Here is a 72089-nt window from a genome sequence, read left to right on the forward strand (position 1 = left end):
CCATTTCTGCTTTTGCAACTGATACGGCTTTCTTCTTTATGTTTGAATAAAACGCACTGTATACACATGCCACATTTTCTTATTTTATCAGTTGGTGGGCATCCAGGCTAGTTCCATGCCTTGGCTGTTACGAATAGTAACAGACACAGATGTGCAAGTATTTCTGCGGTGGCTTGGATTCCTCCAGGTATTTACAGAGGACTGGTATAGAGTAGTCACATGATACGATTTTTTGTTTTGTTTTGTTTTGAGACATAGCCTCACTGTGTATTTTCAGATGGCCTGGAGCTTTCTACGTAGACTAGTCTAGCTTTGAGCTTGCAGTGAATCTCCTGTTGATACTCCCTGAGTGCTGGGATTATAGGCATACACCACCACACTCAGCTTATAATTCTACTTTTGGTTTGGTTTTGTTTGTCTTTTTTCGGAACCTCTGTATCAGTGGTTCTCAACCTCCCTGATGCTGCCACTCTTTAACACAGTTCCTCATGCTGTGGTGACCCCTCAACCATAAAATTATTTTTGTTGCTACTTCATAACTGTAATTTTGCTACTATTATGAATCATAATGTAGGTATCTGTAGCTTCTGGTGGTCTCTGGCAACCCCTGTGAAAGGGTCAAGACCCACAGGTTGAGAACCCAAGTTCTAGCTCGCCTTCCATAACAGTTACATCACTCTGCATTCCCACCAGTCTGTGTAAGAGTTCCTCTGCTCCTTACATCTCCACTAATCTTTGTTGTTTGTTTTCTCAATGCTAGCCACTCTGACTGGTATGCGGTAACATTTCAGTGTTTTGATTTGTGTTTCCTTGATGATTAAGGAAGTTGAACAATTTTTTTATTAGCCAACAAATAAAAGTTTTAATGTTTCCTTCCTTCCCCCTTCTTTGTGATAGTCTCTGCATAAACATAACCCAGTTTGGAGACTCTGATATAGAGAAATTCTCATACATATGGTCTAAGAAACCCATGTAACAGTGTTCATTCAGGCAACTAATTTTCATCTTTTGAGGATTATAAAAGTTATATTTATTCATGAAGTTCCATTCATTTCTTTCCCTTGGGTAAATGGAGAAGTGCTTACGTACTCAATTTGCAATTAAGTCTTATTTTTATGAATTATATGTAGCACATAAAAGTGACTGGTACAGCTAAAATCCTGACAGTACAATTTGGGGATTCCCACTTCAGAGTCTGCAGTTTATCAAGTCTGCACCTTAGAAAGTAAAAACTGAATTAAATTTTTGCTACTATAAGACTTAGAATATGCTTTAAAATATAATAAAATATAGTTTTTATTTATTCTAAAAACAAAAATGCTATAAACTGGGAGTATATATTTTAGTATTATTGTATCTGTTTGACAAATTCATCCCTCATTTTGGCAGTCTTTCAAATGTAAAAACAACAAAAAGAAAGAATAGAAGAAAAAAATCACCCTAATTTTGATATTGTGGTTGCTCTAGGTCATTTGTCAAAATAATTTTCCCCTTAACAAAATAAGACAACTATTTTTAATAATGAAAGAGAAAATGGTTTCACAAAAGAAAAACAAGAAACAAAAGCAAAGATAAAAAAGAAACACACAAAAAAATTCATAAAAGTGAAAACCAAAGCAAACATTTGAAAGACCGATGACCAATAAAAAAAAACAAAAGAAGTCCAAACAAAGCAAAATGAAACAAAAAGTCCACACTATACCATTGGGTTCATTTTGTGCTGGCCAACTACTCCTGGGCATGAACCTGTGCTGACACGTAGTCGATACACCCAGTGATGCATCATTGAAGAAAACGGATCATCCCTTTGCAAAAGGGTATCAATTGCAGAGTTTCTTGCTTAGGGGTGGGACCCTGTGTCCGGTTCACTGTAACCCTGTCTGGCTTGAACCTGTGTAGGTCTTGTATATGTTCCAGTCTTTGTGAGTTCATGTGTGCATCAATCCTGTTGTGTCTCTCTAGAAGACATTGTTTTCTTGCTATCTTCCATTACCTCTGGCTCTTAAAATCTTTCTGCCTCTTTTTTTTGTTTGTTTTGTTTTGTTTTGTTTTGTTTTGTTTCGAGACAGGGTTTCTCTGTGTAGCTTTGCGCCTGTCCTGGAACTCACTTGGTAGCCCAGGCTGGCCTCGAACTCACAGAGATCCTCCTGGCTCTGCCTCCTGAGTGCTGGAATTAAAGGTGGGCGCCAGCACCGCCTGATGCCTCTTCTTTTACATAGATCCCTTAACTTCCGGGGGAGGGCTTATAAGCTGTGGCCCAGCTTGTCCAACAATGACTGTCCATCAATGGAAAGGCCAAGAATCCAATAGTTAGTTGTTCAGGCCACAAGGCTGGATGTCTCAACTGGTCATCAGTACATACAGGAATCCTGAAGAAGTAGGCTCTAAGGCCAGCGAAGGAATGGACTTGTTAGCAAGAGAGAAAGCAAGAAGGCGATGAGAGAGCAACCTTCCTTCTTCCATGTTCATTATCTAGGCTGCCAACAGAAGGTGTGACCTGATTTGAAGTGGGTCTTCCCGTTTCGAATGACTTAACTAAGGAAAATTCCCTCACTGGTGTGCCCAGTCATTTGAGTTTAGTTAATTACAAAGGTAGTCAAGATGACAACCAAGAATAGCCATCACAAGCAGAATAGCTGGATCTTGTGGTAGATTGATGCCCAGCTTTCTAAAGAACTGCCACACCGATTTCCACAGTGGCTGTACCAGTTTGCACTCCCACCAACAATGCGTAAGTATTCCCCTTTCCCTACATTCTTCCTACCAGGAGCTGTTATTTGTTTTATTGACCAGGCCACTTTTACTGGTGCAAGGTGAAATCTCAAACGGTTTTGATTTGCATTTCCCTGATGGCTGAGGATGCTGACCATTTCTTTGTTTTTCAGCCAGTTGAGTTTCATCTTTTGAGAATTCTCTGTTTAGTCCTGTATTCCATTTTTTTTTTAAATAAAAAGCATATCTAAAAGTAAAGAAAGGTTGGATCTTTCTTTGCTGATTGTATCTCCTTGATCTCCTTCAGTGATCTTATTGCTCTAGCTAAGACTTCAGGTACTATATTGAAAGGTTTGTAGAGAGTGAATATCTTTGTATTATTATTTATGATTTCAGTGGAATTGGTTTGAGTTTTTCTTCTGTTTATGTTGATGCTGACTGTGAGCTTACTGTAAATTGCCTTTATTATGTTGGGTTATGTCCCTTGTATCCCTAGTCTCTCTAGGACTTTTATCATGAAAGGACGTTGGATTTTGTCAAAGGCCTTTTCTGCATCTAATGAGATGGGCATGTGGTTTTGTTTTTTGGTCTGTTTTCGTAGTAGATTACATTTACCTATTCACATATGTCAAACCATCCCTGCATCTCTGAAATGAAGTCAACTTAGTCATGGTGGATAATATTTTTGATATGTTCTTAGATTTGGTTTTCAAGTATTTTATCGAGAATTTTTACATGTCTGTTCATTTCTTTTTATTGGGTCTGTGCATAGTTTTGGAATCAGGATAATAGTGGCCACATAAAAAGAACGAGGCAATTCTCTTTCAGTTTCTATTTTGGGGAATAATTCAAGAAATGGTATGAATTAGTTTTTGAAGATCTGGTAGAATTCTGCACTGAATCTATCTGGCTAGATAGATTTTTTTTGGCGGCGGGGCGGGGGGCGTTGGGAGACTTTTAATTGCTGCCTTTATTTCACTAGGGGTTATGATTCTGTTTAAATTATTCATTGGTCTTGATTTAGCTTTGGTAGGTCATATATATCAAGACATTTATTCATTTCTTTTAGGTTTTCCAGTTTGGTGGAGTACAGTTTTTTTTAATTTTTAAAATTTATTCTTGCATATATTTATCCCAACCAAGTTTCCCATCCCCCCTCTTCTCCCAGCCCCGCCCCCATTCCCTTCCATCCACAGTAAGCCTAGGCACTTCCGCTCATACTAAGGCCGAGGAGGTAACTCGGTAGGATGGAAAGGGTCCCCAAAGCAGGCAAAAGGAAAGTATGTCCTTATGAGTCTCTGAATTTTCTTAGTGAGAGTCTGTTGTGATGTCCCTCTCTTCACCTCTAATTCTATTAGTTTGAATCTCCTCTCCCCGCCTTTTATTTAAGTTGGCTAACAATTTGCCAGCCATGTTTGCTGGTTTTCTTAAAGAACCAACCCTTAGTTCCGTTGACTCCTCCTAGCTTGGTTGTTCGTTTCTATTTCACCAGTTTCGGCTCGGATTGTGATCATTTCTTGCCATCTACTCCGTTTGGCATCATTTCTTCTTGCTCCGGAGTTTTCAGCTGTGTCACTGAGTATCTAATATGGGGTCTGTCTAATTTTTTGATATAGGCACGTAGTGCCGTGAACTTGCCTCTTAGAACTGTGGTCATTGTGTCCCATAGGTTTAGGTATGCTGTGTGTTCATTTCCATCCATTCTAAAAAGTTTTCGTTTCCGTCTTTATGTCTCTCTTGACCTGCTTGTCATTCAGCAGTGACTTGTTCAGATTCCATGAGTTTGTAGACTTTCTTCCGTTTCTGTTGTTGTTGATAGCCAGCTTTAACCCAGGGCGGTCAGACAAGATATAAGGTGTTATTTTTCCTCTGTTGAGACGTACATCGTGTTCTAGTATGTGGTCAATTTCAGTTAAAGTTCCAGGAGCTGCTGAGAAGAAAGTATATTAGTTTGTGTTTGTGTTGAATGTTTTGTATATACCAGCCAGGTCCATTCGATTTATGACACAATTTTACTACAGCATTTCTCTGTTTAGTTTTTGACTGTTGAAAGAGGGGTGTTTATTGGGTGAGTGTTTTGTTCTTTGCTGTTGCTCACTCTGGACCCCAGGCAAGTGTGGTGGCTGTGCAGTCCCTGGTAGAGGATGCTTCTGCTTGTTAGTGGGTGGCACAAGGAAGGGGAACAGGCTAAGAGGAAAGGCCGACAGGGGCAGAGGCAAAGAGCTAGGGGACCTGGATTTGCACCAACAGTCTCCAGGGAATGGAAGTGGGGTGGGTCTCCCAAAGGCAGGCTGCCATGGGACTAAGAAAGTCTGGAGAGACAGGAATGGAAGCTCTCAAGGCTATTTTTAAATGATCAGTTTAAAATTCTAAGCCACACTATGCTAGCTCTGTAATAATATAGATAGGAAAGCAGTATGTACACAGCTATAGTAATACGAAGCACCAGAGCTGGAATACTGGGTACTGTGAAAAGAGGAGAGAAATCGGATTGAGGAGAGTCTGGAACAAGTACAGCAAGATGCTAAGATCTGACAAAGCAGGGCTGGCAGGATGGCTTGGCAGTTAAAAGCACTTGCCACCAAGTCTCATGACTTTCAGCACCCAGGACCAGTGTACTGGGAGAACCAATTCGGCTCCCAGAAGTTGTCAGTCACATGTGCATGTGCTTATGCATGAGTACACACACACACACACACACACACACACACACACACACACACACACACACACACATAAAAAATTAACAAAAAAGATTGGCAAAGCCTAAAGGTAAGTAGTGTGTATATAACATTTCGAGCACCTTTTAGGTGTTTACATTTCTAGCTAATGTTATAATACTCAGTAAACCTGATTAGAAAAATCTATATGCCCCTAAATCTATAGGAGAATTGGCAGAAGCAAAAATGCCAAACTTACTCATCTACTGTGCCAGAGTGAACCTAATTGGAAAGGGAGTGGAATCAAAATTATCTACACAAAACTAAAATGACAACGAATCACTATAGGCAGATGATCAGAGAGAGAGGGAGAGAGAGAGAGGGAGAGGGAGAGAGAGAGAGAGAGAGAGAGAGAGAGAGAGAGAGAGAGAGAGAGAGAGAGAGAGAGAGAGATTGTTTTTCTGCCTTACACATTAATTTAAGGCTGACTGGAATTGCGAAAAATTTAAAACTTCTTTTGTGTAGTGTGTGTATGGTATTATCTTAGGTTTTATATTGCTGTGATGAAACACGATGACCCAAAAGCAACTTGGGGAGGAAAAGGTTTATTTGGCTTACACTTCCACATCACTGTTCATCACTGAAGGAAGTATCAGGACAGGAACTCAAACAGGGCAGGAACCTGGAGGCAGGAGCATGATGAGGCCATGGAGGGGAGCTGCTTACTGGCTTGTGTAACATCAATTTTAAGAGGTCTTATTAATAAAAACAAAAAAACAACCAAACAAAAAAAAACCAAAGCCAGATATTGGGGTGAACGCTGAAAGATCAGAGAAACAGAACAAGCTACAGCCAACCTCACCTTGCCAACTCCTCTGCTGATTCTGTTTCCTCAGACTGAAAGCCTCTGAGTCCTCACCCAGCAGGAAGCAGAACCACTAACCCAGGGATGGAACCACCCACAATGGGCTGGGCCCTCCCTCATCAATAACTAATTAAGAAAATGTCCTACAGGCTTTCCTGCCTATAGCTGGATCTTAGGGAGGCATATTTTTTTTTTTTTAAATTGAGATTCCTTTCTTTCAGATAACTCTAGTTTGTGTGTCAGGTTGACATAAGACCAGCCAGGGCAGGTGTGTATGTTCACATGTGTCGGCGGGTGCATATGGAGACCAGAGGTTGATGTTGAGTCTTTCCTCAATTGTGCTCCTCTGTCGACACTGAGGCAGGGTCTCTCTTTTGAACCCAGAGCTCACTGGATTCAGCTGGTCTAGATAGTCCAGGATTCTCTGTTCCTGCTTCTTTAGCATTGGGATTACAGGCAGGCCCCTGTGCCTGCCTGGCTTTTACTTGGATTATGGGTATCTGAGTCCTCATGCTTTCATAGCAAGTGCCTTCCCTGCTGATCAATCTTCCCAGACTACGGCAAGAATTTTAGACTCTGAAAAGAATTTAAAGATAAGATTAACTTCTTATTTTATAACTGACCAGAGAGACGATGTTTTGCCAAGTTTATTCTTGGGCTACTAGAATTATAGAAGCAGGACTTGAATCCATGCTTCTTGCTCTCTAACTTCCTTTGTTCGAGGCCAGCCTCAAACTTGTGGCAAATCTCTTGCCTCAGCCTCTGGAGTTGCCAGGATTTCAGGTGAAAGCCACCATATCTGGCTCCTTCTGCTTATCTCTGCAGAAGAAGAAAGCATCCACTTGAGGACCAATGTAGGCCAAGAGAGTATATGCAAGTGCTGATGTCACACTATTTAGTTCAAATCTGAGATCTGTTGTGTATTGCCTGTATGACTTTGGTGAAGTAATCTAATTGCTCTGTGTCTCAGTTTCTTTGTCTGTAAAATTAACTCTCAGATTTATTATAGAGATTAAATGAACTGACTTATTTAAAGCACATAACCATACAAGGCATATGCAGTGACCAGAAATCTTTGCACTATTTAACACACATTCTTCTGGTTACTGATATAACAAAGATTAACTGGAGCCAGTGACTTTTGCCCATGGCTGTTTTTATTTGATCTGCATTTAAGAAGCAGAACCCAGCCGGGAGGTGGTGTTACACGCCTTTAATCCCAGCACTCGGGAGGCAGAGCCAGGTGGATCTCTGTGAGTTCGAGGCCCAGCCTGGTCTACAGAGTGAGATCCAGGTCAGGCACCAAAACCACACAGAGAAACCCTGTCTCAAAAAAAAAAAAAAAAGAAGCAGAACCTGAGGCCAGGAGTATTGTCGCATGCCATTAATCCCAGCTCTCAGGAAGATGACACAATACTATGAATTCAAGGCCAGCCAGCCTCTGTCTCAACAAACATGCTCATAACAAAACAAAAACTTCATTGGAGAAGGTGTTTATATCTTGTCATTCCATACAGAAATCTCAGTTTCTCTTGAAAATCGGAAGGCCTGATACTGTTGGGCTAAAATTCTTAAATCCTAACAACTGGCTGGTTGTAACATAGTAGCTTTCCTGCTTTCAAGTGTTCCGGCCTGTCTACTGCTTGCCCTTGTATTTTCATACTTGACTAAACAGCCCTGCTCTCAAGGAATTCGCAATCCTATAGGTGACTCACACTGGCTGAATATAGCCTGGTAGAAAAAAAAAAAAAAAAAAAAGACAGTGTCGCCAAGTACGGTGCATAGCAGTAGCCCGGCGAACACAAGGACATCTGAAATGGTGGAGATGGTGGTGGTGATGTGAGTTGTCAACCTAGGGGCTTTGAAAAAGAAGATGAAAGGGAGGGGCTTGCAGACAGAATTCAGTGAGTAAAGAAATGGAAGGGGGAACCAGCCTGTGTCCTTAGCAACCATAAAGAGAGCTTTTGGGTAGATTTTTATCTAGGAAAGATAGACTGGACTTGATTGACACAAAATAATAGAAGTCTCTAATTTGGATTTTACCATGCAGGAAATGGACAGCTCTTGAAATGTTTTCTGTCATTAAATTACAAATCTAACTTTCAACGTAGTTATGTCTGGATGTTGTTATCACATTTGGTCACATGCCTTTAGACCTCGTTCTTGAGAAAGAAATGCTGTGTGGATGCCTTGTGTTCTATGAAAAGAATATTGTGAAACATTCATTTTAGATTTATTAATTTTATATGTCTTAGTGTGCAGTTGTGTTTCTTTTTTCTTTGGGGGCCCGCCACCTAGTTCCCGAATAAATACATGGAGACTTATTCTTACTTACGAATGCCTGGCCTTAGCTTGACTTGTTTCTAGCCAGCTTTTCTAACTTAAATCATCCCATTTCTCTTTAACTATGTTTTGCCTTTGGGCTTTTTACCTTTCTTTATTCTATATATCTTTCTTTCCTTCTTACTCCGTGGCTGGCTGGGTGGCTGGGTGGCTGGGTGGCTGGGTGGCTGGCTGGCTGGCTGGCTGGGTGGCTGGGTGGCTGGGTGGCTGGGTGGCAGGCCCCTGGGGTCCTCCTCTCCTCTTCTTGCTCCTCGCCACTCCATTCTTCACTAGCCTAGATTTCTCCTCCTTATTTACTCTCTCTGCCTGCCAGCCCCTCCTGTCCTTTCTCCTGCCTAGCTCTTTGGCCATTCAGCTCTTTATTAGACCAATCAGTTGTTTTAGGCAGGCACAGTAACACAGCTTTATAGAGTTAAATGCAACAGAAAAGAACACAACACATATTTGCATCATTAAACAAATATTCCACAGCATAAATGAATATAACACGTCTTAAACTAACACTCCACAACATTAGTGTTTTGTCTGCATGTATGTACGTGAACCATGTGCATGCATGGTGCCCAGAGAGGTCAGAAGAAGGCACAGGCTCCTTTGAAACTGGAGTTATGGATGTTTGTGAACCTGGTGCCCAACGTCATCCACATAAAGCCTGAGAAAGCTTTAAAAAAAGTTCTTGCCGGGCGGTGGTGGCGCACGCCTTTAATCCCAGCACTCAGGAGGCAGAGCCAGGCGGATCTCTGTGAGTTCAAGGCCAGCCTGGGCTACCAAGTGAGTTCCAGGAAAGGCGCAAAGCTACACAGAGAAACCCTGTCTCGAAAAGTCAAAAAAAAAAAAAAGTTCTAAATGCACAGAAACAGAGATAAACACAGCTTCCTAGTCTCACAGTCTCATGCCAGCTGCAGTGCTGAGATACATCTCCCAACAGCTACCTGTGAGAAAGAGCCAGCTGCCAACTGCCATGAGCTAAGCGGCATGGCAGGTTCCTGCAGACTCTCACACAGCCAGCACAGAGGGCTTAGGCTATACACTGCATGGCGGGTTTGGGGTTTTTTGCTTATGCAGACAGAAAAGATTGCAGATATGTAGTAAAGACAGATTCAGACAGAAAAAAACCTCTAAATGGGTTACAGTGTGTTTAAAAACATACAAAGGCTTGGGAGAGAAAAGAAAAAGGGTAGAGACAGTCCTTAAAAAAGGACTAGAGACATAAAAATTATAATAAGCCATATAAAGATGGGAAATAGAGAGTGTCTGGATCCTGTATGTTATTGTGTTGTCTTTGAATTTTTTGGCTGCTACGAGACACTGGATTATAAAAACTGCTAGATTCAACCAGCCTATATATTTTAAAAATATCTTGACTTCAAAATTTAAGTCAAAAAATGTATTGCTTTGGGGGACAGGTTATGCTTTTATTTCCACAGGAAATGAGAGGCTATGGATTCATTCTGAGTTAAGGAAAATCAGTTTTGATGGAGGAAGACCTCCTGAAATCCTGACTACAGACAGACATGAAAAAAAGAAACCTAGAAGAACTACAGGACACCTGATGTATATTTTACCTGCTCAAACACATAACAAAAAAGTCATCTTTGATTGACTTGTGTACAATGCACAGTCTATACTTGGATTAATGCAGATATGTATGTTACTTTTAAAGTTTATGTATTTTTAGAGCAAGAGGACCAGACATCAATAAAAATGGACCAGGTGATCCAACATCCAAAACAACTTCAAAGCTGACTGAGATGATCCAGCCTCACAGAATACTCCATCCAAGAATTAACAATTATCCAGTTTTCTCAAGGTTCCCAAAAAGATGTCAGCTCCCTCAAACAACAGGAAGTAGTCTAGAGAACCATGCCCACATTCCCAAAAAAATTGATTATGGATGTTTGTTATCACTTAAGGGGGTTGGTTGTTATTGGTAATGGTCAGGAAACAGCTGAACAAAGGAGATTAGATTCAAAAATCTCTTTCTAAAAAAAAAAAGTGTGTGTGTGTGTGTGTGTGTGTGTGTGTGTGTGTGTGTGTGTGTGTGTGAGCCGGGCAGTGGTGGCGCATGCCTTTAATCCCAGCACTCTGGAGGCACAGGCAGGTGGATGGATCTCTGTGAGTTCAAGGCCAGCCTGGTCTACAGAGTAAGTTCCAGGACAGCCAAGGCTACACCAAGAAACCCTGTCTCCCAAAAAAGGGGGTGGGTGGGTTATGATATAGAAATGATAAGATAAAAGGGTAGATTATTGAATCTACTTTTAAACAAAAAACTACTAGTCTTAAATATTTTACATTGGTATGGATTTTTGTATATTGATACAAATTTGAGGTTATTTTTGCTATACTGTATATATGTTTCTATTCTTGTTTAAGATATTTTTGTATATTGATGCAAATTTAAGGTTATTCTTGTTAGAACCTACTGTACCTATGTTTCTACTCTTGTTTGGAGTATTGTGCTTATGCAGCTCATTTTAAAAATGTAATGTAGTTAAGCCATACAGATTAATAGTCATCTATAATAGTTAAATTTATAGTCATGTTAGGTATGTTTTCAAGGTCATACACAGATATATTTAGATAGATAGATAGATGGTCTTTAAACACTTCAAAGATTTACAGAACAGGACATTTAATATGTTTAATAACCTAAGGCTTTTCATGACAGCGAGACACATCTACTTCAGAGACGATGATGGACACTGAAGAAATTCCATAGAGTTTGTTTTCTTTATGGCCATGTGGGCAAAGAAATTTTCCTCCTGGGTGGTGGTGGCACACGCCTTTAATCCCAGCACTCAGGAGGCAGAGTCAGGTGCGTCTTTATGAATTCAAGGCCAGCCTGGGCTACCAAGTGAGTTCCAGGAAAGGCGCAAAGCTACACAGAGAAATCCTGTCTTGAAAAAAACCAAAAAAAAATTTCCTTGCCTCAATTGCTGACAATTTACTGTCCAAGCTAGACTAGCAGGATGCAAGAAAGGTGACCGCCAAACTTTGCCAAGACAAGGTAAGACAGTCCTTCAAAATTCCCTGCTTCACAGGAATGTCTGTCAGATATTCTACACTTGTAGGGCAAAGATGGATGCCCCAACATTATAGAGGAACCTTGGGTGACTGTCCAGGCAGCTAAATGTTTCTGTCATTTCTTAGTTTTGGTATTTGTTTGCTCTGCACTTCCTGTTTACTCAGGTAATATTATATCATTCTCAGGTTGCTGATGGAGTTGAAGACTAGATAGTTATAGTCATCCTTGTTACCAAATTCAGAAAAGAGACTCACAAAAGAGGTGTAAAGTGTATAAGGTTGAGAGACATAAAAAGATAGTTTTGGGTTGATAATACGAGTTAGGACAGAAAGTGAATTAGGTACAACACTTGGACTCACCAAAAAAGAATATTAAATAGAGTATTTTCTCTAATTTTGCCAAACACAAGTGGATATGGTAACTATAATTCTTACTTGATAACTGTTTTTGTTGTATATAATTTTACTATGTTAAAGTTAGAACTTTCCTTCTTCATTTATACAAAAAGGGAGAAATGCTGTGGAATATTCCTTTGTACTGTGTGAATATATGTCATCATGATTGGTTTAATGAAGAAGCTAACTGGCCAGTAGCTGAACAGAATAAAATTAGGTAAGAAAGCCAGATTAGGAGAATGTTGGGAGATGAAGGGCAGAGTCTGGAGTTGCCAGCCAGATGCAGAGGGAGCAGGAGATGAAAATGCCATGGTAATAAAGGTACTGCCACATGGCAGAGTATAAATATGGAATATGGGTTAACTTAAAATGTAAGAGCTAGTTAGTAATAAGCCTGAGCTATTGGCCAAGCATTTATAATTAATATTAAGGCTCAGTATGATTATTATGAAGTGGCTGCTGGGACACAGAGAAACTCCACCTACACGAACCATTATGTGGGTCCTAGGAACTGAACTCAGGTCCTCTGCAAGAACAAGTGTTCTGAACCCCTGAGCCATCTCTACAGCCCCTGAAAAGATCTTTTAAAATAAGATTTATTTTTTTCTCATTTTTATCTTAATGTATGAGTCTGTGTGTATGTGCATGTGAGGTTTGATGTGGGTATGGGGAACCAGACTCTGATCCTCCGGGAGAGCAGAACATGCTCTTAAATGCTGAGCTACCCCTGTAGCTCATTCTACGACATATCTTTCGATAGTAAATTGCTCTTAACTTTATGAGTGGTAAAATACAATTCTTCACCTTTTTTTCAGGGTCTTAGGCGGACAATACTGGCTTCAAACTCAGTATGTAGCTGAGGACGATTCTGCACTTGTGACCACCCTCCATTTCCCAAGTGAAAATTACTGGCCTGTCCCACCACCCCCATCTTAAAATATAGTTTTAAGATTTGCCTGGACATGATTTTTCTTGTTTACAAAATGGATAGAATACTGACTCCCACCTCGGGGCTACTGAACTGGAAATTCAACTCCTCTACCGTGCAATAAGCTTGTTACTTTACCAAGACAACCTGAGGTAGAATGAAAGAGGTCAGCTTTTGTGAGTTACAACAATCACAGTACTTACTGCGTCCTATTTGTCTGTGTATCCTGTTTTTGAAAAAAATATGAAATCTCTTTAAGTCAAACATGTATTTTTCATTGGAACCTGAAATTAAATCAACTGGTAGCATCTTCCATTAAAAAAACAAAACAAAAACAACAAACAAACAAACAAAAACATGCAAAAATGCTAGACTGAAATATCAAGATAAAACTTCCTTCCCCTCTGTATTTTTGGCTGTAAAAATGTCAAGATTAAAATATCTTTGTGAAAATTAAAAAGTACAAGTTTTTTCTTATACATACAATTCAATCTAATAGTTTATTCGCGGCAATAAATGTACTACTAAGATAGAAGAGACGATTCTGCCCCTCTCTAGGCTCAAAGAGTACGGAAGGAAAGACCCTTTCAGGCATAGGACCTTTTCACATTTTGCGTAGCTAGGGAGATCAGATAACCACTTGGCGGGAAAAGAATAAATACGGACCAAATCAGCACAATCTGTTTCTGTTTAGTTTATAAACTGCGTCCCAAGTATGTCACCTTTCCTGCCTTGTGGGACTTGAAGTCCGAAGTTAGGAATGATGCGGGCAGCTGGACCTTAGAAACCCATAGCCCCTGAAGCTCCGAGGCCTAAGGACTACAACTCCCGACATACATCAGAAGGCCGCACCGTAATCACAGACAACCAATCGTTTGTCTACAAGGCAAGCCCCGCCCCCCGCTCCAGGACAGCCTTGGCCAATGGCAGAGCTCGGAGCGCACAGCCTGCGGGTTAGGTTGTGAGGCCCGGGCCGGGGGTGGGGAGGAGTCGAGGGTTTCGGAGCGAGCTCTGCGGCCGGGTGATTCGGGGCGTTCGGCGCGCCCTTCCCCGAAGCGGCAGTGGCCGGGCTGGGAGCAGGGAGTGGGAAGCGACGGCGCGGCTGGAAAATGCCGGTCCATTCCCGAGGAGATAAGAAGGAGACGAATCATCACGATGAGATGGAGGTGGACTACGCGGAGAACGAGGGGAGCAGCTCCGAAGACGAGGACACCGAGAGCTCGTCGGTCTCCGAGGATGGGGACAGCTCAGGTGCGCGACCCAGCTGGGCGGGGATGCCGGGTCCCAGCGCCCGGCGCGCGACAGGCCGCGGTGCTCACGCCGGGCGGCGCGTCCTGCTGCGAGCGCGGGGCGGGGAGACGGGGAAGGGGCGGGGACTGGCTCGGCCTCCAGCACCCGGGAGCTGCGGGGCGCCGCCAGCTCGGGCTCCGTCCGGGTCGGCGGGCCGGGCGCTGACTCGTGGGGACCCGAGGCGGCTCTGTCGACGGGTGGGGCCTGCCCTACGGTCGCCTGGCGGTGCCCTGGGGCTACCCACCCGGGAGTGGAATGCCCCGCTGGCTGGTCTGGAAGACCGTGGAAAAGTCCCGTTCCCCAACCTACTTAGTGTCCGCCACCCTTGTCAGCGTGTGTGGGGGCGCTGAGGATAGATTTGCCTTGGTCCTTGGCGGGCTTGGAACTCGTTAACATTTGCTTGTAGGTCAGCTTGTCATTAGTACGGGTCATCAGTGCTCTCGAGGGGACTAACTTGGGAACTGTCCCGTTCATAGTAGGTCCCCAAAGTTTCCAAGACCAAGAAGGGACCAGCCTGAGGGAGGATTTCGAATCTTCATGGGTTTTTTTTTTTTTTTCAGATCTGGACGATGTGGGCAGTTTCCAGATTCCCAGAATCTTCTAGCGTTCATGATTTTGTATCTCTGGGCTGTTTCTGATTCCTTTATTTATAGGTTATTTTTTTTTGATGGGGGAGGTAGATTAACATTACAAACACATTTTGTGAATCTTTAATAATTGTCATTCAGAAATGATCGGTATTGGTGATTTTTTTTTTTCTGGATCTTTCTCTGTCTGACCATATGATGGAGACTGAGAAGGGTTTCTTCGGCTAACCCTGGTCTTGGCCATGTTTCTAAGGGAAGCATTGATAACACGTTAACAACCGTGTGTGGTTACTCCACACCCTTTTTTCAGGCTTGCTGTCAGAGTACACCCCTCCGTGGAAGAATGTAATGGCAATGGTCAGCCACCCAAAAGTAAATGTTTAGGAGGGAGACTTTTTGCTCAGTATTGGGCACTACTCAGCATGAGGTGTAAATATATAGAGGTATTATCTTGTCTCAGGTGAAGAACAGTGATTTCCTTACTCAACAGAGCAGTCAAAGAGACAAACGCACGGCAGTTGTGACAGCATACACAAGACCTGAGCAGACTGAATCCAGAAAAAAATCCCAGGATGAAGGGGTGGAGGTGGGCATGGAGTTCCACCCCTGGCTGAGGAAGCTATTGGTATTTGATAGTGTGGGGAGAGAGTCACTTTTTTTTTTTTTTTTTTGGTTTTTTCGAGACAGGGTTTCTCTGTGTAGCTTTGCGCCTTTTCCTGGAACTCGCTTTGGAGACCAGGCTGGCCTTGAACTCACAGAGATCCGCCTGGCTCTGCCTCCCGAGTGCTGGGATTAAAGGCGTAAGGCGTACGCCACCACCGCCGGGCTGAGAGTCACCTTTCTTTAATAGCATGACCCCTGGTCAGTCCCATGCCAGGGCAGGCTCCAACCTAGAAATGGCTGGGTAAAACAAACTGAACTCCATGGTTTTGCAAAAAAGGAAAAGTGGAGGACTTGAAGTTGGTAGGGAGGTGGGTGGAGCTGGAGGGGTTGGGGGAGGGGGAGCGAATATGTTCAAAATACATTGTACAATTCTCAAAGAGTTAATAAGAATATCTAGAAATTAAGTTACCAAATAAACGGTTGGGTGTACACAGTGCTGGAGGCATTCAGAGGCAGAGGAAATACTCCCAGAATTGAGTGGTCAGCACGTTTACCCGAGGAAGAAGGGATTGCCTTATTTTGAAGCATCTGGGTTGGGATAGTTAGGGTGGAAGTTCATATAGGAGAAGGAATGTGAGAAAAGGTGCAAAGGCCAGAGTTCAAGGCTTGTTGGAGAATGGGAAAACCAGTTTGGTTGGGAGACCAGCAAGCCTGCAAAGGCAAAGAAAGCTGTAGCTGTGAGAGATTTTGAAGATGGCTAAAGAAGGAGTTGAGGAATCTCACTTTAGGAGTGAAGGTAAGAGGAAAGCGCAGGCACAGGAGAGGTGTGGGTAGCATCAGCACTAACGGAAAAGGAAAAGACTTGAGTTGAAATAGAGGATAAAGTATTTGGAGCATGTTGCTGTTGAGTATTCCGTCTGTTTATGTAAGAATGTCTGAACTGACAGATGGAAATGTAACATTGGAACCTGCCCGGGATAAGAAGGTGAGACTTCAAAATTAGCGAATTCTTTTTTTTTTTTTTTTTTCTTTCGAGACAGGGTTTCTCTGTGTAGTTTTGGAGCCTGTCCTGGATCTCGCTCTGTAGACCAGGCTGGCCTCGAACTCACAGAGATCCTCCTGGCTCTGTCTCCCAAGTACTGGGATTAAAGGTGTGTGCCACCACCACCCGGCTAAAATTAGCGAATTATTTAACATGAAGTAGGGATTATAAATCACATTTATACTCTGTAAATACAGTTCTTGAATCTGAAAAATGTTCTTTTTTTTTTTTTTTTTTTTTTGGTGGGATGTAGAGGACAGGGTTGTGCTATGTAGCCCAGGAGCAAAGCATTTTTATATTAAGTGTTCTTGTTTGTTTTTTAAGGTTTTATTTTTAATTATGTGTATATATATGTGTCTGTGTGTCGGTACAGGTATATGAGTGAGGATGCCCATGGAGTCCAGAAGAGGGCATTGGATCTCCTGCAGCTGGAGTTACAAGTGGTTGTGAGCCCCCCAGTGTGGGTGCTGGGTACTCAGACTGGGTCCTCTGCAAGAACAGTTATGTGCTCAGATCCTCTGAGCCATCTCTCCAGCCCATGTTCTTCTTGGGTTTTAATGGGAGCCAGGTTCCCATTAAATGTGCTGTAATTCTTTCCTTCTAATACTTACATTGTCATGATTTTTAACATGCTCAAAAAAAAAATCTCATTCTAGAAAATAACATAATTTACAAAGATCATAATAGTGATTTGAACTAAAAGTCAATTTTTAAGTGCAAGTAAATCATTTAAATGCGTTTTACAGTTTTACTTTTTCTAAGACCATTTTTATTCTACCACATCTTACATATTACATGTCCCATTTTTTCCTGTTTCACCTGGTACTGAGCAGATCCTGGGGATGCAGAGACTTCCTACAGAATTTGGAAGATAGGAAGCTCTGAGAGACCAAGTATTGTGTGTGTGTGATCATGTCTCCCGGTCATGTCCCTCCTGCTCCCTGTCAAACCCTTGAACAGTTTGAACCTGTGCTCTGCGTGGAATTAGATCTCCAGTTGAGTTTTGAAGACCTACAGAGGAGGCTATTAAGAGGCAGAGATACTTCAGTTTGTTTTAGAAATTGATCATCATATACTTCCTTGCTATATGAAAATAACTATATGTGCTGTGACTCTTTCTCATAGTTTTGACCCTTTCTTTGATGAAGATCAAGATGCAGATCTATTTTGATGTGTTTCATATATGTGATATAAAAATAGAAGATGAGGAAATGGGACAGACCTGGTCATTACTGGTTGCTGTCTTTAAAAGTTGCCTTACCTTTTGCCTCCTTTCCTCTCTCTCTCCCTTTGACTGACAGTGATCTGGAGAGAGGGAACAGTGAGAGGATGACTGCCAGCACAGGGTTCCCTAAGCTCCATGTAGTGGGATTAGTTTGCTTTTTGTTGTTGCTGAGACAGGATTACTCTGTGTAGCCTTGGCTGGCCTGGAACTCCCTATGTAGACCAACCTGGCCTCGACCTCAGATCCACCTGCCTCTGCCTCTTAAGTGCTGGAATTAAGGGCCTGTACCACACCATGCTGCCTAGCAATTAGGTGCTTTTTTTATGTGATGGGGTAATCAGCCATGTGGCTTTTCCACCTCCATCTTCAATTTTATCTATCTATCTATCTATCTATCTATCTATCTATCTATTTATTTATTTTTAGGATTTAAAAAAAATTCAAATCATGTGTATGTGTATGGTGTGTTTGGAGGCCAAAAGAGGGCATCTGATCCCCTGGAACTGGAGTTACAGGCAGTTGTGAGCCATGGCATGGATACTGGGAACTGAATTTGGGGCTCTTGCAAGAGCAGTATTCACTCTTAACTTCTGAGACATCTTTCCAGCTCTGGTTTTTCTTTTGTTTTTTCTTCAGCCCAGGCTGGCTTTGAAACTTTATCATTTCCCGCCTCAGATTCTCTAGTGCTGGGCTTACAAATCCTGTACTACCATAGCTGACACGTTGCAGCTGTGAAGAAAGAATTCCAGATGTGTTTTTTGAATACTAGTAACATTTTATGAGCATAGTCATCTTTGGTGCTAAGTTCTCAAGAATTAGTGTAAAACCAAAAGTGGGTTAATTACTTAATTGACATAGCTTTTAAAGTCCTTTAAGAAGACTGAAAAAAATGAATAAACACTAGGAGCTCTAGAGACTGCTGGAGCTTTAACTAATCTGTCATTAAATTAATTCTATAGTGGTAATTATTTTAGATAAAAATTATTTTCCTTTAAGGTTTAATATAGACCTTGGATGTCCAATTTCAAATTACAGCATTTTTTTTTCTATTTGGACTACCTTCAGATATATTTGAAACAGTTTTATCTTTTTTGTTTTTTGAGATACGATCTCATGTACCCCAGGCTGGCCTCTAACTTGCTGTGTGGCATATGGTTGTAGCTAGCCTTGAACTCCTAACCCTCTTGCCTGTACCTCGCAAGCCCTGGGACCTGGGCCTGTGAGTGCTCCCAGGCCTGCCTTGACGTTGGGTCTTTGATAGTTCCCTTTTTGTCTTTTTATTAACAGAAATGGATGATGAAGACTGTGAAAGGAGAAGAATGGAATGTTTAGATGAAATGTCCAATCTTGAGAAACAGTTTACAGATCTCAAAGATCAGTAAGTACCAACTGCAGGAGGTCATTGTCGCTTGAGGCTCAGTGGCATCATCTTTACCAGCACGAGAGGAATTCCATCGTCCCTGCTGTGTCCCCTTCTGTGTTTTATGGGACCAGACTGATCTGATCTGAAGGAGGCGTCAGGAGACCATATTAACTAAACAGCGTTTTGAGGCAGGAAGTTCTTGGGGGTGGGATGGAGGAGGTGACTGGCGTGGGGGTGCTGGCGCTTCAAGTGTGTGCGTTGCTGCTCACTTGGTCCTAGTCTGCATTATTCATTCCTTTGTTAAATAATTGGCTGAAGATTTTCTCCTCTGGTGCTGGAGATGAAACTATGCACGTGGTAAGTAGGTGCTCTGTGCTCTGCCACTGAGCTATAGCCCCAGATCCCTCCTTTGACTTTTTCTTTGGAGACAGGGTCTGGCTAAGTTGGCCAGGCTGGTCTTGAACTCAACTTTGTAGCTCAGGCAGGCCTTGAGCTTGTGATCCTTCTAACCTTACCTCTAGTGTAACTGGGTTTACAGCTCTTTGCCACCAGGCTGAGACCGTGTTTAAAATTTGAGAATAAAATAGAGTATTGTCCTCCAGTTTTCTGTTTGGTAATTTGATTTTATATCTTGACATTGAATGGTGTGTATATCATCCATTTCATGTGTGTTACTTAATTTCCGTGTAACAGCTCTGTAAGGTTGGAAGGTAGTCTTCCATGTTAATAGTGAGGAAACTGAAGCTCTGAGAGGCTTTTGTTCCTGTAGTTTATCAAAAACTAGCAAATGAAGTCAGGCCTTTTGCCTCTGGTGTTACATGTGCATTCCACTAAAGGCTCTCTTCTTTGGAGAAATTGTTATGGAGTGGAAGAGCTCTGAATCAGATTTGAATGCATTTCAAAAAAATTTTCTTTGTGTGTGTGTGTGTGTGTGTGTGTGTGTGTGTGCGCGCGCGCATGTGTGTGTTTTGCATGCATGTGTGTCTGTGTATCACATGCACATGGAGGCCAGGAAGAGGGCATTGGATCCCCAGCAGCTAGAATTACATACAGATAATTGTGAGCTGCCATTTGAATGCTGGGAATCAAACTTCCATCAGCCAGTGCTCGTAACTGCTGAGCCATTTTTCCAGCTCCTAAATCAGGCTTTCTTTATTATTTATTTATTTATTTATTTATTTATTTATTTATTTATTTATTTATTTATTTATCTATCTATCTATCTATCTATCTATCTATCTATTTATTTATTTATGTATGACTCTACATTTTCTTTTTTTAAATTTTTAAGGAATTTTTTTATGCATTTTACATACCAACCACAGGTTCCCCTCTCTTCCTTTCTTCTACCCCTCCTGCCTTCCCCCACTCCAACCCGCCCCCCATTTCCTCCTCCAACAAGGTATGCCTTCCCACAGGGAGTCAGCAAAGCCTGGTACATTCAGTTGAGGCAGGTCTAAGCCCCTTTCCTGTATCAAGGCTGTGCTAGGTGTCCCGCCATAGGCACTGGGCTCCAAAAAGCCAGCTCATGTACTGGGGATGGATCCTGATCCTACTGCCAGGAGCCCTGTAGGCAGATCAAGCTATACAACTGTCTTGTTTATGCAGAGGGCCTAGTCCAGTCCCATGGGGGCTCCATAGCTGTTGGTCTAAAGTTCATGAGTTCCCCTAGCTTGGTTGGTTGTCTCTGTAGGTTTCCCCATCATGATCTTGATGCCCCTTGCTAATAGAATCCCTCTTCTCTCTCTTCGACTGGACTCCTGGAGCTCGGCTTGGTGCTTGGCTGTGGATCGCCGCATCTGCTTCCATTAGTTACTGGAAAAAGGCTCTATGATGACAGGGTATTCACCGATCTGATTACTTGGGTAAGCCAGTTCAGGCACCCTCTCCACTATTGCTAGTAGTCTAAGTTGGGGTCATCCTTGTAGATTCCTGGGACCTTCCCTAGCACTTAGTTTCTTCCTGCCCCCGTGATGCCTCCCTCTATCATGGTATCTCTTTCCTTGCTCTCCCACTCTGTCCCTGTTCCAGCTTCATCATCCCATTCCCCTATGTTCTCATCCCCCATCCCCTACCCTCCATTACCCCCCTTCATCCCCAGTTTACTCATGGAGATCTCATTTGTTTCCCCTTCCCAGGGAGATCCATGCATCCCTCTTTGGGTCCTCCTTGTTAGCCACCTTCTCTGGAGCTGTGGGTTGTAGTCTGGTTATCTTTTGCTTTACATCTAGTATCCAGTTATGAGTGAGTACATACCATGTTTGTCCTTCTGAGTCTGGGTTACCTCACTCAGGATGATATTTGCCTGCAAATTTCATGATGTCATTGTTTTTTTATTGCTGAGTAGTACTCCATTGTGTATATGTGCCACATTTTCTTTATCTATTCTTCGGTTGAGGGGCATCTAGGTTGTTTCCAGGTTCTGGCTATTATAAATAATTAAAATAGTTGAGCAGGTGTCCTTGTGTTATGATTGAGCATTACTTGTGTATATGCCCAAGAGTGGTATAGCTGGGTCTTGAGGAAGATTGATTCCCAGTTTTCTGAGAAACCGCCGTACTGTAAATCAGGCTTTCTTAGCAGATGGAAAGGTGATAGGGTACTGGGGATGAATTCAGTGGTAGAGAGCTTGCCGAGCACAGGAGGGTAGAAAGCCCTGTTTGATGTCCAGCGACAGAAGTAAATAAGTCCATCCAGCCATAAAAACAATGCCGTTCATGATCTCACAATCCATTGTGAAAAATAAGGAGGGTCTTCGTCAGTGTTCTGCTGCTGTGAAGAGACGCCTATGAAAGAAAGCATTTAATTAAGGTTGGCTAACAGTTTCAGAGGTTCAGTCCATTATCATCATGTGAGGGAGCATGGCAGTGTGCAGGCAGACATGATACTGGAGAAGTAGCTTAGAGCAACAGGAAGAGAGCAGGACACTGGACCTGACTTAGGCTTTTGAAACCTTAAAGCCCACCCCCCTCAGTGACACTTCCTCCAACAAGGCTACACCTCCTAATCCTTCTCAAGTAGTGCCAACCCCTCACAACTAAGCATTCAAATATATGAGCCTATGGGGGCCATTCTTATTCAGACCACCACAAGGAGCTGTATGTAAAATTCTTTGCCATTTGCTTGGCATGTGGTAGGTGCCTAAGAGATACCAACTTTTCTCCCCACTTTACCTACTTTTTGCTTTTGGTCCTGGAGATTGAATCCAGGGCCTGGCATGTGTAGATAAGCACTCTATTACTGTGCTACACCAGCAGCCCATTTTTAATTTTGAGAGAGGACTCTTGCCAAATTGTTGATGCTAGCCTCTACTCCGCTGCCCTTCTGCCTGGCCTCCTGAATAGGTGACATCACAGTTGTGCATCACCACACTTCCATTCACCCCTCCACTTCCCTGTTAATGCCAGAACTCTTGTGAAATTGGTGCCACAAAAGTGGATCTCTTAGGAGTTCTTCTTTTCCTTGTGTGCTGGCTATTTTTTCTGTCAACTTGACACAATGTAGGGTTTTCTGTGAAGAAGGAATTTTTAAAAAAAAGGTTTATTTTATTTTTTTATGTGTGACTATTTTGCCTGCATGTATGTCTGTATACCACATGTGTGCCTAGTATCGTGGAAGCCATAGGAGAGCATTGGATCTCCTGGAACTGGACTTAACTTACAGATGGTTGTAAGCCACCATGTGGGTGCTGGGAATTGAACCCAGGTCCTCTGGAAAAAGCAGTGAGTGCTCTAACCCACTGAGCCATCTCTCCATTCTGGAAGAAAGAATCTTAATCAAGAAAATGCCTCTGTAGGATTGGGCTATGGCAAATCTGTAAGGCATTTTCTTGGTTGGTGATTAATGTGGGAGGGCCCATCCCATTGAAGATACGTAGTGCTGTTCCTGGGTTGGTGGTCCTATTATGTATCAGAAAGCAGGCTGAGTAAGCCTTGTGAAGTAAGCCAGTGAGCAAGCAGCATTCTTCCATGATCTCTGCATCGATTCCTGCCTCCAGGTTGATGCCTTGAGTTCCTGCTCTGACTTCCCTGGATGACGGACTCTAAGCTGTAAAATGAAATCAACCCTTCCCTCCCTGAGTTGCTTTTGGTCATGATGTTTATCACAGCAGCAGAAGCTAACTACGACACTTGGAGACTGGATCTTGCTGTCTTGCCTAGCCTGGCCTCAAAGTTGACATTCTACTGCCTCCCTCTTCTGAGTACTGGGGTTGCAAGTGTCCAACATCATGCTCAGTGAAGGCCCCCAAGCAGGGCGGGGAGACACCGTGTTTACCATATTAATCCTGTTTATGCCATTACTTCTCTTTCTTTGGTATTAGAGATGAATGTATGAGTATTATTTTCTCCTAGTTTAACATATTAAAAAATACAAAGTGTGTGTGTGTGTATATGTATACATATCTGAGTGTGTGTGTGTATACACACACACACACACACACACACACACACACACACACACACACACACGCTTTTGTTTATTTTTCGAGACAGGGTTTCTCCGTATAGGCCTGGCTGTCCTGGAATTTGTTATATAGACCAGGCTGGCCTCAGACTCATAAGAGATCAGCCTGCTTCTGCCTCCTGAGTTCTGGGATTAAAGGTGTGTGCCACTGTCACCTGGCAGTATAATATTTTATTGTACAGGTTTACATTATTTTAGCATGTTTGATGTCATGCCTGTAATTTCAACCCTGGGGAGGTAGAGGTAGGTGGATTGGCCATTCCAGATAAACCTAGGCCACATAGCAAGACTCTTTAAATAAAAGATTTCCATTTATTTTAATTTTAAATTAAAATTAGTTTGATTCCATTTGGGCAACATAGGGAGTTTATCTGGTATCATCCTGGCAAAGAGGAAGCAAATGTGTGTGTATGTTTTAAAAAATTATTTTTAATTATGTGTATGTGTGAACAGGGTGTGTTGGGGTAGCTCTGCACACATGAAGTTGGCTTCCCTGCAAGTGGTTGTGAGCCGCCTGACATGTGTGCTGAAAACCAACTCAGGCTTCTGAGCGATCAGTACTCACTCCTAACCACTGAGACGTTTCTGTGGGCCCAAATTTAGGTTTTTCTATTTTAGCAGAAGTAGCTCATGAATGAAGAATGTTTATGCCGTTCATTGAGATTTACCTTCTAATCTTGGGAAGTGTGTTCGAGAGCTGTCCAGCAAAGGCAGGTTGCTTTAAGTTCTCCTATGAGGGGCAGCTTTGCAGGTAGTCACCGAATCCAGTCTTGTTCACCTGGGGCCCCGTTGCTCTGCTGGTTCAACTCTGATCACCAACTAGTTCCCTTCCAAGCTTCTTTCATCTCTGGATGTATTAAAAGTAGATCCATGACCATCACACAGGAATGTTCATTCTTGAGGAATTGATTTATAGGACTGCGTATCAGAAAAAAAGACAATTTTTGCATTGGGTTTAAAATCTTTACTTTTCCATCTTGCTCCAAGTGCCTTGCCTATTTTTAGCCCTTCATACTTTGTATCTCTGTAGGGTGTCTTAAAGCTTTAGAAGAGATAGGGAATGATACAATTGTGCTGCTCCTCCTGTTCTGGAATCCTAGAGCACTGAAGTGATCTGCATAAAGCCTCCAGCCCAGCTGGAGTGTGTAGGTGACATCTTCCACTGCCTTCATAAGACAGAGGGGTTTGTACCAGATTCCCAGTCACTAACATTATTCAAATGTAGATTTATTCATTTTCTGTGTACATTTTGCCTGCATGTGTGCCCTGTGCCCTCAGAGGTCAGAAGAGGGCATCTGATCACCTGGACCCGGAGTTAGGGATGGTTGTGAGCCACCACCTGGGTGCTGGCACCATCTCTCTGGCCCCCTCATTCATTTGAATACTTGACAATGAGCTAATGATTGAGCATTTACTCTGTAATAGGATAGTTACTGCCAAAGGGCGTGTTTCTTCAATCTGAGCTTGAATCCCAAGCTTACAGAATTTTTATTGATTTTGAGGAATCTGTTTTTTGGAAAGGGTAGATGAGCTGGTCAGGATGGCACATGCCTATAACTCCAGTGCCAGGAGGGTGAGGCAGGAAGATGGAAAGTCCCAGGCTATCCTGGGGTACATAATGAGACCCTGTCTTTAAAAGTTGTATAATAGACTATTATTAATTTATATCCTCTTCATTTAAATTCCATCAAAAATTCAAAGAGCTCTCTCAGTATTTTGTATATATTTGATGTTCTTCAGGTGTGTTACCTTTCTGTCAACGTTTTAGTGAGTTTTCTTTAAAATCTGTTACAATTTTAAAAAGCTATCAATCATAGCATACTTCTGGCTTTATATGTTTATGGTTGTATTTTGAGCCCAGGAAACTTTAACCCAGGTGTAGCAGTGTATTGTTTTGACAGTTAACCACAACTCTATGTTGTTGTTGCTGAGGGACCACATAGACAAAAGTGGACTGTTGGTTACGTTAACTCTCAAACTTGCCTTGCCATTTAAGAATGAGCCTGTTGGAGGCAGAGGCAGGAGGGTCTCTGGGAGTTCAAGGCTAGCCTGATCTATAGAGCAAGTTCCAAGACAGAAACCCCATCTTGAAAAAACAAAAACAAACAAAAAAGAATTAATAGGATTTCCTGTTAAAAAGAACCCTATATTGTGGAATTATTTTCAGAAATAAACAGTTTCTGACATACTGAATCTTTTTGATAATCCAACTATTACATCAACTGGTAAGGTTTTTTTTCCCCCCACCTGGTATTGCTGAGTGAACTCCATGCCTTGTACATTCTAGGTAAGTGTTATATTGCTAAGCTACATTCCTAGCTTTAAATTAAGGTGATTTCCCCAACTTTTCTCTTTCTACAGTATCTGTAAGCATATTCGTGAATAGGGACAATAGAGACCCCTTACCAGTTTTTCATTTCATCCTTTTTGAAAGCATTTTTTTTAGATTTTATTTATTATATTTATTTATTCTTTATTTTATGTGTATTTGTGGTTTATGCACATTTTTGTCTATGTACCATGGGTGCAATGCCTGTGATGGCCACAAGAGGATGTCAGATCCCCTTAGACTGGAGTTACAGATGGTTGTTAGTTACCATGTGGGTGCTGGGATTTGAACCTGCGTCCTCTGGCATTGTGTGTGTGTGTGTGTGTGTGTGTGTGTGTGTGTGCGCGCGCGCATATGTGTGAATGTATGTGTATGTGTGGGTGCATTTGTGCCATGGTGCCCGCCAGAGGACAAGTGGCAGGAGCCATTTCTCTCTTTCTACCCTGTTCTGGGGGTGAAACTTAGGTCATTAGTTTGGGTAGCAAATGCCTTTACTCACTGGGTATAGCCTAAGGTATAGCCCAGGCTGCCCTCCAGCTTGCGATCCTCCTGCTTCTGCCTTTTAGCGTGTCCCACGCGAGTGTGCCTCCACTGGCTCCTTACTTCTCCTGTGTAGTTTATTGCCTCGTAGCCCAGGCTGTGCAGTGCTCACTGTATTGCCCACACTGCCTCAGACTTAGGCTCTTTCTGCCTCCGTTTCCAAATGCTGGGATTACAGCAGCCTCGTGTGGGGCTAGCTGTGCTTAGCTTCCGTTCTTCATCTCTTCATCCATTAGCTCATTTTACTTTACTTACTGTGACAATGATATAAACAATACCCAGACTATTAAAAGTGATTTCCTTATTTCTTTTAAGCTTAGTATTTAAAGTAACCCTTCCTTTTAGATTTGATTTATTGTTATTCAATTAAAACAAAGATTGGGAGTCTCAAAATAGTCATTTTGTTTTTTTTTTTCCACTTTTATTGTTTTGAGATGGTTCTTGCTACGTTGTCCAGTCCATCTTCTTTCCTCACTCCCCTCCTCAGTAGTTTTAGACAACAAAGGCCGCTGAGCCTGAAGTTTAATTGCATTTTTTGTTGTGACTAAAGAGTGATACTGATTTAAAGCACACCTTGGACTGGTATCTAGTTGAATATTACGATGTATATAAAGTCAGATAACTTGAGTTTTCTGACTGCAGTCAAGGCTGGAGTGCATTTGATAGGTTATTGGAACACGAGCACTTCTAGAAAACAATAATGCATGGGGGTGGCATGTTGCTCTTCTTTGTTGGGAATTTTAATTAATGTCTTAATTTTTGCTTTGTTAAGACTTTATAAAGAACGGTTGAGTCAGGTGGATGCAAAGCTCCAAGAAGTCATAGCTGGTAAAGCACCAGAGTATTTGGAACCGCTGGCAACTTTACAAGAAAATATGCAGATCCGCACGAAGGTTGCAGGTAGGAATGTGAGACATTTTGTACACTTTGTGACACTTGGATTTTGTGGCGTTGTATGGTGATATTTTATTTGTATTAAAATGTTATTTGTATGTTAATAAATAAAGTTGCCTGGGGGTCAGAGCTATTAGCAAGCCATAGGAAAGCAGGGCAGTGGTGGCGTACTCTTGTAATCCCAGCACTTGGTAGGCAGAGCTGGGTAAGTCTCTGTGTGTTCAAGGATACAGCCATTATTGGATGCACATGCCTTTAATCAATACCAATCATGGAAAACCTGGAGGCCTATACAGACAGGCCGTGAGGAGGCGGTCATGTGGTTGGGTTTACAACCAATGAGAAGGCAGAACAGGAACTCTATATAAAGACTTTAACACAGGGGTAGCTCTGGTTCGGAGAGGTAGGACCACCCCAGGAGGAAGGGTAAGGTTTTAGCTCTTAGCTCTGACCTCTTGGCTTTCTTCTTTGCATTGGTTCTGTGTTTCTTATTTAATAAGAAGGTTGGTTACATCTACAGCGTTGTCTGGGTGAATATGTTGCGGATGGCATAGGTCCAGGTATCTGCCACCCTCCTTGATGGTACAGACAGCTGATTATGTCCCCAGGCCACCTGTGACTTGGCATCGAGTAGCCCATCTAGAGTTATCTGCTTGCCAGTCTGCACGTGCACATGCGCATGGTCTTGCTGCCTGTTTTATGTCCCCTTGTTCCCTGTGAGGCCAGCACTTGGCCTCTGCCCATTGGGCACTCTCAAATGGTCTGCCTTGTTCTGCCCCTCACAGTTAGAGCTTTGGACTCTGAAGAGACTAGTTTGGATACAGTGGTTTCAACAGAAAAGTATCCATTTCTTGCTTTGATTATGTATGCCCGATGAAACCAGAGTTTATTGTCTGTCTCTCTTCTGTTAGGAGAAACCTGAGGATTGTTTTCATCAGAAAAGGATTGTGCTTTTTATTTTGACCATTCTCTAGCGAACATTTAGGAGTGTTCTTAGAAGTATGAGGCACAACAGAAAGTAGCCGTGTGATTTCTTTCTAGCTCATGAACTCCTATTTTCTCATCTTCCTTGTTATGCATTTTGACTGAGTCTTTTTTTTTTTAAGGGTAAAGTTGGAATCATTTGTGACTTTCTTATTGAGTCGTCTTATAAACTGTGTGGAGATGACGGTAGGGAAGCACTGAGGACGCTCTATTGCTAACATAATCAGAATCACTGTGCTTGGTTGCAGGAATCTATAGAGAGCTGTGCTTAGAGTCTGTGAAGAACAAGTACGAATGTGAGATCCAGGCTTCCCGCCAGCATTGTGAGGTACTGCCCTGTCTCACTGTAACCGCATCTCTCCAGTCCTTCTGAACACAGGAGCTTAAAAGTCAATCAGGGAAACAGCGTTCAGTGGTACTCTAGCTCCTCACTTGGGTGAGTGTAAAAGAGCGCAGTTCTCCTGGAGGCTGGACTGGAGACAGGACCCAAAGGAGCACAGGAAAGACTCGGGATCATTTCAGAAGTTTTGCAACTGTTACTTTAAAAAGTATTTACATTGTGGTGCTGGAAACAGTCCTAGAGCCCTGTACAGGCAAGTGCCGCAGCGCTGGGCTGCAGCCACAGCCTGCGACTGTTACTTTCGAGAACTAGGTAGTGATCGGTCATCAGACAACTGAAATTATAGCATTACTAGCACAGTATAGAACTTTAGGCCAAGAATGTATATGCCCTAGTGCAGCTAGAGCATCGGGCTGTAGAATCAATTTTTGACTGTCTGAACTGGTGTCCACATTTTAGGGTAGCATTTTCTATGAGAAAAAATATAGGTGCATTTTCTTTATGTCGTGTTTATATTGAACAGTGTTTAGGATCATCATGCTAATTTTGCAAATAACTTCATAAGACTTAAATATCTTAAAAGGCTGAGACCAGAATAAATAAGAGGACAAGTTCTAGAATGACTCCTAATTTTAATTAAAAATATTATTTTATGTGTATGTGTGTTTTGCCTGAATGTATGTCTGTGTACCTGTGCGTGCCTGGTATCCTCGGAAGCTGGAAGAGAGCATTGGACTCCCAGGGAATAGAGTTACAGATGGTTGTGAGCCACCAGTGGGTGCTGGGGATCTAACCTGGGACTTTTGCAAGGCCAGCAAGTGCTCTTAATCACTGAACTGTCTCTCCAGCCCCAAACCCTCCTTATTTTAATATACCATATCCGAACAGGTATAAAAGCAGTGGGGCCCTATTGCTTTTTTTTTTTTTTTTTTTTTTTTTTTTGAGACAAGATCTCAATATGTAGCCATACTTAGTTTGGAACTAGATATGTAGACCTACTGTCCTTGAACTTCCAGAGATCTACCTGCATCTGTCTCCTGAGTGCTGGTTTAAAGGTCCATGCCTTTTAATGCACCACACTCAGACTACTATTGCTCCCCGCCAACCCTTCTTGAGACAGCTCAAGAAGTGTGTAGTACAAGCTGGCCTTGAACTTTCCATCCTCCTGCCTCCACTTCTTAAAGACAGTGATAACAGGTGTGCCAACATGCCAGGCACATTGGTAATATTTGTTTAGATGTTTCGTTCCTTTGTTTATAAGTGAAATTTAGTTTTCAAAGTTTCAGGACTGTCTTTGATGTATAAGACAAATTAGGAATAATTGATATTTTCTGTGCTGTAGAAATAGGTATTTAAGACTTTAGCTGTAGTCCTATGAGTGTTAAGTATGAGTGTTTATGATTTAAAAATGTTATTTTTATTTTATTTGTGTGGGTGTTTAGCTTGCTGTGCACCAAGTGTGTGCAGTGCCCAGGGAGGCCAGAAGAGGGCACTAGACTCTCCTGAACTGGAGTTACAGACAGTTGTTAGCCTGCATGTTGGTGCTGGGTACACTGTGTTAGTTTTCTCCAGTGGAGTACTTCCTTAGACTTTCCTTGACTTCATTATGTCTTATTTATTTTTCATGATGCTACAGATTTAATCCGGGGCTTTACTTGCTAATATTTAAGAGCAAGGTTTTGTAAATTTGGAATATCAATACTGATGCTGTATTTTATTGAATTCTGCTGGAGAGTGCACAATTTTGATATATCCCATTACTGGTGATGTTACTTGGATTACTTGATTGGAATTGCAGCTTTCTCTAAGTAAACTTTAAAACTACCCAAACAACTTGTTTCTCATAACAACTTCCTATTTATTTGTTTGTTTGTATTAATATAAAGTCATCGTTTCTTTATTTTTGTTTGTTTTTGTCTATTACTTCCTGAGGGAAATATGTTAAAATTTCTATGTGTGTATCTTAGTTAGGCTTTTATTGCTATGAAGAGAGAACATGACCATGGCAACTCTTACAAAGGAAAACATTTAACTGGGACTGGCTTACAGTTCAGAGGTTTAGTCCATTATCATCATGGTGGGAAACATGGCAGCATGCAGGCAGACATGGTGCTGGAGAAGGAGCTGAGAATTCTACATCTTGATCCGCAGGCAGCAGAAGGCGACTGTGTGCTACACTGGACGTAGCTTGAGTATATATGAGACCTCAAAAGCCCATCCCTGCAGTGACGTACTTCCTCCAGTAAGGCCACACCTCCTAATACTTCCCAAATAGTTCCACCAACTGGATACCAAGTGTTCCCACCTGCGAGCCTTTGGGGGCCGTTCTCACTCAAACTCCGACAGTAGCCATTTCTAACAGATGTATCTTTTTCTGGAGACAGTATTGAGGAGCTGCTCTCACAGCAGCTCCCAGGTGTGCAGTGTGTTGTTAGCGCCAGTGGTCACCCTGCTGTGCAGTAGGTCCAGGGTCTCTCTCTTGTCTAAGCGTGGTGTCTGTTGGCCAGCATCTCCTGTCCCCTTCCCGTCCCCAGTGCCAGGTGACTCCCAGTCTGCCCTCTGCTGCTGTGAGTTGGCTGTGTTGTTTCTTCTGAGTCTGTATGTAAGTAAGACACTGCAGCATGTGTCTTTCTCCCTCTGGTTTGTTGTACTTAGAATAAGGTTCATTCATGTCACAAATAACAGGATTTTGTTCTTTGTAAAGGCTAAATGATGTTCCATCATTATTATATGTCCATTTTCTATGTATCACGTTTTCTTTATTCATTGTCTGTGGGTGGCCAGTTAGGTTGATTATTCCGTAGCGTGGACATTGTGAATAACGCTGCAGTGGATGCTGGTGGTGTACATTGACCTCTTTGACATAGTATATTGTTTTCCTTTTTGGCTTTTGAGACAGTCCCCCTACTCACTGTGTAGCCAGAGATGACCATGAACTCCAGGTTTCCCTGCCTCTACCTTCCAAGTGTTGTGATTCCATGCGCTCACCACTATACCCTGCTAGATGTTGTTATTGTTGGCCAGTGTCAGTGGATTTTAAAAATCAGAGTTTCCTCCCCTCTCCTCCCATCCCTTCCCCTCTCCCATCTCCTCTCCCTTTTTCTCCCCCTTCGTCTTCCTCAAAACAGTCTCACTATGTATGTAGCCTTGGCTAGCCTGGAACTTATGTGGACAGGCTGGCTTCAAACTCACGGAGATCTTGCCTTCACCTCCCAAGTGCTAGGGGACAGGAATGTGCCATTATGCACAGCTTTTAATGAGATTAAAAATTTCTAATATCTCCTTATATCTCTATAAGTTTTTACTTAGTCACACACATCTTATAATTTTTATACATTTTAATAACTTTAATTTTTAACCTTTTTTTTAATCTCTGCAATAATGATTTTGATCTTGAGATCTAATTTGTCTGAATAACAGCCATCCCAGTTTGATTTGGCCTGGGGGAGTTGGCTGCTAAATTTTTAATTTCTTTTATTTTCTTTATTTTTTTATCTTATTATTTATTTATATTTTATATACATTGGTGTTTTACCTGCATGTATGTCTGTGTGAAGGTGTCAGATCCCCTAGAACTGGAGTTACAGGCAGTTTTGACTGCCATGTGGGTGTTGAACTTGGATCCTCTGGAAGAGCAACCAGGGCTCTTAACCACCGAGCCATCTCTCCAATCCCTCTTTTTCTTTTTTTAAGACAGGGTTTCTTTGTGTAGCCCTGGCCTTAAAGTCACAGAGATCTGCCTGCCTCTGCCTCCTTAGTGTTGGGATTAAAGGCGTGAGCCACCACTGCCCGGATTGAATTTTTTTCTAAGCTTTTTTTTTTCTTCTGACTTTGTATTATTCTGTATTGCTTTTCAAATAGCATATGCCTTTTATTCAAACTTTATCTGTTTTTTTATTTTTAGAAAGATTTATTTTACTTTTTTTTTAAGATTTATTTATTTATTATGTATACAGCACGTATGACTGCAGGCCAGAAGAGGACACCAGATCTCATTACAGATGGTTGTGAGTCACCATGTGGTTGCTGGGAATTGAACTCAGGACCTCTGGAAGAGCAGTCAGTGCTCTTAACCTCTGAGCCATCTCTCCAGCCCTTAGATTTATTTTACTTTTATCTATATGTATGAGTGCCTGCATGCATGTATGTGTACCATGGCCAGTGCCCACAGAGTGGAACTGGAGTTACAGGCATTATGAACTGCCTGGTGCAGGCGCTGGAACTGAACCCCAGTCCTCTGCAAGAGCAGTAAGTTCTCTTAACCACTGAGCCACCTCTCCAGCCCCTTTGTCTATGTTTTAACTGGTAACTTTGGTTCACTGATATTTATAGTGGTTGTTTAATACCAGTGTGTTTTGTTTTCTGTGTCTGCCTCTGCTTGTGCTACTGTGCCTGGCTCTTTCTGATTTGTTCCTTCTTTTTTGTTTTAAAGATTTATTTTATGTGTGTGTGTGTGTGTGTGTGTGTGTGTGTGTGTGTGTGTGTGTGTGTGTGTGTGTTTTCCTGTGTGTTTGTATATGTACTGTGTGTGTGTGCAGTGCATGTGGAGACCAGAAGAGGGCATCAGATTCCCTGGAACTGGAGTTGCAGATGGTTGTGAGCTGCCATGTGAGTGCTAGAGCCAAAGCCAGGGCCTCTCCAAGAGCTGTGAGTGCACTAGCGATAGCAGTGAGCCATCTCTAGCCCAGTGACTTACATTCTGAATGCCTTGTGTTTAATATTTAAGTTTTTATTTTAGTCGTTATTATAACATTATGAGATAGGAAGTATTTTAAGCATGTGAAATGGGGTCAATGAAACTGAGAGGTTGAGTGATTTACTCAGGCTCACATAATTAATGATCAGCAAAACCAGATTGGAATCCTTTGTTCTTTCTCATTATTCATGTACCTTGCCATTCAGTCTGGACTTCATCAGTCAGGGCTTTTTGTCTGCTTATTTTGTAGTTCTTATATTTGACTTACATAGAAGTAAGTGAGAGGTCAAGAGAAGGAGAAGGTGGAAGACATGGCTCCAGGTGTCTCTGTCTGCGTGAGTAGCAGCAGGTAGGGAGGAGAAGCCTGGCTTTGAGACTAGACGTGTGCACATGGGTACACATGCAGAGAGTATACTGCTGCTTTGCTGAGGGATAGAGAAAGCGGAGGAGATGTGTCAAATTAGAAGGCAATTGAAGTGTAGAGTACTAGAAGAAGGCTGGGGATGCTTTGTGTAGGCTAGCTCTTTGAGCCTCACTGCAAGGCTTGCAGTGACTATTAAGATTGGACAGCAGGGGCTAGTGATAGAGCTCAGTTAGTAGAGTGCTTGCCACACACATGCACAAAGCCCTGAGGCTCAACCTCAGCAACTCATAAAATTGGGCATGGTGTAGCATAGGCCTGGAAACCAGCACTTGGAGGGGGAGGTGGGAGGATTAAGGACCAGCATGGGCTACATGAGACTGTCCCTGAAACACACACACACACACACACACACACACACACACACACACACACACACACACAGATTGATTTATTGACTGATCGATTTAGTAGCAGGTAGGAGCCAGGACTTAGAGGCCTTCAGAGTCAGTTCAACTTCAGGTTTTTGAGAAGATCGATGAGAATTCTTCAAGGTTCTGATGTCTTTTGGTCAACAAGAACCTGAGTGTGGATCCCCAGAACACTTGTAAAAGCCTGGTGTGTGGCAGTGAGTAGCTGTAACCCCAGCCCTGGGCAGAGGTGATAGAGACATCCCTGAAGCTTGCTGACCTTGTAGTACAGCCCAGTCGGTGAGCTCCAGGTTCAGTGAGAGAGCCTGCCTCAAAAACCAAGGTGGAAATGATCGAAGATGCCTGATTTTGACCTCTGGTCTCCACATGCAAAATACACGTGTGCACATGCACTCACCTGCACACACACACACACACACACACACACACACACACACACACACAGACATATACAGGCTAAAAATAAAGTTTGCTTTTGATTTATAAGCTTAGTAAATGTCTACTGCTAAAATTTGAAAATTAAGTCTAGAAAAGGAACTGAAATCGTAATTTACCATGCAGAGATAATCATTGTTAATAAGTGAGCATGTTTGTATATATTTTCCAACATAACCGGATGGTTCTGAACAACTCTTTAGTGTTCTAATGTATTTTCAAGCAGGGTTTCATGCACATGCTGTGGTTCTAAATACTCTTTGAAGGTTTGTTTCCTGCAGGTCACGTGCACATACCCTTCTGAAGGCATAGGCTTGCAGTGTAAACAAGTGTGTGCCATCGTATTTTAAACTGCATCTCAGTGGCTGTTATTTGTGACTTTTAGATGCGGCCTCTGGAATTATGCCCTGTTTCTATCCTTTAGACGTGGTTAGTTTTTTTGTTAGCAGAAGCCAAGTGTTCTGTGAGCTTCTTCATTCCTTTCTTCTTATGGCATTGTGTCATGGTTTGTTTTTTCCCTACTTGTAAGTATTGTTCATGAGCCAGAGTTATGGTCTGCTGTTGATTCCTTCCGTGGGACAAATAATGCCTGTGTATACCATGTCTATTTGTGCAGAGGTTGGTAATAACTATATTTTAAAAAACTTTGCAATTAAAATTTACGTTAAACATGAGGAAAAAGTATGGTATACCTAAACTTTCCTTCTGCATCACTTTTGTCTCTGATGGGAATGAATAACCCTTCGTTTACTGTTGGTTAGCATTGTTTCTTCTTCAGTACTGAGACTGAACACAGGCTTTGCACGTGCTGTGCAGGAGCTCCACCCTGATCTCTGTCCCTGGCCCTTTACTTACTTCATATTATTATTTTTTTAAACTTTCTTTTTATTTATTGTTTGTGTCTTTCATGTCATGCATCTCCATCCCATTCATTTCCTGTCCCTTCGAATTTACCCTCTGCCCTTGCAGCCTCTTCCCCAAAATAAACTAAAAATTTAAGAGGAAAAAAAAAGGAAAATCTTATCATGGAAGCTGTAGTATGATATAGTGAGTCATGCAGTAAACCCTTTTCTCCATATATCTTTATGTGCAAGTGTTCACTGCAGAGTCATTGGTCTGGTTCAAGGCCTCTGGTTTCTATTACACTATCCATTGCCGGGCCCTCACTGGGACTCCTCTTGGATATCATGTTGTTGCTCTATAATGTGGAGATTCTGCAGCTTTGGGTCTGAAGGACTGATCCCTTCATGTGCTCCAGCAGATCACAAATGGTGCGGATGTTGGGGTGGGCCAACTCATAACCCTGGTTCTGGCCTGGGTAGGTACAGGGTTGGTCAGCCTGCCAGCTCTCTCTTGTCCTCACCACCAGGTCGAGCTTTCCAGCATTGCTCTGGCCAGTTCAGCCCTTGCAGCAGTGAACAAGGGGCGGGGCCAGTTCTCCATCTTTCACATCCTCTGGGTCAGCTCTCCCACACCTACACTTTCAGGGCCAGCTCTACTGTGTTGCCCAGTGGAGGTGTAGGGGCCATTCTCCCAAGTGCTGAAGCTGGTGAGGGGCAGGTACAGCTCTCCCGCTCTTATGACCTCAGGGCCAGCTCTCCCACCTGCTATAGGCAGTGAAGGGTGGGGGTGGGGGGTGAGTTTATCTCTCCCCAGTCCATACCACCATATGGAGATGAGGGGTGGGGTCAGATCTCCCATTCTGGGAAGTTCACCCACACCCCTGTCAGTAGGGTCAGCTCTACTCTGCTGTCCAGATGAGGTGCAGGGCCTGCTTTCCTGAGTGTTGGAGCTAGTAGAGGGGAGGGTCAGTGCCCTCACCAGCTGGAGGCAATAGGGTCAAGGAGGGAGGGCATCTTTCCCTCGCCCCCATCACCACACCACAGACAGGGAGGTGGTACCAGCTATGCCCCTGTCTACAGGTTCAACTTCACTGTGCTACCCAGGCAAGGTGCAGGGCTTGTTCTCCTGAGTGAGTGCTGCAGCTGGTAAGGGTTTGGGTCAGATCCCCCACCTGCTGCAGGTGGAGAGGGGAGGAGAGCATCTTTCTCTCACCCACACCACCACATGCCCTCCCATTTGCATGCCCTCAGGGACAGCTTGACCACACCCCTATGAACAGGATCAGCTCTATTGTGCTGCCCAGGTGAGGTGTAGGAGCCTCTCCCCTGAGTGCTTCAGCCAGTGAGGGGCAGGACCGGTTCTCCCTAGTGTTGCAACCAGTGAGGGTCGGGCCAGCTCTCTACAGCCCTGTCCTCTCTGCTTTTGGTGGTATCAGGAGCCACAGACGAGCGTCCTGGCAGCAGCCCAGGCCCAGACATCACCATGGCCCTCGTGGCAATCAAGCCACCCACCTCAGCCTTCTACTGCTTTAGCTTCTTCAGATATGCCTCTGCCCACTCAAAATGAACTCTTTCTTTCTTTCTTTCTTTCTTTCTTTCTTTCTTTCTTTCTTTCTTTCTTTCTCTCTCTCTCTCTCTCTCTCTCTCTCTCTCTCTCTCTCTCTCTCTCTCCCCCCTCTCTCCCTCTCTCCCTCTCTCCCTCTCTCCCCTCCCTCCCTCCCTCCCTCCTTCCTATAACACAGCATACATTTTGGCCAGACTGGCCTTGAATTCACTTGGTAGTCCAGGTAGGCCTTGAATTTGTGCTAAGTTATACTATCAGGCTAACTTACCTGCTTTCTTTTCAGTTCTCCCCAGAGATTCTTACAGATTTGGGAAAATCTTCTGAAGTTGTTACTTTTAAAAAATAAAGTCAAAATTACAGTTTCATTGACCTCCCCCTAAGCCTGTGTGAAAAAATTAAAGTGCATGTTACTGTAATGGGGACGCTGATAGTTGTCGAGGGAGTTGGCTTATCTTATTAAACTCTTTGACAAAGAACATCTGGGACAGACCAAGCGAGGGGAATATAACAAAGTATCTATTTTAGTTCTTTGTGGTGGGAGGCACCGTAAGGCTGGGAGTCTGCTGAGTGGAGCTGGCTTAGGTATTTCCTAGGGCTCCTACACATCCCCTTCCCCACTGATCTTGTTTTACCTGCCCCCATGCCTTCCTGCTGGTTCCTCTCACAGCAGGATGGGACGAGAAGCCACCTTCTGCGTGAGCCTGCCTTGGCTGTTCCTGTCTGTGTTTCTCTACCCGCTCTTCAGTTTCCTGTAAACTCGGGAGAAGTCTAGGTAAACTTGAGCTTGTGATCCTTTTTCAGTTGGGTTAGGGTTGAAGTCATGCCCTCCACCGTCAGAGCAGCCTCCTCCTTTAAAGGTGTCTTACTGTGGTCTGCTGGTGTCCTGGACCGAAGCTCTGATGCTGGTCTAGCTTTGTGACCAGTGTGTTAGAAGATGCATCAGCCTGTGACGCACTGTCCTCTGGGAGCAGTCCCCCAGCTCCACCCTCCACTCTCCTCCTCCATTCTGCAGCATCCTGTCTCATTCTACTTGTCCTGCCCCGTCCGTCCGTCCGTCCGTCCGTCCGTCTCTGTGCTTCCTAGGACAAACTGCATTTCTGTCTTCGTGAAGGATCTCTTCACCTTCACCTGTCTCCTGTGCTAGACCTCATTCTCTCTCAGTTTGGTAGAGTATTTTTCAGGGGCATCTGGAGAGTGTAGAGAAGTCAGTGTTTGGGATCTCTTGTGATTGCTTTATAATCAATTACTCCAAAACTTAGTAGCTTAAAACGTCCTTTGTAGTTTGATGGTCAGGGCTGTGTGAGCGTGACTGAGGGTGGAGGTGTGGCTGTCATGCTTGCTGCCTTTGCTCTCCTAATGACCTGGTGGCTGGGCCTTCCTAGACCGACTGAACAAAGAGAACAAGGTAGAAGTTACTTTTATTTGACCTAGATTTCTGTTGTATTTTGCTCATTAAAAGTGTTACTAACCAAAAAAAAAAAAAAAAAAAAAAGCCAGGCGGTGGTGGCGCACACTTTAATCCCAGCACTCCGGAGGGAGAGGCAGGCAGATCTCTGAGTTTGAGGCTGGCCTGGTCTACAGAGTGAGTTCTAAGGATAGGCTCCAAACTACACAGAGAAACCCTGTCTTCAAAAAAAAAAAAAAAAAAAAAAAAAAGTGTTGCTAACTACGGCCTACATTCAAGGAGAAAAAACTAGTTTATATATATATATATATATATATATATATATATATATATATATATATATATTTTATATATATATATATATTTTTTTGTTTTGTTTTGTTTTGTTTTGTTTTGTTTTTCGAGACAGGGTTTCTCTGTGTAGCTTTGCGCCTTTCCTGGGACTCACTTGGTAGCCCAGGCTGGCCTCGAACTCACAGAGATCCGCCTGCCTCTGCCTCCTGAGTGCTGGGATTAAAGGCGTGCGCCACCACGGCCCGGCTTAGTTTATATTTTTAAGTTAGTAGTATCTAGGAACTGTTTTAACCTACCACATCTTTGCCATCTGAAACCATCATGACTCTCAGTAGAGAACACAGAGCTAAAGGTGGTATCATGTTACCTCAGGACGCTTTCTTTCTTTCTTTCTTTCTTTCTTTTTTTTTTTTTTTTTGAGACAAGTTTTCTCTGGGTAGCCCTGCCTGTCCTGGAACTCACTCTGCAACCAGGCTGGCCTTGAACTCACAGAGCTCCGCCTGCCTAGAGCCAGGATGAAGGGCGTGTGCTACTACACCCAGTTGTTGTTGTGTTTTCTCTTTTTGAGATGGGTCTTGCTGTGGATCCAGGACTGGCCTTGCCCTCTTGGTCCTCACCCTCAGCATCCTTAGTCTCCTGAGTGTGTACCAGGCTGGCTCCTTACTGCTTCTGAGAAGTCCTGCTTTTGTTCCTGCCCTGTGTGCTGCCGGAATATGTCTGGGATTTTCCTCCTCATCCTTGGGGTGGGGAGCAGTGAAGCATGGGTCTCCCTTTCATTCACTGTGCTGGATACTTGGAACTTCTGATTTTTTGATATGGGGTCTTCCTATGTAGCCAAGGCTAACTTTGAACCTGTAGCAGTCTTTCTGACAGACTTCCAAGTACAAAGGTTTGCAGGAGTCCATTACTTTACTCAGCTTCAGGGGAGCCTTTTAATCAGGAAACAGAATATTCTGTTCTGAGAAAACTGCGTATCTTTAATTTCTTTTAGATTTAATTTTATAAACTGAACTCCTTAGTTAATTTGGGGGAGGTTCTAGAGGTGACAGCAGTAACTTGTGCATACCAAGTACCACTGTAGCCCTGCAGATGGAGTTAAACTTATTTTTTTGTTATCATCCATGGCCATTGGATTTGCGTTTGATTTGAAAGTTTACTATTAGAATTTTCCTGTAGCCAGGGCCTAAGGTTTAAAGGTCTGTTCTAAGTTGTTTTTGTTTTTTTTTTTAATTTCAGTGCATTGCTTTTTTAAAAAAAATATTTGTGTGTGTGTGTGTGTGTGTGTGTGTGTGTGTGTGTGTGTATGTGTGTGTATGACGTGTGTGGTGCATGTGCCACAGTGTGCATGTGGAGGTCAGAGAACAACTTGGTAGAGTCACATCTTTCCTTCTACTTCTGTGTGGGTTCTGGGGATGGAATTGTAAGTCGCTAGGCTTGTCCCACCTGTGCCTTGAACTGTTGAGCCATCTTGCCAGCCGGAGGCACTAGTGAGGCAAGGTTTCATGTAGCCTCGCTGGCCTTAAAGTCACTCATGTAGCCTTGTTAGCCTTGAACTCCTGCCCTCCTGCCTCCACCTCCTAAGTCCCGGGCTCCTCGGCATGCACCACCAGTCCTGGCTGCTATGGTGTGTCACTCTGATAATGCTCCTCCTTCACAATCTCCCAGGGCTCCAATCCTGAAGGAAGCCGAGAACTGTGAGGCGCTTAAGGCCAGAAACTACCAAAGGGAAGTTTATTCTGAACACAGGTCAGTGTGAAGGTAGTACAAAAATGGAACTTTGGGGTCATTATCCTGGGATTCCTTAGACCTGCCCTAATGATAGCGAGGATGCCAGCCTGGGGAAGGACTAATGAATAGGTTCAGTCTGAGGGTGAGGACGGAGGAATGGATCCCTTGTAAGTAGTAATGTTCAGACAAAATCACCCACCGAACAGAGAAACCACTGCAGGCAAACAAAGACTTTGGGTGGCCTTTATTTTCCAGGTGCTCTCTGGCTGCCCAAGTATGGTTTCTTCTCTTTCTGTGGGGAGGCTTCTGAGGGTCTTGCAGGGTTGGAGAATAAGGAGAAAAGTCTCTCCAGAAGGGAGGTGTGAAGTTAATCTCAGTGTCAGGTTGCCTGGATTTAGAAACAATTCTGTGCGTGTTTGTGAGGCTGTTCAAATGAGGGGAAGAGCCACCCTGATGTGGACAGCAGTTCAACGGCCCCTGAATGTGGACAGCAGTTCCACAGTCCCTGATGTGGACAGCAGTTCCACAGTCCCTGAATGTGGACAGCAGTTCCGAGGCCCCTGATGTGGACAGCAGTTCTGTGGCCTCTGAATGTGGACAGCAGTTCTGTGGCCCCTGAATGTGGACAGCAGTTCCAAGGCCCCTGATGTGAACAGCAGTTCCGAGGCCCCTGATGTGGACAGCAGTTCTGTGGCCTCTGAATGTGGACAGCAGTTCTGTGGCCCCTGAATGTGGACAGCAGTTCCAAGGCCCCTGATGTGAACAGCAGTTCCACGGCCTCTGAATGTGGACAGCAGTTCCACAGTCCCTGAATGTGGACAGCAGTTCCGAGGCCCCTGATGTGGACAGCAGTTCTGTGGCCTCTGAATGTGGACAGCAGTTCTGTGGCCCCTGAATGTGGACAGCAGTTCCAAGGCCCCTGATGTGAACAGCAGTTCCGAGGCCCCTGATGTGGACAGCAGTTCTGTGGCCTCTGAATGTGGACAGCAGTTCCACAGTCCCTGAATGTGGACAGCAGTTCCAAGGCCCCTGATGTGAACAGCAGTTCCACGGCCTCTGAATGTGGACAGCAGTTCCGCGGCCCCTGATGTGGACAGCAGTTCCACGGCCCCTGAATATGGACAGCAGTTCCGTGGCCCCTGATGTGGACAGCAGTTCCACGGCCTGGAGTCCTGGAGCCAGTGAAGAGGAGCGGATTGGACACTAGCACTATTTCTCTGCTTTTTGACTGGATGCAATGTGCCCAGCTCCCTCAAACTGTAGCCAGAATAAACTAGTCTTTCCGGAGTTGCTTTTGCCAGATACATAGTTGCCACAGCATTGAGAAAAGTGGCTAGTTCAGGGTGGGACTGAAATGAGAACAGATTCAAGGCATTTCATTCTGTAATTTATTTCTTTTCTGAAATGGGGTCCCATGTATCCAGTGTTATGCTTTTGTCTTTTATTTTTGAGACAGGATCCTAGTGTGTAGCCTTGGCTGGCCTGGAACTCACTATGTAGATCAGGCTGGCCTTGAACTCCCTAGGGCTGGGATTAGAGGTGTGTGCCACCATGTATGATTTATGAGGTGCTAAGAACACAACCCAGGGCCTTGTGCATGCACTAACACTTTTACCAATTGGGCTACATTCCTAGCCCCACCCTCAACCTACGTGCTGTAGAGTATATAGCTAATATTTTTTAGAAAGGCCTTGAAAGTGTCAATATTTCAATTTCTTTCGGTGGATTTTTAAAACAAATCATGAGGAATGGTTAGTGCACTTAGAGAATTTCTGCTTCACTTAGAGCAAGTTTACTAGTGTAAAGCAAAAGAGAATCCACCAGTGTAACTTCATATTCATAAGAGCAAAAGCCTTATCACTTCAGTTCTTCGTGTAAGCCGTCTCTGCTGGGGAACTGGATCTGCTGTTGACAGCTGCCGTGAGGCCTGTCTTGAGGAGGCCTAGTTCCCTTTTCTCTTTTCTGTAAGTTCTTAGTTCCTGCAGCACAATGCAGATCGAGTTGGGATATTTCAGAAGACTTTTCATACGTCAGAGGAACAAGCAAAAGGAAGTATTGAGAACAGCATATAATGAGATAATTATTTTCATCCCAATACGTATTTATTTTGTGTATGTATGTGTATGTTCATGTTTGTGTGCATGCATGGCTACATGTGAATGGATGTTCATGCAGGTGTAGAGGCCAGAGATTGACATCTGATGTCTTCTTCAGTTTTTCTCGACTTTAGTTTTGGAGACAGGGTCTCTTACTGAGCCTGGAATTTGCTAAGTTGAGTAGTTTGCCTGGCCAGCAAATCAGTAATCCTCCTGTCTCTGTATCCCTAGCCCTGGAGTTATAGGAGTGTCTTAGTTAGGGTTTCTGTTGCTCTGAAGAGACACCATGACCACATGGCTTACAGTTCAGAGGTTCAGTCCATTATCATCATGGTGGGACTTGGTGATGTGCAGGCAGACATGGTGCTGGAGAAGGAGCTGAGAGTTCTACACCTTGTGCAGGCAGCAGGAAGTGAACTGAGACACTGGGCATGACTTGAGCATATATATGACCTCAAAGCCCAGCTCCACAGTGACACACTTCTTCCAACAAGGCGATACCTATTCCACCAAAGCCACACCTTCTAATGGTGCCACTCCTATGAGCTTATGGGGGCCAGTTACATTCAAACTCACGAGGAATGCACTACTAAACCTGGCTTTTTAAGTGGGTGCTGGGGTCCTAATTGGGGTCCTTGTGCTTATGTGACAAGCACTTCACTGACTATGCCATATCCCTAGCCCTGATATGGAGTGTCTTTTTTTTTTTTTTTGGTTTTTCGAGACAGGGTTTCTCTGTGTAGCTTTGGTGCCTGTCCTGGAACTCGCTCTGTAGTCCAGGCTGGCCTCAAACTCACAGAGATCCGCCTGGCTCTGCCTCCCGAGTGCTGGGATTAAAGGCGTGCGCCACCACCGCCCGGCTGTAGTGTCTTATTAACTATTTCAGTGTACAAAGCAATAGGTTTCATTATGATATTTCATATATTTGTATCGTGTACTTTTCCGTTACCCACCCCACCTCCTCTCTTGCCCCCTCGCCTGCATCTGCTGGTATAATTTTTCATGTGGCATTTTTTGCTTTAGTTTGCACTCCCCCATCGGGGTACTCGCCACACCTGAGCCTCTGAATTCAGATTAGAGATGCAAGTTCAGCAGAGTCTGGCTGTAGACAGACTGCTGTCTCTTTAACTCCTGTCTTTTCTCTACTGTACAGGGTAGTCTTCAGGTATATGCAGATTAAATCTCAAATTTTTATCAGAAGAGTTCATGATTGACATATAGGCATGCTACCTACAGGGTGTGACCTGCCCCACCTTCCCCAACAAGAAGACCTGTCTATCAGTGTAGATTTCATAAGACAGTCGTATCTATGATCTCCAGTATTTACTTGAGGTAATCTTGTGGTGGGGATTGAACCTAGGGCCTTGTATATACTGGGCAAGTGCCTACCACTGACCTACAGCCGTCTTGTAGTTTGTGATAGACTCTCACTGAGTTGCCCAGGCTGACCTTGAGTTCAGCCTGGAGTCAGATAGCCCTTGAACTTGGAATCCCACTGCCTCAGCCATCCATGAAACAAGGATTATAGACCTTCTCTACCATGCCTAGCCTTATAGGCTTTTTATGAAAAGGGCCTTTGTATTTATATACATTTTATGGCTTTTATAAGAAGAGCTGTAGTGTCATACAATCAAAACCAATGAACCTGACCTTGTAGCCTGGGTTCTAATCTGATCTGGTAAAACTATTTTTTTTATTTATTTTACTATTATTTAAAATTATGTATTTATTTTTATGCATGTGGATATTTTGCCTGCATGCGTACCATCTGCATGCCTGGGGCCTGAGGAGGCAGAAGGAGGCTTGGGTCCCTGGAAGTGGAGTTGTTACAAACAAATGGTTGTGAGCTGCTGTGCGGGTGCTGGGAGTTGAACTTGGGTCTTCTGAAAGAACAGTTAGTGCTCTTACTTGCTGAGCCACCTCTCCAGGCCCAGTGGTTTATTTTATTTGTCTGTCTATGTATTCATTTATTTTGGTTTTTTTTGTCTGTTTTATTCATGTTTTTATTTTCTTGTGGTGCTAAGGATTGAACATAAAGCCTTTAATATGTAGGTAAGTGTTCTCTCCTATCTTGTTTGTTTTAGTAAGTGAGTATGACGTAATTAATCTATAATTTTATAATTCAGTTAACATGTCCATTTTCTCTGAGTCAGTCTATTGCTTATGTATATTCTAACTGAAATCTAACTGAAATGTATTATTTTGAGTTACTTTAAATGACAGTAACATTTTTACCTAAATAATTTTCTTGTCATATACTGCTATATTTAATATGATGTAGAGAAAGTAAAAATGCAATATGGGTCGGGCGGTGGTGGCGCACGCCTTTAATCCAAGCACTCGGGAGGCAGAGCCAGGTGGATCTTTGTGAGTTCGAGGCCAGCCTGGTCTACAGAACGAGATCCGGGAAAGGCGCAAAGCTACACAGAGAAACCCTGTCTCAACCCCCCCCCCCAAAAAAAATGCAATATGGTCTATTTTATTTAATTTTTAAAATTTTGTTTTTTTTTTATTCCTGTGTGTGTGTTATCTGTGTGTGTGTGTGTGTGTGTGTGTGTGTGTGTGTGTGTGTTCATGCCCTTGGAAGTCAGAAGAAGGCATCAAATTCCCTGGAACTAGAGTTACAGATGGTTGTTAGCCACCACATAGGTGCTGGTAGCTGAACCCTGGTCCTCTGCAAGAGCAGCAAGTGCCTTGAGCCATCTCTCTGACTCCAATTCTTAAACAGGATATTGGTGAAATTATTAAGGCCACTCCACGTAGTTAAAAGGAGATTTATTTAATGGCGTAACTTACAAATTAAGGGTTAGGTAGGTTGTGGGGTCTGGGGAAGGTGTATTGCAGTCCTGCGGTGTTCTCTGGAGCTCTGCTTGGCCCACCTCCACCATCCAGGGTTCCGGAATGGAGAGAGCACTCGGATCCAGATCTCGGGTCCCCAGGCGCCTCCCTTGGCCCCGCCTTGTAGGTGTGACAGTTGCTGAAGTCTCAATGGGGATTGGAACTTCCAGATCAAAGCTGGAATGGCTCCCCACTACAACAGGATGTTATTTTACTTAGTTAAATCTGTTTTTTATAACTGTTCCCTGGTTTTATTTCTTTTATATGTTGAACATTTGTTCTTTATAAGATTTAAATTGTGGGGCTGAGGATGTAGCTCCATGGCAGAGCACTTACCTAGCACACACACACCCTTGCTTTAGTCCTCAGAACTGCAGGGATAGAAATCATAAGATCCAACAAAAAAGCAAGCACACCAGCATGTGCTAAAGGACTCCAAGTCATTTGGTATTGTTAGTTAAGATGAACTGGTAATTCTTTCTTTTCATTTAAGTGTCTATTGTCTTTCTTTCCAGAGTGAAAAGCTTTTGTTGTATGATACAGTCCAGAGTGAGCTTGAGGAGAAGATAAGAAGGCTTGAGGAGGACAGGCACAGCATCGACATTACCTCAGGTCAGGGCCGAGGTGTGATGGCGGTGTCCCCATGGAAATCCAGTGTCCTAGCCGGAGGGAAAGGGGAGGAGACTTCTAAAGAATGATCAGGCTGAGGTTGTCTGGAAAGATGTAGGAAGTACAGCGAAGGAAAAGGGACAGAAGTCTGACAGGAGCTACCATGGCCTGTCCTGACGACAGTGGATAACGGGTACAGGGCGGAGAAAGGAAGCACTTCCTGATGTTAGATCAGGTCAGTAGGGAATGAGGCCGTTTCAGGACAGGGACATCGTCTGTCATGCACTAACAGAAGTTTTACTGGGTTGGCCCACAGTTTGCTTTTGTGGTTTGCATTTTGCTTCTCTGCTACAGTTGGGGCAGATTTGATGAGATCAGTGTGGGTGTTCCCTTGCTTGTTAGTTATCTGTGGACTGTTGCTTAGTTCTTCTAAATCGATGTCCTTGTCTGGAAAAGAATAGCAACCTCAGGGCTGGTGAGGTGGCTCAGTGGGTAAGGTGCTTGCCCTGAAGGCTGGCCACCTGAGTTCGATCCCCAGCACCCTGTGGTGGGAAGAGAGAACCCGCTCTCACAATTGCCCTCTGACTTCCACATGTGTGCTGTGATGTGCAAGCGTGCGTACACACACAGCACACATAATGAGGAAATAAATAAATGTAAAACAGTGAAAACAGAAAGAAAACAAACTACCTCTGTGTCTAGTTGCCTTGGAGTTTTGAACAGTTTTGTATGTAAATAAGCAGTGAAATTGGGTGCTGCTCCTTCCTCTGTGGCCACCAGAAATCCGCTCACACTTTGATTTGCTTGCAGAGCTATGGAATGATGAGCTGCAGTCCAGGAAGAAGAGGAAAGATCCTTTCAGCCCCGACAAAAAGAAGCCCGTTGTTGTTTCCGATATCCTTTTCCATGTTCTCTGGGGTCTCACACGGTGCCGCCTCCCTCGCCTCCCTCGCTTCCGCACACACTGATCTCACGCACCGATCTAACTTGGACTGTCCGGGAGCAAGCACACGCTGACTCAGAGTGACTGAAGCCGGAGATAGACTGCTGCCTAAAGGGGGTGGGGTGGGGGAGAAGAGGGCTCCAGTCATCCCCTCAGCCCTGAAAACTGATAGTGTCCAGGCCACAGGACTGAGGGGAACAGCTGATTATGATACAGTTGATTAGTTTTTACCGGTGTTTTTTGTTGGTTTTGAGACAAGGTCTTGTATGTGGCCCGGGCTGGCCTTGAACCCGTAGTCCTCTTGCTTCAGTTCCCTGAGTCCTGGAATCACAGATGTGTGCACCACATTGTGCTCCAGAGTGTGTGATCTTTTCCCTGCTGAGTTGACCTTGACCTCTCAACGTCCGTATATCGTTTATATGCTGCAGGATCTTGATATCCTTGAGGACTGGACGACGATTAGGAAGGTATGGTTAACAAATGGTGCCTCAGCGGAAGGATCCTTTGTGGTCTACCTTTGAAGAGTTTGTTCATCAGCATTGGAAAATAGAGTTGTTGTCAATATGCTCTGCTTCGCAGTGGGCTGTACATACAGTATTTTAAGAATTAGAGACATGTCTGTGATTTGTATTTTTTCCAGTAATAAAGTGACTAATAATTTATAAAAATATGAATTTGCATGTTTACTTTGCTCTAGAGTATCTGAGCTCAGAAATTTGTCTGTTTTCTGCCCTGTAGAAGGCACTCAGTAAATACTTGTTGAATGAATAAATTGAACTTCAAGTGTCTTCTATTCTGTTAATAACTATCAAGGCATGAATGGACCCAGATGCTTGTTTAAGAACGGAGCTATGTATCTTGCCATCTTTGTACTTATTATTTATTTCTATTACCATTTTTACTTTTTATTTTGCTCAGACTGCCCTAGAATTCACTTTGTAGCCCTCAAAGTCTTTGAACGTGTGAGCCTGCTGCCTTGGCCTTCTTGGGATCTGGATTACAAGCCTGTGCCACCAGACTTGGCTTGAGGCTTGCTTTCCTTATTAAAAATTTCCATTTTTATAAATTATCCAGAGAAAAGATTTCATCTGTTAATAATACCCATGGGAGAAGGTGTTCTCTGTGGCTTTAGACATCAGCCTGGAGGCTGGGCACACCTCTCAGTTCTAGCGTGCTTGCCTAGGGTGCTTGCCTAGGGTGCTTGCCTAGCATGCACGATGCCTGGGGTTCTTCCCACAGCACCAGAAGAAAATGAGAGCAGTTAATGTTTATGTTTTATTTTATTATTGAACCAATCAAGAATGTTGTATATATTATAGATAGCAAAATGCATTTTCAGTCTGAACTCAGATTTTTCCCTCTCCCCCTCTTTTTCCTAAGGCGATGGCTACATTGGGTCCACACCGAGTTAAAACAGAACGTAAGTCATGAGTTGTGACATCCTCTCTGTGGAGAGCTGTTGAATCAGAGTGGTTAAATGCCCTGTGTATTGAGGAGCTACACATCACTGGTTCCACTAATCAGCAAACTCTGTGACTGATATTACAAGGAACTCTGGAGTCTCCTGGTTCATTTGAAAGTTTCAAATGCTGTGTCTCTTCTTTCATTGCTAAGCCATATCATCCTTACTGATACTAGATCTGTAATTCAAGGTACATTTACCCAGTCTTTTTTTTTTTAAATTGGCCCATTACTTCTTTAGGTGAAATTTTTGGAACTCATGAATTGGTCCCAGGAAGTCCAGATTCTCTGGAGCTGTGTACTAAATTTCTTAGGAGTGCCCCCCCCCAGGTCCTCAGGCTTGTACAGCATATGTGTTTACCTGCTGAGCCATCTCACTGGCCCCACTGATACTTGTAATTGTCTGCTTGTTCGTCTGTCTCCTGACTGGAGTGTAAACTTTACAAAGGCTGGCGCCATCTCTTTGTTTTGTCCTCAGTCCCCAGCACAGTTCCTGGTGTAGAGGACGGGCTCAGACATGGAGTGAATGAGTGACTGGAAAGCAAGCAAGTGCACATAGACGTATTCCCTCCCTCTGTATACCAGAGACCGAGGTTCTTGAAGGGACAGTGGGGAAAGATACATGTGGAGGCTCCTTTAGTACTGTGTCTGTCACTAAGTAAGTTAGTGCAAATGATGATGGTCTTTATGAAGTCCGTGCGAAGATGATGATTCTCTGAGAGGTGACAGCTGAGTGATGAAGGTGCAGCTGCGACATGATGATGTGGTTCTGACATGTTTCCATAGGAACATGTTTTCCCTGCATTACTTTATCTACTAATGCCAAACCATTTCTGAGGGTTGGAAATGCAAGTTCTGCTTAGGATAATTACAAATTCTGGGGACCTCTCATTATACATTAGGTTTTGCTTCTTTCCAAGTATGACATACCTTCTAGGGGAGGAAATTTGACAAGTAATTTTCATAGCTGGAAATAAGACAATTCATGTTTTTCAGGAGTTCTTAAACCTGGTGCTGGTAGTTAGTCTTCACGTGCCTGCTTACTCTTCCGACTCTTCTTCACGGGTCTTCGTCATCTGCCTCTGCTCATATTAGACAGGGATGCTAAAGGAAGAGGAACTCTTGTTTTACATTGTAGATTTCCTACGGAAGAATATTTCCAGTGTTTTTTACACGCACATATGTACATGGATTACTGTTGTCTTTTAAAGTTTGGACAGTGTCTTTCTAACTTGAGTTATTTAACTGATCCCTTTAGCACCTGTGAAACTGGAAAAACATCTGCACAGTGCTAGATCTGAAGAGGGAAGACTGTATTATGATGGTGAATGGTATATACGTGGACAGACAATCTGTATTGACAAAAAAGATGAATGTCCTACAAGGTAAGAAGCTTCCTGTCACTTCATTGTTGCTGAGAATTGCTGTTTACACGTGTTGTCAACCACCGTTTGCAGCCTCTGGGGGGTATTTGTCATGTATCCTTAGTTCCCCCTGGGTCCTTTTTCTTTGAGTAAGATCCAGTCGTGTGCACAGTTGTTAGTATTTATATACTAGACTTCATATTAGAGTTGAACACAGCACTAACATAGTGGATGTGCTTGGAATTATTTGTTCATGAAGTTATCCTGTTTGTTAATTCTTTTTTTTTTTTCTTTTTTTTTCTTTTTGGTTTTTTCAAGACAGGGTTTCTCTGTGTAGCTTTGCGCCTTTTCCTGGAACTCACTTGGTAGCCCAGGCTGGCCTCGAACTCACAGAGATCCGCCTGGCTCTGCCTCCCGAGTTCTGGGATTAAAGGCATGCGCCACCACCACCCGGCCTGTTTGTTAATTCTTACAGTGTGATTCATTGTTAGGATCCTCATATAGTAACTTTCAAACCAGATGATTAACAATTTTTGGTGGGTCTATTAATTCTGAACTCTTTTGGTCCCATTTCAGTTTTCTGGATTAAACAACCATACCAGCCAGCAATGCAGCTTCGTTGTTAGAGTGCTTGCTGATTACACACAGCTCTGGTTCCTGTCCCCAGTGCTACATGAACTGGGCAGGTGGAGAGCCTATTATCTCAGCACTAGGGAGGTGGAGACAGGAAGATCAGGAGTTCAAGGCCAACCTTAGTTGGGGTCTCTGCAAATACCAGGGCTAGCAGAGTAACAATCCATGTGAGGAAAGACAAAATCTAGTTCAACATGACTCAGTAGCCAGTGTTGGTTCAAACTTCTAGAATCTTTAATTTTAGGCACATTTAAATACAGTACCGTTTGGAAAAAGTTTCCTGGTGCAACATAATCCTTTGTGCACAAGGACGCATAATTACATGGAAACTTTCTCAAAGTACATGTTACTTCTTCCATGAAGATGTATTCTAAAGAAAGACTATGTATGTTACCTTAAGGGCCTAGGGGAAGATCGCTGTGGTCTTGGTCATACAGATAGCACAGAGGTCATCTAGACTATTGGCCATCTCCAGTCCTGTGTGGGGGAGCCTGCTGGCCATACAGATAGCCCAAGGATCACCTAGTCTTATTAGCCACCACCATTCCCAGCCTTCTGGGTGGAAAACTGTGTGTTTAACATTCCTGTTTTCCCTAGATATTATCTGTGAGCACAAGACACTTAGCTATATAGAGTTGGAGGGTAACCTTGGGATACAGAAGACTCTATTTCAGACAAAAAGTATTAATTAAGGCAGGAAAGAAATGGAAAATTAATGAAAACTTTAAGAATGCCTAGTGGGGTTGGAGAGATGGTTCAACTGATGAGAGGGAGCTGCTCTCCTAGAGAACCCTTGGTTCCCAGCAGCATAGCTGTCAGTTAGCTCCAGCTACAAGGAATCAAGCGCCCTCTTCTGGCCTCTGTGAGCACTGCACACAGTTTGTGCACTGTGTAGCTTTAATATTCACGTACAGCCAGGCGGTGGTGGCACACGTCTTTAATCCCAGCACTCGGGAGGCAGAGCCAGGTGGATCTCTGTGAGTTCGAGGCCAGCCTGGGCTACCAAGTGAGTTCTAGGACAGGTGCAAAGCTACACAGAGAAACCCTGTCTCAAAAAACAAAACAAAAAACAAAACAAACAAAAAAAAATTCACGTACATAAAACAAAAAAAAAAAAACAGAAATAAACCATTAAAAAAGAGCACTTTGTAATTAAAATATAACTTGGCAAATAGAAATTACTTTTTAAGTGTTAATTTAGATTTAAAATTTATATTATTCATGCAGCCTATAAGTTATCTTGCTGTGGTCTTTTTGAAAATATTAATGAATTATTGCTTTCATCCTTCAGGGTTAAATTCTCAGAGTATCAGCTTTCTAAGTAAGAAACACTCTTTTCTAGATAAGAACATTTGAGTTTAGTTTGATTTCATATTTTGAAAGCTTAATTGGATTATGATTTCATATGTACATTTTGATTTCAAGAACATGCATAACAAATTTTCTCATTTAACTATTATAATGCCAATTTTATTTGATATTCCAGGATTCTCTTGTGTTATTGGTTTTGAGACATTTTTACTACTATTTAGCATTAATGTGATTAAAAAGAGATAGCAGTGAAAGAGGTAAATCTTTTGGAAATAGATTTTAAATATCTCTTCTATGTAAAGATTAGCAGTGTTGAAAAGAATCAGTCTAACAGATAGTCTAACACTGGAAATTGAGAGATTAGCAGTGAAAAGATTTCCTGTTGACAGTAGTGGAAGCTCTAATGCTATCTGAATGATGGCTTTAGGTCCACTGTCCTTCTGGAGGATGAAGTGTGGATGGGGTAAGGAATGATGTGCTTTGGAACAGCCAGTGACTCACTCAACAAGGGAACATATGCCACAGGGCATTTCAGCAGTTGTATAAACACCATAGAGCACATTTACACACTTAGATAGTATAGGCCAGTCACATAATGCAGCCAAGAGATGGGGTAAATCTGAGTTGTAAGATGCTTTACAGCAACTGTTTTTATTTTATTTAAGAAATAATTGGGAAGGAATATGTGATAAAATTATGATGGAGGGCTGAGGATATAGCCCAGTGGTGGAGTGCTTGCCTACCCTGCACAAGGTCCAGGTGAGGATCTTCAGCACTGGGGAAAAGGTTGATGTAGTAAGTACCTAGGCAGTAACAGAGTGTGACTCATCTTTGTCAAGTGTTAGGCGCTGCATGCGATTGTGTGTGCTCTGCTTTCATGTGATTGACAGCACAGTACACACACACACACACACACACACACACACACACACACACACACACACACACGAAGAGCACGTTGTGCTGTAATGTTTTGACAGTGCAACCTAACTAAGAACTTTTTAGCTTGGGTTTTAGCTCACGGAGCTACTGTTGTATGTGCAGTCTCCTGCTGGTCAAGATGTTCCATAGGAGTTTATCAATTCATTCAGAACGTAAGCTGTACACTAGACTCGGGGTTGGTGGTTATCGGGCTGTTTTCTACTCCATGCCCTGCTGCCAGTGCAGTGTCTGGTAGAGGTTAGTTCTCTACCTGAACTAGTGAGCCATTGTAGCTTGTAGAGTGTGGAGCCGTGTTTTTAGTAAAAGCCAGGCCCAGGCAGAAGAATTGCAAGCTCACGGCCAACCTGGGAGATATCTCTATATCTCTGTATCTCAAGGCATGTCTTTAAAGAAAAGAGAAATAAACCCCCATAATAATCAAATAAATGAAATGAACCCCATTGTAATTCATTCATTTTTTTTCTTTTTTAGTGCTGTAATTACAACAATTAACCACGATGAAGTTTGGTTTAAGAGGCCGGACGGAAGCAAATCTAAGCTTTACATTTCACAGCTACAGAAAGGAAAATACTCCATTAAACACTCGTAATCACAGTTTAAGTGTTGTCCAAATCCACCTTGTTAGTGTTACCACGTGTGATGTGCCATGGGAGCCCAGAAAATGTATTCAGCAGCTGAATCTCTTCATCCAGTCACAAGAGATGTGTCTTTTAGGTAGCACTCTAAGTAGACCCCATATTGGTAAGTCATTAAGAAAACTAGTGATCCAACTGAATCATGACCATCACATTTATTTACCTCTTAGGACCGGTGGCCACCAGGTGTATTTGGTAGGTATTTTTTCTCAGTTTGATTCATTTGTGTTTTAATTATGTGAATGTGTCTCATCTTTTAGTGAACTACGAACTACGGTTACCTGCAGTTTGAAATTGTCCACATCTTTGTCACTCATTGTGTTTGTAAATAAGACTGATGAACTATTTCCTACACGTGATTTGTATTAGTGCATAGTTTAAATCAGAATGGAAATGTATACATATGTCAGTGAGTATGTATATATGGCACCATCAGCTTGCTTAGAACTGGTGGCCCAGCTGTACAATCTTGTTTGACCCCAAATTAAACTGTTGGGCTTGAGAAGTAAAGGGAGCACTTTTATAGACTAGATTTCCTTCGTCCTTGACGGTGGCGACCTCTTCTCCGGATCGTATTTGCAGTTTATTAGTGGCCCTGTGGCAAGTGTGAACACGCTGCTGCCTGGGTTTATCAAGGCTGCTGGAGGGCAGGCGTCCCTGCCTAGTGCTGCTGATGCAGAGTGTCAGCAGGAGAGTGGCGTGGTGGCGGCGGCGGCAGCGGCGGCAGCGGCGGCAGCGCTGTGGTGCTTTCTGCACACGGAAGGCTGCACGTTTGAAGAGTTTAGGAAGCATTTTCCAGAGGCAAAACTAGATCCTAATTCTAATTTTATTGCTAGGGTGAAATAGATGTGGACACTTCCTTTGAATCTAGCTCCCCCCAAAATTAGCATTTTAAAAAAATCTTCCATGTTTTTACACTAAGGCCATTTGGTGCAATTTAGAAAATGTTGGCCTCCCTTCCCTCAGCCACATCCAGAATGAACTTCTAAAGCCTCTGGAAGCAGGTAGAAAATGGAAGCCTGCAGCCCGGCAGCACTCATGGCTGTGGTGGGTATTAGGTACAACCAAGTCAAGTATTCTGGTGGTCTCGTGCACTTTAATTTCTGTTACAATGGTGTTTAAGAGGACGAGGAAGATGGACTTATTAACACTCAGCGAAGGAGTCTCTGCATGATTCCGTTAGTTCCTTATGATTTTACCTCTGCAGATGTCCTGTGCAGGTCACTACTTCCCAGTTGCCAAATTGTAACGCGTTTGACTTTTGAAATTCAGTGTCAGCAACATTGTGCTGCTCTGCTCTGTTTCTGATCCATCTTAGTGGCTGTACGTACTGTCGCAATCCAGGAGCGTTCGACAGTGCTTATATATATGCATATATATATATATATGATGTTTGATAAACATTTTTAATGAGATTTGTATTTTTAAATTGAGTGTGTAATAAAAAGAAGTGTTTGCGTGTCATTCGTGGTACTGTGTGTCATTTCCTCATGTGCAGGTGTTTATATCCTGCCTACTTCTGGGTGGATTTGAGCCAGTTGACATCAGTAGATCCACAGCGCTGTGGAGGGCTTCTGCTCGGCTACCCACACCTGCGCCTCTGTGGGCCGTACGGAGGTGTTCAAGAACCTAAGTTATACTTAACTAAATGCACATAGAGGTGTGCTATACCTTGACAAGTGTACTCTGTGTTTTCAGATTCTAACCGGAAAAAGTGTAAAGACTTGTTTCTCAGTCTTCCTGTGAAAACGTTAATTTCTGTATCATACTTACTATTCCACCATCAATATAAGATTGAGGGAAGCATATGCTTGTCAGTGGTACGAATACTATAAGGTATTTTATTACAGGCATTTCCCCATTAGTCTTTTAGTCATGAGATTGAATTGTGGAGACTCACTGGTCCCCCGCGATGTCATGTCCCAGCTGCTGCCACTGCTGTGTTTACAGTCAGTTTCTCCTGTCAGTTTCTGGGACTTTTCTACCAAGGCTCCTTGTTCAGTAGAGCTCACCTTGCCCTGTCATCTCACACTTAGGACAGAAGGTCCCAACAGTTTTCTATTGGTGAAGTAGTGATTAGAAGTGAAATGTTAATGGAGTGCACTTCATTTAGCCCCTTTCCCTTGGCTCATATTGGTGGACTGGACACTGAGTGTTCATGCTGGGTGTGGTGACACATTCCTGTCACCTTAGCATGGGAGGCAGGGGCAGAAGGTCAGAAGTTCAAGGCCAGAGTTGGCTGCATAGTTTGAGGCTGGCCTAGGCTCAAACAACTAGTCTGTTAGTTGTTTCAAACCAACAAACTAAAAAATAAAACGAAAATCATATTTTGGTGTACACATCGTTACCTAGGATCTTACTTACAGAGCCGTCCATGTGCCTTGCCTCTCTTTGGTAATTGTTTAAAAAGAATAGGGAAATTGGTTGTTGTTTCTAAGACTTCGCCTTTGTAAGTAAGTCCGTTATAAAATAGAGTGAGAATGCATTTTTCTTAAGGAAAATGGGATTGAGTAAGGGGTGAATGAATACATTAGCTAGGATTGTTATCGTCTCTTGCCAAATTGGAATGTAAGCTATTGTATTTTGAAATTTGAAGAGATGTAAAAGTACCAAGAAGCACCAGAAAGTTCAGAGTAGAGGCAGAGAGGAGGTATATCTCTTGTCTTTATGGATGGAGCCGCAGAGACCCATGCTGGGGTACTGTGTGTGACCTGTGGGAAGTCTCCATTGTCACAAGGGTCAGTCTCTTGCCCTCCATAGCCTCCTTTTTTTTTTTAAGATTTATTTTTAAAAACATTTGTGTGTGTGTGTGTGTGTGTGTGTGTGTGTGTGTGTGTGTGAATGAATCTGTGTGAGTGCATCTTACGTGTATTTGGGTGCTGGCCTTTAGAGCACTGGGCCCTTGGAGCTGGAGTTACAGGCATTTGTGAGCACCAGATGAGAGAGCTGGGAATCACACTTGGCTGCTGAGCAGCGAATGCTCTTAAACACCACGTCCTCTCTCCCAGCGCCCTTCTAGGTTCTTTCTAGACCATGTGTCTTGTCACTCTGACCAATTTATTGGATCAGGGTGGCCCCTGACTAGTGGAATAAAAAAATAGTAATTTGAGTGCCTTCCACGTGTTACATTTCTGTTTAATGTATAAGCTGAAAGTCATTACTTTTTGCATGTTCAAAACAAAGATGAATAAAAATGTAAGAATTCTACTACATATTTGTCCTGTGTTGGGATTTTTTGACCTGATATTTTTTCTCCAAATATGAAAGGTAAAATACCATGAACGTTTTGAAACTGTCTCAAATAGCTTATCTTTCAGGAAAATAGATATGCGTTATGCTATGGATAGCTACAATTTGTAAGTGTATAATTCTTTTCACCAAAAGTTGAAGCTTATGTTCTCTTTCCAGACACATTTGAAAGCAGAACCTTTGGAGTCCCCTTTCCTGCTCTGTCTTTTTGTTGCTAAAATAAGTTTGGGTGGGGTGACCTTGCCGGGAGGCTGCTCTAGTCCTCTGAGGAAAGGACTGCCATCGTTCTGGTTTAGATTAGAAACAGGCCAAATGGTACCCTTTCCCCACTGCTATTAAATTATGTTAAACTGTGAGGAAAAATCCTTAGGCAGAGGCTCAACCTTACCTTCTTCACAGGGATATTGAGGGACATATTCTCCTTCATTTGTTATCGAGGGGCTCTGCAGCTGGCATCTGTAGGGGTCCACGGTGATGTGCTTGCATTGGAAGTCAGTTTGGATCTCAGTAAGTTATGGAAGTATGTCCGTGGGTCATTATACTTAAATGACCCGCGTTCATTTATTCATGAACCCTAGCAGTTTGTTTTGAGACAAGGTCTCACTGTAGAAGCCTAGTCTGGAACTCTTCCGTAGAGCAGGATGGCCTTGAACTCTCTGAGATCCACCTGCTTCTGCCTCTTGAGACTGGAAGTCTTTTATTTGAACCTTATACTCCATGATGTTAAATTATATCCTGTAAATATTTATGTGTATAAAACAACAGTTACCCACTACACAAGAGCCACTATAACCTCGCTCAGGTCCAGAGTTTCTGTTGAGAGTTTTGGCCTTCTAGAGAGGGAGCCTAGGACTTACACCACTCATCCTTCCCTTCCTTGAGAGCGTTTATGTTCTCTCTTTTGCTGTGCATTGTCCAAGGGAACAGTCAGTTGAGGTCATGGCCTGTGTTTAAACCACTGAGGAGGGAGGTTGCTTTGCAGTTCGCTGCCTACTAGGTGCCTCCTCGACCTCCCTGGTTCTCTGTAACCTTTCTACCTCCATCCCCAGGCTTAGAAGGTTTTCTGAGATTCTGTTTTACTTTTGTCTTTCAGTTAAGGAGGAAGGGACACAGAAGGCCTGTGTTCTATACGAGAGGAAGTCTGTATTTTACTCTTCTGCATCCTTTTCTTTTGCAAGTGTATGTCTTGGTAATTGCTGTGGTTTGGGTGTCTGCCAAGTCTGTTGTGATTGAGAGCTTGGTCCACAGGGTGGCGCTGTTTGGATGTGTTGGGACCTCTGGGAGGTCCTTAGGTCATTGGCGACACATCTTTGGGGAGATAGTTCTCATGGAACTCCCTGGTGGTTCTTGTGAGGATTATTCTGAAAGTCTGCACTTGACTTTGCTTAGCTGCTTCCTCTTTGAGCTGTGAGCCCGCCCTTTCTTCTCTCTCAGTCACGGGCTGCTGCCATCTGCCCTCACCAGAGGCCAGTCCAGTGGGTCTGTCTAGTCTTGGACTTTGAACCTCCAAAATTGGGACCCAGTTAAAACTGTTTTTAAAAGTAGCCTGTGTTAGGTGTTTCGCTGTCACAGTGATGAACGTTTCACCAATGCAGTGACTTCCATTATCAGTCCCTGGAGATCCACCTTGTCCTTTTTCATGGCCACATAGTATTCACTGAGTTTTGGAATAAAGTGGTATGACAGTGTGGAGTACACCACACAATATGGCCAACATTTGAATTTTTCATTTCTTTTTTTTTTTGTTTATTTATTTATTATGCATACAGTGTTCTGCCTGCATGCCAGAAGAGGGTACCAGATCTCATTACAGATGGTTGTGAGCCACCATGTGGTGGCTGGGAATTGAACTCAGGACCTCTGGAAGAGCAGCCAGTGCTCTTAACCTCTGAGCCATCTCTCCAGCCCCAAATTTTTCATTTCTTCCCACCTCCCCTCCTTTTTTTAAAAACAAGTCTGAAGTGAACACCCTTGTATGTAAAAAATCTGTGAAGAGGACTGTTGTAGAAATACCCCATATCTTAAGTTAAATGGCAGGATTGCATGGGGAATTTATATTTTACTAGATATTGCCAAAGTTCCTTGTAAATAAATGGTACCAGTTTATAATCGTACTAACGATATATAGGGATGCCCATTTCTCCTAATCACAGAGACACAGGTAATTTCTAGTGTCTTCGTTCAGTGTCAGTTTCCTATGTTCCCCTGAATCCCTTTGCTTCAGTTAGCCAGGTAGACCCTCATTGTACCCCTTTGAATGACTGTCCCCGTTTCCTGGGCCTCAATATCATCACTATCCTGACAAATCTCAAATCAACCACTGTCTTCACTATGGTTTCATATGTCATATGGCCAGTCAGGCTATCCCGTAGTTCATGTTCTTGGTACTATTAAAACGACATACACAAAGCCAAGGGTCCTTTCCTTTCCCCATTTCCCCATCTCAGATGGACTCCATTTGTGTTTTCATTCTCTATTCACTCTACCACCCACATTTAGACTCTTGTGAAGGCTGTGGTAGGTGACTTGACTCCTGGATATTGGAACTAGACTGTCTCTGATTGTGAGTTCTTCAGCTTACCGACTATATGCTTGGAAACTTAACCTCTTAGGCCTCAGTTTCCCCATCTGAAAATTAAATGTTAAGACTTTGTAGGGTTGGAGTGAGCATTTAGTAAGTTAATACATGTAGGAGCGTAGGAGAGTTGTTACATGGTATAAAATGAAAAGTTATATGTGTATGTACATATACGTGTTTTATTTTTAATTGAAAATAATCTTCATACAAAGTATTCTGACTCCCCCATCTTCTCCCAGATCTTCCCCTAGCCCCACCCATAAAACTCTGTGCCCTCTCTCTTTAGAAAACAAACAGGTAAATGAAAAACCAGTATAAAAGAAAACAAAATCTAAAAGTACAAGAAACACACATGTACACACAAAAACAAAACACAAAATTGGAAACCATAACAAACAAAAAACCAGTAAGACTGAGAGGTGGGGGTGGGGAAGCCCAAACAAAGCAATGTAAGACAGAAAAATCTACAAAACTACCATTGAGTTTGTTTGTGCTGGCTACCTGTTTCTGGGGCATGGGGCCTATTAGGTGTGGTTTGTATACCCACTGAGACTTCTGCCTTACTTAGGGTTTCTGTTGCTGTGAAGAGACACCATGACCAAGTCAACTCTTATAAAGGAAAACATTTATTTGTAATGGCTGGCTTCCAGTTCAGAGGTTGAGTCCGTTATCACCATGGTGGTACATGCTGGTGTGCAGGAAGACATGGGGCTGGAGAGGGAGCTGGTGTTCTAATCTTGCAGGGACCAGGAAGTCTTCTAAAACACTGGGCAGTATCTTGAGCACATATGAGACCTCAAAGCCCGTCTCCTCCAACACTTCCTCCAACAAGACCACACCTACTCTACAAGGCCACACCTCCTGATAGTTCCACTCCCTTTGGGGGTCATTTTCTTTCAAAGCACCACAGACTCCATTAGAATAAGCTAATTATCTTAGTTAATGTTCTGTTTCAGTGAAGAGTCACCATGACCATGGCAGCACTTAGAAAGGAAAGCATTTAATTGGTGCCTGCTTACAGTTTTAGAGGTTCAGTCCCTTGTAATGGAGGGGATCGTGGCACACGCAGCCAGACATTCTGCTGGAGAAGTAACTGAGAATTCTACATCCGGATCTGCAGACAGCAGGAAGACAGAGCCACGGGACACGACTGACTTGGGCTTTTGAACTGGTTTGAACCCGTGAAGCCTCTGTGCTTCCACAGTCTCTGTGGGTTTATATGTGTGTCATATGAAGTGTTGTGTGTAGAAGGCCTTGTTTTCGTGGTGTATTCCATCCCTTCTGGCTCTCACAATCTTTCTTCCTCTTCTCCTCCATACTTCCCTGAGCCCTAAGGGGAGTGGTTGATGAAGACATCCCCTTTAGGACTGAGTGTTCCAAGGCTTCTCTCTCTCTCCACATTGTCTGGCTCTGGGTCTCTGAATTAGTTACCACCTTCTGCAGGAGGAAGCTTCTCTGATGATGGCTGAGCAAGACACTGATCTATGGGCATAGCAGAGTGTCACTAGGAGTCATTTTGTTTCTGTGGTCCTTTAGTAGGACAATACTCTTTGCTTTTTTTCCTGGGCACATCTCGTCCCAGGTTCTTGACCACCGAAGCAGTGTCAGGTATGGGCTCCACCTTGTGACGTGGGCCTTACATCCCATCGGATTGTGGCTGGTTACTCCCATAACATTGGTACCACTGTTGCACCAACATCTCCTACAGGCAGGTCACTGTTGCAGATTGCAGTGTTTGTAGTTGGGTTGGTAGTTACCTTTCTCCTGTTGGTGTGCAAATTGCCTTCCAGTCCCACGGGTACTGGTCAGTAGGGGTGAAGGCTGGAGTTAGGCCCCAGCTCAACTCCTCAGTGTTCAAGGAGGTGTGCAGGCATTGTCTTCAGCAACAGGGACTTAGCGTCAGTTTGTGGAGAGCAGCCATTATCCTTGGCAATAGACTGAGTTATATGGGGGTTTCCATGGGGTCCCTTGGGCCAACAGCTTGATTAGATTTAATCCATTTTTGGCACTGGAAGTTTCACTTGGTGAAAGATGTCTAGTTGGAGCATTCTCTCCCCCATAACTTGATGACTCCGTTTAGATTTCTTTCATATGTGTATATATTTTAAGAAGCTCCTACAGTAGTAGGTTTCCATATGACCCCTCCAAGCGCCCACAGTGTTAGTTGACCCCCCATGTGTTCCCCCCCTCTTCCTGTTTAATCCTCTCATTCCGTCTTCACCTCTTGTCTCCCCATTACTATGCATTCTATTGCCTCTTCCTTGGGAGATCCTCCCTTCACACCTAGTCCCTTACCCTGTATGCAAATTTTGTGGTCATATGAATTGTAGCATGCCTATCAAAAACTTAAAAGCTAATGTAAATATGTAATACATACATACATACATACATAATTTGCCATTTGGGGCTTGGGTTGCATCACTCAGGATGATTTTTTTCTAGTTCTATCCATTTACTTGTGAATTTACTTTTTTTTTTTTTTTTTTTTTTTTTTTTTTTTTTTTTGGTTTTTCGAGACAGGGTTTCTCTGTGTAGCTTTGCGCCTTTCCTGGAACTCGCTTTGGAGACCAGGCTGGCCTCGAACTCACAGAGATCCGCCTGGCTCTGCCTCCTGAGTGCTGGGATTAAAGGCGTGCGCCACCACCGCCCGGCTTGTGAATTTACTTTTTAACAACTGAATAATATTCCATTGTGTAAACGTAGCACATTTTTATTACCCATGCATCTGTTGATGGATGGGTAATAAAATTTCCAATTTCTGGCTGTTAAGAATAGCACAGCAATGAAAATGGATGAGCAAGTGTCTCTGCAGTAGAGTATAGAGTCCTTTGGGTGTATGCTCCATATATTACAAGCATTCTCTAACGTCCATCCAATCTAAGTCCCTGTTTCCTGATGAGGTGGGCATGGAGCCCTTCTTTGGGGTCCTTCACTAACTGAGGAAAGAGAATCAGTGTACCTGTGATGTTGAAGCTGGGACAATAGCAATTGGGAATGGTAGGCCGTGTTTTCTCCTGTGGAAAGAGCGGAGAGATTAACAGTTCCTTGGCACTGAACTTGCTGGTATCAGCTGACTGCACTCAAGGCTTCCTTGTGTTACAGAAACTTCTGGAGAGCTTGCCTCTTTCTAAATTATCTTCAGCCAGTCACTTTCTTGAAGCACGTGACAAACTCTAGCTCTTCATATTCTATTGATTTCCATTGAGAGAGAGAGAGAGAGAGAGAGAGAGAGAGAGAGAGAGAGAGAGAGAGAGAGAGCAGTGCCCAAGTAAGTACTACCTGGTCGTCATTGCTGGGCCCTGCATTCTCTTACAGACCAACAGCAGCAATCAACGTCATCACCACACCAACATCTGGCCAGGCCGCTCTGATGGGGGTGAAGAGGAAAAACCTCTCTCCATGCCCATGAGCTCGTCTGACTGTAGACATACAGAAGGTCTATCTGTAAATCACAAGAGGCCAAGCGTTCCCTCCTTGTAGCTGTGAGTGCTTTACTGATGGTTTTTTAAATTTTGTTCATCTGGATCTATTAAATGGTATTAATGTGCCCAAATCACAGTGTTCCATGCACTCCTGTGAGCATCTTTTCCAGGACAGAGCCCCCTTCCTGGAACCCTCCTGCAGGTCTGACAGAAGCTCATGCCCCGTGAGTCCTTGCTAAGGCTGCCCTGCTCAGACACCTGCTGTTCCTCCTAGAGTGCTCACAGCCAGTGGTGTATGAGAAGTTCAGCTTGGCTGACCTAAGGGAGTTCCCGCTGACCTTTGCTTGGGGACCATCAATATGGAAAACATTGATTTCTATCTTTTTAAGATTTTATTTTTATTTATGTGTATACGTATGATGATGTGTATGCGAGTGTCTGTGGAAACTAGAGGAGAGCATAGGAACCCTTGCAACTGGAATTACAAATGGTTTTGATCCATTCACTGTGGGTGCTGGGAACAAAACAGGAAGTGGTCTTAATCTCTGAACCATCTCTCCAGCCTTTGCTGCATGGGACATTTAGGACAGTTAAATTATTATCTTTTGTTGTTTTTAAACATTTTAATTAAGATCAACCTCGTGTGTGCCTGTGCATGTGTGTGTGCACGCCACAGCACACATGTGCAGGTCAGAAGGTAGCTTTGTGGATTGGTTCTCTCGTCCCACCATTTGGGTTCTGGGGATAGAACTCAGGTCATCAGGCTTGTGTGGCAAGCACCTTTATCCTCTGAGCCATCCTGCTGGCCCCCTTTTGATTCTTTTGCGGCAGGATCTCCGGAAGTCCGGGACAACCTTAGCTCCCAATCCTCTTTCGATTTCAAAGTTCTGGGAGTGCAGACATGTGCCGTAGTGCCTGGCCTTAAACTAGTTCTGCGAATTATTCAATAGACCTAGGATTGAAAAACATTTGTATTTGGGGCAGTGTTGTGGCAGCTTCCACTATATCATCGCAGTTTGATGACTGATCAAAGAGACTTCCATTTTCATTTCCAATTACATGTTATTGAATGACTCACGTTAGAGACAAAGACAAGACAGAAGGGCCTGTCCCACGACACTTGTACTGCAGGCTAATTTAAATCGTTTTCTTCTTTTTAAAACAATAATATTTCAACTATACTACCTAGGGAAATTTAATAAAAGCTCTAGTTCCCGTGCATTTGATTCAAACCTGAAGGTGGCAGCAAACTCCTACAAGACGTGTGTGCTTAGTTTAGAATTTGGACTTTTCCTTTTAATTATTCCAAATCTTATAATGAGGCTAACGTTGAGTTTAATCCTGTTGCATACTAATTAAGGGATATTCAGGAAGATGATGAAGTTCTACACAAGGATTATATTTTATTACTGTTTACTAACTGAAAAGAAAGTACCATGTTAAAGGCTTAGGGAAGTTGCAACCAATTATATGCTTTAGAGTTACTATAGAAACAAAGTATTCAGTTAAACAAAGAAACATTAGAACTTTCACACAGACGGGAGTACTTTGAAGGGATGTGGCAGGAATATAGTTTGTATTTGTCCATTGATTCTCTGGTGGGTTTTTGCTCTACATGTCCCTGGTTTCATCTGTGAAATTATTAAAGTAAATATGCTTGTAAAAATAAACTTTTAATAAAATCCATATTTTTTATTTTTATTATTTATTTATTTATTTTGCTTTCGAGACAGGGTTTCTTTGTGTAGTTTTGGTGCCTTTCCTGGATCTTGCTCTGTAGACCAGGCTGGCCTTGAACTCACAGAGATCCACCATATGTTTTTTTAAACTTAATCATCTGGTTATCATCAGTAGATTCTCTAACGCAGTGGTCCTTTAATACAGTTCCTCATATTGTGGTGGCCCCAACCATGTATTTCATTGCTACCTCTTAATTATAATTTGCTACTGTTATGAATTGTAATGGAAATATCTGATGTTCAGGATATCTGATATGTGACCCCTATGCAAAGGTCACCTGACCCCAAGGGGTTGTGACTCACTAGAATATTGTTTATCAGGAGCATCATTATCTTTGTTTTCTTCTTTGAGACAGGCAGGATCTTACCCTGTAGCTCAGTCTGACCTTGAGCTCCCAATCCTCCTGACCCAGCCTTCTGAGGGCATTGAAGATGTGTGCTATCACACTCAGACCTAGCTGATAATATAGAAATTTTACATGTAGCAAATTAATAAATATTAATTTATATTGGAAAATGAACTATTTCATAGTCGTCCCCCCCACCCCCCACCCAGACAGCTCTGGCTGTTCTGGAACTCATTTTGTAGACCAGGCTGACCTAGAACTAACAGAGCTCCATCTGCCTCTGCCTCCTGAGTACTGAGGAAAGAAGGCATGTGCCACCACCCCTGGGCTATTTCATAGCGTTTTAAAAATCTGTCAGTACTAGGATGTAATACAGTGCCTTTCACATGCTAAGTGAGTGCTTTCTCACTGGACTGCACCCCAAGTCCCATTCATCTTTTGCAAAAAGATCTAGATTAGATTTTTTCCCTTAAATTCTTATGGAATAAACATTATCATTGACTTATTTAGTAGTACCAGAGTGAGGGGAAGGTTTTAGTGAGCTCAATATATAGGCGGAAGATTATTAGAATTTTAAAACTTAGGAAAAAACAGGCTTTCTAGAATTTTTCTAGATAAAGTTGAATATGTACTATAGCTATATATAAATAAAGTAGCTTTATATTTTGCATTACATTATTTACGTAATGCACATGTGTGGAGGTCAGAGGACAACTTGCGGGAGTGTGTTCCCTCCTTCCACCATGTGGGTGCCAGGGACTGAACTTAAGTCATCAGACATGACGGCAAGAGCTTTCACCTGCTAAGCCATCCTCCTGCCAGCCCCACGAAGTAGCTTTCCTGAAATGACGATGGTATTTTAAATTACCCTCTTTATGGCTATGCTTACACAGGAATAGTTTAGTAATTACTAATTTAAATGATCTGAGTTTTCAAGATACTGTTTACTACTCCATTTGATATAATTTACTTTGTGTGTGTGTGTGTGTGTGTGTGTGTGTGTGTGTGTGTGTGTGTGTGTGGTGTATGTTCATGTATGTATATACGTGTGGAGGTTAGAGGAAAATTCATGGGAGTCTGTTATTTCTTTCCACCATTGGGCTCCAGAGACCAAACTTAGATCATCAGGCTTGGTAGCAAGTGCCTTTACTATTACACTATTAAACATGGCAAATATAAACTTCAGGTAACTCCAGGAATTGGGACTGGAGAGATGGCTCTGTGCTTAAGAGCACTGACTGCTCGGCTAGAAGACCTGGGTTCGGTTCTCATCACCCACATGGCTGCTCACATCTGTCTATTTCTGGTGCTAGGGAATCCAACTTCCTCTTCCGGCCTCTGGGGGCACTGCACACACTTGGTGCATAGACCTGTTTGCAGGCAAAACACCTAAACACACACAAATAAGTCTTTGAACAAATTCCAGGGTATAATTGTCATTCTCTCTTATAGTCATGATTCTTAGGTGGTAGAGATGGGAGACAATGCCTGAGAGAGGACTGTCCTGCACCTGCTCAGTTTGACCAAGGAAACAGGTTGATGGGTTGGGATGTACCTCAGTGGCTGAGTGCTTGTCCACACGGACATGTAAATTATACTTATTCTGGAAATACAACTGTATCTAATACAAAATTTCAAAACGGTTGTTTTTCACCTAACAACTTTCTCAGTAGTTCTAAGTAGCTGGTCTGTTCATTTTCACATTGCATAGATTTGTCTGTTGTGTGTGAAAACATAAGCTTAAGAAGGATCTTTTTAAACTTTCGATTTTTCTAATTTAGAGTTACCTTAACTTATGGAGCTTGAATTTCACTTTGTCAATTGGAGCACATAATGGTAAATACAGTATAACCATGTGTGAACTATATGAACTGTGTGTACCAGGGAATTCTGCAGGTTTTCCTTTTCGTTTTCTTTTTTCTGCAGTGGCTAACAGTGGTTGCCAGCAGAGGGCACTTTGGGGTTTTACGTTACAATTCCAGGTGGTCCAAGAACAGACTATTCACAATCATATCTGACATCTCCTAATTTCCTGGATCCAGTTTACAACCCCTGGGACTGAGGAGGGCTCAGTCACCGTAGAAACCCTTAATGCTTGTCAGCTCAGTGGTGGGAATGAAGGTGAGAGGTGTTCCTGGACGAGTAGATGTGAGGGGCCCTGACTTTCTCACCTTTCAACCCATCCCTGGTGCCCGATGTTCTCCCCTAGGTGTCTGTAATGGAGTCCAGGGATAGAGGCGTTTGTTTTTAGAGGTCCGACGTAGTAGACAGGATGGAAACCCTAAGATGAGGCTGCAACATCACTGCTAAGAAAGCCTCCTGGGTAAACAAGGGCAGTGCTTTCAAACTGTTTTTGACTCGTCCCCACGGCCTTATAAATACACCTTTACTCGGACATGCGTGCACCACACACACATTAAACAAAATTCTCTCATGCCATGTTTCTCCTTGTTGTGTTTGTTGTCTCTCCAAAGGAACAGAATGTATAGAATGAATTTTTGCTTTTGCAGGCAAAAAGCAAAGTGTCTTTCTTCCATGTCCTTTCATATGACCCGACACTGAGTGTGGCCAGATTTAGGGTCTGTCTTCCTGCTTTAAATAACTGGACTAAGAAAAGCCCTCGCAGGAGTGCCCAGCATCTTGGGTTTTAATTGATCCCAGATGTAGTCAAGTTAACTAAGATTATACATCACACTTACAATGTGTGATAAAGGTATGTATAATTTAAAAATGGTTAAATGAAATGTAGAGATTGGATTAAGCTGAATGTGCTGGCTCATGCCTATAATCCTGGCCCTTGGGATGCTGAGGCAGGAACATCAATAGTTCAAGGTCAGCCTGTGTTGTAATATAAGAATCTAATAAATAACAAACAAATTAATAAAAATAAAAAATAAAAAGAAAATGAATTTAACTATAAAATATATGTTATAAAATATTTAATCATGTGAGATTTTTTTTAAAAGAATTATGTTTAATTTTGTTGCCAACAAGAGGATGAGCTTCTGGTGACTAAAATGACCAAGAGAGACTTTCAGATCAGGACATGTGAATACTGTTAGCTATATGGCTGAGACCAACTGGTAGATGGGAGCTGCGCTGTGTTATTTTAGAAATAACACCAGTCTTAAATGATAACACATTGTTTTGTAGTCTGTAACTATAACTTCAGTGTGAGGTGCTATTTCCTGTTAAATCTCCATCAGTTCTTCAAAATTATTTTTGCAATAACAGTGTAATGCAAACCACGCTATGATCTATTAGGGCATCATCTGATTCAGCCAAGAAACTGCTCATATTGCTGGTGAATGAGCTTTCTGACACAGATGTTGACTGATTATTTTTTTTTGTTAATGAAAGGTGAAACAAGATAAGCAGGCCATGGGTGCTGGAGAGATATCTCATCGGTGGGAGCACTTACTGCTCTTCCAGAGGACCCAAGTTCAATTCCTAGTACCTACACTGGAAGCTCCTAATTGCTTATAACTTCAGCTCCAGGGTATTTGACATCCTCTTCTGGACTCTTTGGGCATGTGCAATCATACATGCACACCCCACCCCCTGTTTATACATAATTTCAAAAGTAGAATAAATCTTTAAAGATGATCAGTTCACTCATTTGTCGGTGGTGTAGGAACTTTGATGAATTGGATAATAGCTTTCAAACATTTCCTCATTTGGGGAATGCTACTTATAATAGCTACAGCACAATGCACTTCCAAGTTTAATCATCTTTGTTAATGTTGCCTTCAAATCTTCAAGACTGCCGTGGAAAACAAAAACTTTAGTCTGGATTTCTGGCCTTCACTAACCTCGTCAGTGTAGACAGTTCCACTGTGGATGATTTGAGGCTACTGACAGGATGTTACTGGATATGGAGTAGGAAAGAGAAGTATAAGAACTGGGCACACTTGTTGCCTGTTATGCCCGAGTCATGAGCCCCCGAGAGATCACCAGGAGTCCAAATTCGTATGCAAAAGCAAAGAGCCTTTATTGCAAGCTTAAGCTTGGACTTCCTGTCCATTCCTACATAGCAGTTGGATCAGGGAGAGCGTTGAGCTCAGTTATGGCAGGGTTTTTAAGGAGTAAAGGATGGAGGGTAGGGGAATTCCAGATTCAGGTGGGGGTTGAACTCCTGATTGGGCAGGAGTGAGGTAACAAAAGTCTTGTCAAAGAGATATTGGTATTGGCGTTGCTGCAAGGAAATTGGCAACTTATATACAAGTGATATAAGCTATCCTTTATGTTCTAGAGCATTTAGCACTTGTTTGTCTCAATTCTGATTGGTCCCCCGCAGGGTACAGTCTGTGGTTTTTCTTGGTTATTGTAAATGGTGAGGCCTAGTTTCAGGATAGTTAGTCTCAGCCTCTCATGGCTGCACCAATGTTAAGTTAGGCCTCTTCATTGCCAATACTCAGGAGGATTCAGCAGGAGCTCAGGTTCAAGGTCTCCCTGATTGACAGAGCAAGACCCTGTACTCAGCAACAACAAATGAGGAGATGCATATTACTACACCATTTTTGTATATGTATATATATATATATAAATATAATAGGAATATATAACATATATTCAAAGTGTAGATAGTAGTATGTAGTAAAAATAATTAAGCAATGACAAATTTGGCTATATTTTCTTTGCTGTTAATATAGTTTATTTAATTGTAAGTCTCTATAACTTTAATAACAAATTAACAACCAGCTTGCAAAGTTCCTGAAATTTTGCTCTCCTGCAGTGATGTGAGGTGACTTTTGCACACCACTGATGAAGAGAGAGAATGATGTGTATGTTGCTTAGTGGCTCTGACAGGCAAACAGTATAACTATCAAGAATAGGGAGAATATTAGTAATGCTATTGGAGATGTGAAATTAAAACAAGTGGGTAATTATGGAATGTGTTATCCTGTCATCCTCCTTGAAAGCCAAAATTCTCCTATGGGTGAAAGGAGAAAAGGGTAACAGAAAGGAGAAGAGAGTAACAAAGACTTTTGCTGAAATTGGAATTACCCAGATAGGTGCATCAGGTATACACAGAATTACCCAGATAGGTTTTCAGGACCATCCAGGGGGCAGGATACAGAAACACAAGTGTATTTGTGTTTCTGTATCCTGCCCCCTGGATGGTCCTGAAAACCACCACTGTTTCAGTAGTGATGGGCATTGTCTGTGCCTGGCCTTTCCAAAAACAAACCACACTAGCATTAAGAAATGGCCTCTAGTCAAAGATCGAATCCAGAGCATTGTGTGTAAAGCTCTAGTTGTGTGTGAAGTCCTTTGTTAAGATCTCAGAAGAAACCCTAAGTGCCTCATGGAACTCTTCTGCGGAGCTTGAGGACTTGGTTTCTTAGGAAGTTCAGCAGAGGCCTAAAGTGGGAGGGCTTAGCTTCTGAGATTCTGGGCTTGGCTTTTGTCTCCTGGATGACTCCTATTAAGGCTCTGAAGAGTTCAACAAAAGGGCTAGAGAGATGGCTCACTGGTTAAGAGCACTGGTTGGTCTTCCAGAGGACCTGGGTTCAATACTCAGCACCCACATAGCAGCTCACAACTGTCTGTAATTACAGTTCCAGGGCTAACACCCTCATACAGACAGACAGACATACAGGTAGGCAAAACACTAATGAACTTGAAAATAAATTATATATTAAAAAAAGAGTTCAACAAAAAATTACTATCATTTTACTGGGAAGATTGCCCCAGCTTGTACTAGAAGAGACAGAGATGGTGCCAGAGGAAAAGACACTATTGCATTCCACCTTCGAGGATAAGAGCAAGCCAAGGGAACTGCAAGCAGGGCTCTTGTGTGGAGAGAGGAGCCTGAATCAGAAGGAAAAACTCACTCTCAGAGATTGAAGCCAAGAGTGAAAGCTTCTTCCCTGGCAGGAGAGGGCCTGAATCCTGATTATAAAACATCCAGTGCTGCTCTGCTGGACTTCAGATTGCTGTAGAACCAAACACTGCCACGTACACACCATCTTTTTCTTTATTGGTATACCTACTCTACCATTGTATTTTAGGTGTGTGACTTACAACGTTTCAACTTTGATGGAGCAATGTGACATATACTAACTATTATTATTATTATTATTATTACTGTGTGTATGTGTAGGTCACAGGACAACACTGTTATCTCCTTCCACCCTGTTTTTGAGGCAAAGTCTCTCTTATTTTCTGTTGGCACCACATACTTTAGGCTAGTTGCCTGTGAGCTTCCGGGCGATCCTCTGGTCTCTATTTCCCATTTCACAGCAGCAGGGCTGGGATTGCAGATGTTGCCTCAGAATGTCTGGCTTTTTCTCATGGATGTCACCTGCTGAGCCTTCTCATAGGCCCCAGTAACTGCTCTTCCAAATCTGAATTTTGGCTTTTTTCCTGGGCCGGTTATACAACGTCGTAATTTCTCTCTTGATGCTGGGTAGCAACAGCAAGCTTCAGTTCTCGGTCAGCCATGCAATCGTGAGGATGGAGGGTATTCTCCAGTGTGCTGAGTTGCCAGTGTGCTCAGCACGTTGTGTTTTGTTTCCTGTCACATCTGTGTATGTGACATAGCCAACACCTCATTATAAAATCACTCTCCTGTTTCTGGGAGTCTTTGGGACAATGCAAACATGCTCTGAACATGTTTAAGGCAGGTTAGGCCAAGTCACAGTGTTCAGTAGGTCAGGTGTCCTAATGCATTTTCAGTCTCATGACAGTTTCTGTCTATGATGAGCTCACGGGGATAAAATGGTCTTGTCAGTCAAGTACTAGCTGTACAATATCACATGAAGGATACTGGCTTGCCCATCACCACAGGAGCTCTCAGACTGCCTTGTTTGTTTGTTGTTTGAGACAGGGTTTCTCTGTGTAATAGCCCTGGCTGTCCTGGAACTCACTCTGTAGACCAGGCTGGCCTTGAACTCAGAGATCTGCCTGCCTCTGCCTCCCAAGTGCTGGGATTAAAGGTGTGTAACACGACCGCCTGGCATTTAGATTGCCTTTAAAGAGCTTCTCTATCTCCCCCATCCTAAATCTTACCACCCCTTTTACCTTTCATAAATACTGATCGGTTTTCCATTTCTTTAATTTTTTATTTAAAAATTGTTTTGTAAATGGGATTATTTAATGTGTAACTTTTGGAAATTAGCTGTTTTTTTTTTTGTTTTCTTATTCTTGGTCTCTTTTGAGGGGCCTGCCACCCAGCTCCCACATAAATCACACAGGGAGGTTTATTCTTTATTATAAATGTCCAGCCTTAGCTTGGCTTGTGTTTTGCCAACTTTCCTTAACTTATCCAGTCTACCTTTTACCTTTGGGCATTTCCCGTTCTCTTACTTCTGTAAATCTTACTCTGACTCCGGGGCTGGCTGTGTAGCTGGGCGGCTGGCCCCTGGAGTCCTCCTCCTTTTCCGGCTACTTCTTCATTCTTTTTTCCTCCAGATTTCTCTTGCTATTTATCCTCTCTGCCTGCCAGTCCCGCCTATTTCTCTCTCCTGCCTCGCCATTGGCCATTCAGCTTTTCCTTAGACCATCAGGTATTCTTGACAGGCACAGTAACACAGCTTCACAGAGTTAAACAAAGGCAACATAAACAAAAGTAA

At 42.9% G+C, this 72089-nt stretch overlaps 1 protein-coding gene across 1 annotated transcript; it reads left to right on the plus strand.

Moving 5' to 3' along the window:
* Positions 1-13504: 13504 nt before the first annotated feature.
* Positions 13505-54641, plus strand: Brms1l (BRMS1 like transcriptional repressor). Its single transcript, XM_052738562.1, has 10 exons — positions 13505-14179; positions 18963-19053; positions 27144-27271; positions 28498-28577; positions 45795-45891; positions 46699-46782; positions 47234-47298; positions 48212-48251; positions 49551-49677; positions 53014-54641. Exons 1-10 carry the CDS (start codon positions 14038-14040, stop codon positions 53129-53131), a joined length of 972 nt encoding a protein of 323 aa, XP_052594522.1. The 5' UTR covers positions 13505-14037; the 3' UTR covers positions 53132-54641.
* Positions 54642-72089: the final 17448 nt, after the last annotated feature.

Source organism: Peromyscus californicus, unplaced genomic scaffold (genome assembly GCF_007827085.1).
Source record: "Peromyscus californicus insignis strain IS unplaced genomic scaffold, ASM782708v3 Scaffold_15__1_contigs__length_86483966, whole genome shotgun sequence".
Taxonomy (NCBI): Eukaryota; Metazoa; Chordata; class Mammalia; order Rodentia; family Cricetidae; genus Peromyscus; species Peromyscus californicus.

What these genes read in the sequence shown, in the direction of transcription:
- Brms1l (XM_052738562.1), top strand. Translation starts at nt 14,038, where the DNA reads ATGCCGGTCCATTCCCGAGGAGATAAGAAGGAGACGAATCATCACGAT. An exon ending in GATCCGCACGAAGGTTGCAG is followed by an intron (nt 27,272 to 28,497) that starts GTAGGAATGTGA and finishes GCTTGGTTGCAG; the next exon opens with GAATCTATAGAGAGCTGTGC. An exon ending in CTTCCCGCCAGCATTGTGAG is followed by an intron (nt 28,578 to 45,794) that starts GTACTGCCCTGT and finishes CTTTCTTTCCAG; the next exon opens with AGTGAAAAGCTTTTGTTGTA.